The following is a 72089-nucleotide window of genomic DNA, read 5'->3' as shown; positions in this document are numbered from 1 at the left end:
AAGTGATAATGTAATAAGTTTATTTAAATGTGAAAACAGGCTGTACTCAACCACTTGCTAAGAGTAAATTATCTACAAAATATTACTTTGGCTGAATATATTCATTTATCAGATATCTAACTGGTCACATAATTTTGCCATCATTGTAGCCTATGTACATGGATGACTATATGATTTTGGTAGCAGACCATTGGTCTGTACTTGCTACTGTGATATGAACTGAGAAGAACTGGATTATTAGTCATATAGCATCCATTCAAATGGCTTGTGCTTTTACTACAGTTATGGGAGGATAAACACAGCAAGAGCTTTCATTCCATATGATCTACCATGGTATTGCATACATGCTGAGAGCTGTAGAAAGATTGTCATGTTACTTAATAATTGACGGTTGACTTTTTCCTGAATATGAAATGTAACTAGGGCAGCATTAGCTATCAGCTTTAACTATCTGTTTTAGATAACAAAATTTCATTTAGATAAATGAAATAAAATACGCAAGTACTGTTTTCCCATTCTTTTCCATGAGAAATATGGTATGGTTCCTATCCCTTTTTAATACTTTGATTGCTTAGTGAAGCCCCAGATATAACTTACAATAATAAAGCCAATGTTAATAAAAGCAATTAAGATAGTGACCATGTATAACACCTAAGTGCAGAAGTTCACAAAATAGTAAAGGCACATTAGGGATTGTTTGAAATTTGACAGATGGTGGATGACATAGCTCATGGTGGGATGACATGGCCAGAATACCATTTGAAATAGAGCTATTACTAGTACTTTGGAGAAACAAAAAAGTAAGGTGACCAATCGTCCTCCTTTAGGGAGGACAGTCCTCCTTTTGTAAGTTCTGTCTTCTCTTGAAAAGTGTCCTCCTACATGTCCTCCTTTTTGATATTTGAAGACTAATCTGTAAATCTCCATATTTGATTGATGCCGATCTGATCCATTGTATGTGATGTGACATATTTGTATTTGACATGACGATTCGTCAAGGCTCGGTACAGTGCAGTGAGACGCGATTATGAGAAACATGAGCTCCACACAGGAGAATTATTTTGAGAGAGTATGCCGCACACAAGAGTGCACCGCACGCAAGAGTACGCAGCATGCAAGAGTGCGCCGCGTACAAGTGGTTTTTTTTTTTCTTCAATTTATTTATTCTTCAATTTATTTTCATTGTAAAAAAGTTGGTCACCTTAAAAAAAGAGTTGGGGGGTTTACCCTGCTTTTTCAAGGATTGTTGCTTGATTCTCTGAATTTTGTATATCTTCTTTTTCATGCTTAAAGAAGCTACTTTTTGTAGTTTTAAGAACAGACCATACCAAAGCTGTGGTGCATTTTAAACTCTACAGAAAGTACTTTATTTTTTAATGAGCAGAAATATTTCTCTACTGAATCCTTTGCTTGAAGCACACTGACATCAGGACCTGCGTTAGTTAGAAATGGTTATGCTTAAAGCACTGTCAATAAGTCCATTGTGTTTAAAGGTTGGCATTTTGTTTACCTGTCTGTCTGCATTGCAGTGAATTATGCACTCAATTTTCTCTATCATCCTATCCTCATCAAGTGCAAAGAATCATAAATGCAATCCCAGGGACATATTTACCTGGAACAAAATCTTATTGAATCACTGCTGACTCATTTTGGGAAAGATAAATGAATGTAAGTTGTCATTATCAAAATCATATAGAAGCACAACTACTTTTTAGGGAACTTAGCAACAGACTCCTCCACAGGAGCCTCATATCTAGTTCTATGCTAACTTCAGTAGAGTTTGCATCACCAAATCATTTTGCGGACTTGGTTGGAAATGGCTTTTTGAAGATAATGTTATTTATGGGTTTCTGACATTTAATAGATGAATGTACTGTGCAAAATGCTATCCAACTGGCATAAAAAGGAAACTTCTCACCCAGGAAAATGCAAGTTAAAGAAAACCTTATGAAAACAACCTCCAAATGCTTTTTTTTCTTCCTTTTTCTTTGCTAAAGACTTGGAACCCAATTGTGATGAGGGGGAAAGAAATGTATCCTTTTCCTGTAGGCAGTAAGGCTTCTTCAAAAAAAGAAAGAAAGAATATGTCTTACTGACAGGGTCACTTACAGTTTTCTGTAGGCTGAAAAGTGGATTGCAGACCAATGATAGTGTAGCAGACTTTTGTTTCTCCTTCCCTCCCCCCAACCTCTGGCAAGCAAAGGGCTTGACAAAATGCCATCCGAACATGCTTTCAAACAGTGAGCTCATTGTGTAGCTCAAGCCGAGTTGGATGATTGAGGAGCACAACATGCTCAACAGATGTAAAAGAAAGGCGGAGATGGAAAGGAGGAAACGCATATATAATTCATGATTTTCTCAAGTGAGGCATAGCTTCCACAGCCAGGTTCTTATTGATAGCAAGAAGTGCATGTATGTGTGTACGTGTATGTGAGCTTGATATATAATGATGGTTTATATGAGCAAAGCAGCCATTGCAAATCTTTGCTCTAACATTAGAATTAATTTCCTTTTCTTTAGCAATTTACGAACATGATTTTTTTAATTAGAGCATGTGGACTGCATTTACAATTTCAAACCTGATTCATATGAAGATTTTAAAAATATGAGTCCTTCACTTGTTTGTAGGTAATGAATATCAGATTGAAGCTCTGAACAAGCTATGAATGCATAGATTTTGGCAAATTTAGTTGGTGTCCCTTCTACATATATTCTCAATGAGAATCCTGCTGTTTTTTTCCTCAATTTCTTGTTTAAAACAACCTGAAACTAAACACACACTTTTTATATTTTGTGAAACTAATTAAAATAATCTATAGTTCTTTTTGAAGAATTGTTTTCTCTTCTTCTTTCAACTGCAGAGATTCAAATGTCCTTACCTAGAAGTAAAAAAAAAAACCCCTCTGTCCTGCCACTGATTGGCTTTCTGGATTTTTCAAGCCTAAATCTGGAAAAAATTCTAGCAGTAAGAATAAGGAGGGAAAAAGAGAAGACATTTTTATTTGATTACACGGAAAGCGTAGTTCATAAACTCTTCTGAGAATAAAAGCACAATAGGTTCTTTAAATATTCCTAGACTAAACCATCTGAAATCTAAAACTTCAACAGTAAATAATTTGATTCATCTTAATATAAACATAATTAGCCTTTTCTATAATAAAAATCAAACATTATATAGTTACATTTTTGTGAATATTGTAATGCATTTATCAGTTAAAATTATTTGTAGAATTTATATATTAGAAAATATGGATGCAAAAAATAGTATTCAAACAAAAATGTATTAATGCAATATATTGCAGCATGCTTTGCAAAAATAAGGTAAAAGTGCTTACTAAAGGAGAAATCATTTTTCATGTTTTTAAAAAGGCAATGATGCAGAAACACAACAAAATGAATTTAAAGTTAGAAAAAATGGGAACCTGGGTGAAATTGACATTGACAGATTTGTTCATCCCAAGAACTTAGTTGCAGATCCTCTGGGAAAATGTAAAATTTCAAGAATCATTAAGCTAATTAAAAATCTGATAGCTCAGAGACTAACAGTATTATGATCTCCTTAATCTGGAGGGGAAAATGTAATTGCTGCTGATTCTTGCAAAAATAGTCTTTCAAAGATCAACAATAGAAGCCTTGAATCTTCCCCTTGTTTTTTCTAAATCACCAGAGGTACAAAGCTGCCAAGGTAATGAAAACTGAAAATAGTACTTTTTGGCATTGATCAGCATCAGAAGGAAGAGAGCAATGTGAGCCACTTATACAGGTGGAAAAAAATTAAATTTTGGTGTGGAATAGCTGATCCAGTTATGTAGACAATTTATGTAGGAGTTAGGAAGAAAAAAGAAAATGTTCCCTATATTAGTATTTCACAATTCCAGTGAATATAAAATTGCAATAATTTCATTGCAGAAACCTCTAGCATGAATTTATAGCTATGTTCTTCAATGAACTAGGCCAGATTTTGTACTGATTTCCTGTTTCAATGTTCTGTAATGACCTCTTTCTTCATCTCAAATCATTTCCTGAAGAGATCTTCATACAACTCTCTCCATACCTCATCAGTGAACTCTTGAGAGGTTAGTGGATTCGTTTACTAGGCACACCCCACTGTCAAATGCCTGTTGGTGAATTCTTCAGTGACTACAATTAGCCAAAAACCACATTCTTATTAAGACTTATTACACAGCTGCTAAGTGAGACATGGCTAGCAGATAATCTCCTATTTTTCTAAATGCATTGCTAGGAAAATAATTAAGCAGATCCTTTTGGACTTCAGTTCCCTGAACAATTTGACTACCAATATCAGACCATTTCTTTTATAAACAATGAAATAAACTTAAAGCTTGTCATGCATGCCAGAGTTCTCCAAATCTAATCTTATGGGAAACTACTTTCTTTTCTGTGTCACCATTACAATATATTGGTAATCTTTTACTTATTATCTTATTTCATTTTTAAAAAAGCAAACATTATTTTAAAAATATACAAGCATCATATATCAACTCTAATACAAAAAACACTATGGTTTGTTTACTCATTGTGGATTTGTCTGCATTTCACAAGGCTTTTAATATTGTTCTTCATCCACTTTTTTCATATGTTTATCAAAAGACAAGTAGTTATGAAACTACCACCACAAGCCAGGGTTTCCCAAATTGTGAGGTGCACCAAAGTCCAGGGGAGGATTTTTTTTAAAATTACTTTGTTAGAATTAATCCACATTTCCCAAAATGTCATTATGGATATTTTATTTGTCATTTGTGTTCATTTTGGTGTTAGGACAGGAGGAAGGTATGTACCTTCAGATTACAGTAAAGGAAAATATGGGGGCAAAATATCTGGAAATCATGTATTGACTTCCAAGTTTGTTGTTTTATTTTATTTTAATAATAATAAGGGGTAGGAATCATCAGAGAAGCTGATGAAAAAATACTGTAAAATATAGATTAGAATTGCAAATCAAAATAAGCAAGAAAATTATAAGACAATACCTATCCACTTTATATGAGTTTCAATCATCCGGACCACAATCTTCAGAACACCAAGGCTCTGAAGGAATTGGCAGACGTGATCTCCAAACCACTGACCATATCTTTCAAAGATCCTGGAGTACTGGGGAACTACCAGATGACTGGAAAAGGGCTAATGTACTTCCCATCTTCAAAAAAGGGGGGAAATGGATCCAGGAAACTATAAATTGATTACCTGGCATTAACACCTGGGAAAATTCTGGAAAGATAATAAAGCAATGAATCTGCAAACATTTAAAAACAAAGTCATAACCAAAAGCCAACTTCTTCTTCTTCTTGTGCCATATCCATCATCGGATCATGTTGACTATCCTCTTTTTATCAACGAAAGCCAATATGGATCTGTCAAAAACAGGTTATGCCAGAAAAATCATATTGCATTCTTTGACAAAATGACAAAGTTAGTGGATCACAGAAATGCTGTGGATATAATTTACTTGGACTTCAGTAAGTCATCTAATGAAATAGACCATAACCTACTACTTGATAAGATTTAAAAATGTGGGATAGACAGCATCATCATCAGATGGATGTGTAACTGGCTGACCAACCTCATTCAACACTCAACCTCAATATCTTCATCAATATCTTCATCAAGGAGATAGAAGAGGAACTCACCAAGCTAGGAAGAATAGCCAACACTCCAGAAGAAGGCTTAAGATACAGAAAGGTTTTAACAGACTTAAACACTGGCGGCTATCTAACAAAATGGGGATAAAGTAAAGATATACATTTAGGCAAGAAAAACCAATGGATCATACCTGGCTCAATAATAGTAACTGCAAGAAGGACCTTGTTGCAAGCCAGTTATTACTGGTAGCAAACTATGGAAAACTCCTAAAAAAAACAAAACTCCCTAGATCAATTAGATATTTGTCACCTTGCTATAAAACAACAATCCACACTTATGACCAACAAACCAGTTAAAGAATGCAGTATTGAAGAAAGATTGATTTTCAAACATACACATAATCATATACTGCCCTTTACTTCAATCAGAATAGAGCTAGAAAGGAGGTCTTCTAGTCCAACCCCTGCTCAAGCAGGAGACCCTATACCATTTCAGGTAGGTGGCTGTCCAGTCTTAAAAAAAAACCCTCCATTGTTGAAGTACCTACAACTTCTGAAGGCAAGCTGTTCTATGGGTTAATTGTCCTCACTGTTAGGAAGTTTCTCCTTAATTCCAGGTTGCTTCTCTCTTTGATTAGTTTCCATCCATTGTTTCTTGACTTGCCTTCTGGTGCTTTGGAAAATAAGTTGACCCCATCTTCTTTGTGGCAATCCCTCAAATGCTGGAATATTGCTATAATGTCATCCCTAGTCCTTCTTTTTTCTAGACTGGCCATACCTAATTCCTGCAACCATTCTTCATATGGTTTTGTCTCCAGGTCTTTAATCATCCTAGTTGCTCTTCTTTTCCTTTTTTCCAGGCTCAACATCCTTTTTGTAATCCAAAACTGGATGAAGTATTCCAAGTGTGGTCTTAGTAAGTATTTATACAGCAGTACTAATAATTCACATGATTTGATTCTATGCCTCTGTTTATATAACCAAGGATTGTATTAGCTTTTTTGGCTTCTGCCATACACTGCTGGTTCATATTTAAGTGATTGTCCACTAGGACTCTATGGTCCCTCTTACAGTTACTGTTTTATTCATTATCCAGTAGGGTGTCATCATGTAGTATACATTCTTGTTGTTTACTCTGTTGTATTATGTGTGTGTTTGCGAAGCAATCTTTCTTCAATAATTATCATTATCAAAAGAAAGAAGAATGGAAAAACATTTCCAATCTTGATGTTGATAACAATGCATATAGTTTTATTTCATGTTTTTAAATTTTGGAATATCAATAAAATATTTTTTTAAAGGAGACAAGGACAGAAATATATTAATGAAGATGGTGCTTCATTCTATGAAAATAGATATTTTGAAAAAAAAAAAAAAGGGAAAACATTTCCAACTTGATATTTGCTAAATAAGTAAGGGAGATGGAGATGTTGCTGTATAGCATCATTTGGTACTCCAACAAAATTGATGCCTGGTGGTAAAATAGTATATAGCACAGTGAAGATCTAATAGTCAATTCCAAATTTCTCAAGTTTTTCTTGGAAATACGAAAACCCTTTTCATTATATCTCTTATTGATAATGATATTAGATTCATTGATGGCTGTTGTCTTATTTTGGAGGAAGTCTTCAGACACTGCATTTTTGAATTAGCTCCACAAATGTGAGTTGTTGATTTATAGCAAGGTGACAAATCTCTAATTGCTCCAGGAATTCACCATGGTTTGTTGTCAATGATAACCAGCTTGCAATAGCACACTCCCTCTCTGAAGATATTTTTGAATGAAGGAAGGATATGTCCATTATGTGTTTTCAATTATTCAAAATATATTGAGTCCTTTATGTAGTGAAGAAGTAGACTGCAGTAATAGAAGTCACCAGTTCATGGAGAAATGGTATACACTTGACCCAGAACACTGACTTCAAAAATTTCAGAGAATTCTGGATATAGATATATGTGCATGTTTATGTGTCAGAGAAGGGGCAAATAAGGCAATAAAAATATCCAGGTTTTTCTTTATGTGCCTTAAACTTGTTCCTTCTTTACAGCCACATGATTGATCAATTTCTTGATGCTGGGTGGGGGAGAGACAGTGAGCACTTGAAAAATAGGCTGGGAAATAGTCATAGAATGTTGCCAATGAAAATAACATGAACACAGCATCAAAGCAGAAGCAGTCAGTAGCATTGAAACAAAAGTCTCCCAAATTTTACTACCTCAGGAATCATGGGTCCCACATTTTAGATACATTCTGTAATTGTTTCCCTGTGATGCACCATTTCACCCAGATCTTAGATAAAGATCATGACAAGAGTTTTAGATTACATTAGATAGATTACATTGAAAGCAAAAGGAGAAGGGACAGTAAAAAAATGAGGTGGTTAGATAGTGTAGTCAACACAATGAATATTAATTTGGCAAACTCCAAGAAACAGTCCATGAGGATGTGAAAAGTTGGACATGGACTATTAGAACTGAATACAGCAAAGGCAGCTGAATGTCTAAATTGTTATTTGTTTCTTAGCTTCTGTTTGCTGATCTTTGATTTCCATAGTTGATAATGTGATTTTTCTGCTCCTTAGAGCAGAGTCATTACTTAGAATATGCTTATTTGCATGAAACTTTTCTGAGACTCATTGGCCTCAAAGCTAAGTAATACCTTAGTCTAATTGAAATTAATGAGATGTGACTTAATCATGGCCAGCTTGATCAATTAATTTCAAGAGAGCAATAGAATGACTTAGACTAAATACTGCTCAATTCTTTAGAATTTGGGCTATCTACCTAATGTACATAATTATATGCATGTTTCATTAAAATGATTACCGATAAAAGTTCAGTTCTGGGAAACCTGGTATCTTTTCATATACAGCTTGATTTTGTTGTTTTGGTACTTTGCACAATGAATATGATTAGTAACAACCTTCAAAGAGCTCTTGCCCCAAATGTCAAGAACTCAATTATTTTTAGGCTATTACTTGCTATCTTAACCTCCCCAAATATAAAATTTGAAATACCTATTGATATCATCCAAACTCTGTAATTCAATTAATGTAATAAATAGCATGTTCACAGTATTTATTTATTTATTTATTTATTTATTTATTTATTTGATTTGCCAATTGTTTACAAGATAATAAGTATAAATGTATACATAGTTGTGAATACATCTTAGGAAAGGGGTGAGGTCAATAGTAGACAGTCTAAGGTTAAAGTTTTTGGGGTTTGGGGAAGAAACTACAGAGTCGGGTAGAGTATTCCAGACATTGACCACTCTATTGCTGAAGTCGTATTTCCTGCAATCAAGTTTGGTGCGGTTTACTTTGAGTTTGTATCTATTGTGTGCTCTTGTGTTGTTATGGTTGAAGCTGAAGTATTCATTGACAGGTAGGACATTGCAATGTATGATTTTATATACCATGCTTAAGTCAGACCGAAGACGGCGTAATTCAAGGTTTTCAAGTTCTAGAATTTCAAGTCTGGTGGCATAAGGTATTCTACAACGAGTAGAGGAGTGGAGAACTCTTCTTGTGAAATATTTCTGGACTTTCTCAATTGTGCTAATATCAGATACGTAGTGTGGGTTCCAGACTGATGAACTGTATTCGAGTATTGGTCTAGCACATGTTTTGTATGCTCTGGTTAGTAGTGTGATATTACCAGAGAAAAAGCTACGTGGGATTAGGTTAACAAGTAGATTTCTAATTATTCTGTATATAAAGATGAGAGATGGCTACCATAAATTAGTGCTTGTTAAGTTTCTGATGCATGTTGAGTAACATTTTTTCTGACTTGTCTGACTTGTTAATATTTTAGGAAGAATGGTTTTGGCAGGTTTTAAAATAAACAGAAAACAACAGTGCTGTTCAAGAATATGTCTTCAAGGACAGTGATATACTGAACAAAAAGTTGGATTTTAGGGTTGACAAAAAGGTGAAATATTGAGCTGTTGTGTTGACAAATACAAATATAAAACTGTTTCATAACAACTACCTCCTTCTTTGGAGGATATTAAACAGGACTTATAAAGATGGGATAAAATGCACTTATCACTATTGAGTAGAATCTCTGTAATCAAGGTGAATATTTTACCAAAGATGCTTTTTCTATTCCAGATGTTACCAATACTTACAACCGACAATTTATTCAAACAATGGCAGAAGGATATTTCTAAGTTTATATGGCAAGGGGAAAAAACCAAGAATTAAATATAAGTTACTGCAAGATACTAAGGAAAGAGGGGGTTTGGGTCTGCCAGACTTAAAAATTGTATTTTGATGCTTGCTGTCTGGCCTGTCAAAAGATTAGGTGAACCTCCAGGATACACAGTTAGTTAAATTAGAGAGCCATGAATTAAGGTTTGGATGGCATGGCTAACTATGGTATGATAAAAGTAAAGTTAATTCAAACAATGGCAGAAGGATATTTCTAAGTTTATATGGCAAGGAGAAAAACCAAAAATTGATTTTAATAATCATTTTGTTAGACGTGCTAGTTTGGAATAAATATAAAACAAGGCTTTCTATGAAGTTGCCTCTCTTTTTTTTTTAGAAAAGAAATGGTGGCAAACCCAGACTGGTTGACGCATGGTAAAATTTTATCTTTCAATTCTGGTGACCCAATATTAAAGCTGAGGGAAGAACTTGAATCAGAATGTTATGTTTGCCATTGGTTTACTTATCTGAAAGAAAAATTTAAACTGGATAAAAAGTGCTATGGATTTGACTTTGCTAAAAATGAATTGGAAACTTTACAATATGGAAACAATGAACATATCATCAGTAAGATCTATAAAATGTTATTTAAATTGAATTTGGAAAATGAACATGTATGATTCAGTGGGCAAGGAATTTTGGATATAATGTGAAGATTTTAGGAAGGGAAGATAGGGGAGAGAGGGAGGGAGGAAATTGACATGTTTGAGATTGAAGTTATAGAAGTATTTTTTTCCTGTACCACATCTCTTCCTATTATAGTATGATGGTATGTATTTTTTAATATAATAATTGCGAATTTAAAAGTTGTCTTGGGTTCTAAATATTTATTTTAAAAAGTAGGTTATAAATAAATGTTATAAATATATTTATTTATTCAGTTTATCATGTGGTGCATCTCACCTAAGAACTCTGGTTTAATTATTTAATAATTAAACAAAATAAAATAGTATTATAAGAAATGATGAGCAACTGAATATCCAAACTTAATTGAGTGTGCTGTCTTATACATATAATGGCACAAAACCATGCAATTTGGAAAGTTATTTTTGAATTAAGAAGCAACAATACATAGAAAAACATGTTCTCTACCTGGATATTTATTGAAGAATAAATAAAGGAGGTCTGTCTAGAGTTCTTATATAGAAAAGATCCGGATAAATGAATAAATGCATATTTAGTGCATACATAATGCCCCTCCTAAATCTCAGTTATTATATATATATATATTTTATTCATTCAGTATTTTATTCATTCAATATGCAATGTTTTATTATCTTTCTAGATTCTTCTTTTTGCTTTCAGACTACCTTTTCTGAAGTTCCCTTAATTTTCTTCCAGTCATCTGGCACTTTATCTACTATCCAGGATTTTTCACATATCATCTTTCTTCATATTATCCCAAAGAACAGTTCACTCTAGTCAGATATTTAAACTTATTCAAAGTTATTACTTGACCGTATTTTCATTCACTTCAAAGCTGAATCCTGACCCTTCATTCTGGTTCTTCATAGTTGCTTCAATATGAGTGCACATGAGTACTTCCTTCACACACTCGCTCCTTATAGTTTTAAGTTACCTATATTGTGGGCTTCCTTATTAATTTATCCCCATTTTCACCTCCTGTATCCTTCTTTGTTTTAAGATCTTCACTAAAAAGCTCTCTTGGTCTCTCTCTCACCTTCCTTCCCTACTTCCTTCTAATGATTTCAGCATCTGAACTAAAGCGTCTAGCTTAGCAACACAAGGAGGCAAAATAATGTAACATTACCATATGTCTTTGTACTTGTCAAAAGTAAAGCCAGGAGGAAAAGCCTAAATAGTGTTAGACTTCTAACAGCTGTGGTTATGTTTGTTAGACTAATCAGCCATCTACTTATATTGGAATGTAACCCTGTAAAACAAAACAAAAAAAGGGAGGGGAGAGAAAAAGTTTTATTTTGACAACTCACAGTTTGTGTTTCCAAACAGAAAACTAATTAGACTCAAGAAAAGGGGAGGAAACCTACATTTTTGTTTAAAAAAATCTGTAGGATAATCAAATATGGAATGATTTATGCCCCTAATTTCCAGATTCACTGATTGGTGCATCCTAAAAAAATGGCAGGGGGCTATACATGTATAAAAATATTGATTAAATTGATTGATTTTCAATTTAATTGATCATCAAATTGCTATTGGTTCTTAGCAACACCATAGATGGATATTCTTCATGCTGAACCCAATCTTCCGATTTTCCAAGGATTGACCTATCACTTTTCTAATTGACTCCATCTATCTTGCTGCTGATGGTCCTTTTTTTCTTTCCAGTTCACACATTTGCATCTTTGGAGATTGTTAATGAATGCTTCTTTTGCTGTCCAGAATAGTTGTTTTGAATCTGATGTATCAATGTTGAAGAAAACAAAAGCTATTCTTAAATTTAAAGTACATAAATATAAAATGCTGATATGGCTTTAGTGCTGAATTCCAGTAATGCACATATCATATGAATGTTATTGAAATGAATGAGAATAGATTGGCTAAATCCAAGTATACATCATTCAAAGTAGATTACATAGTTTTTCAGAAAAAAAATATTGAAATATTTCTTCTTATTGTTATTAAATATTACTGGTATTATTGTTCCCATGAATTAAATGATGGACATGGCATTTAGAATTAACAGCAGAAAAAAATCATAATTTTGCATTAGAAAATTTTATTTTATCCCTTCCATCTCCAAAAAAGGATTCTCATCTGAGAGCTTGGAAATCTGTTCTCACTAATAGTGACTGTACTGTAATTGAATGACATGGCCTAGGGATTCATATAATGTATTGCTTTGAGCAGAGTGAGTCCTGCAAACCGTGTCCTTTTTCAATTTGTTTTCCAGATTCTTTAGATAATGTTGTGGTTAGCTGGCAGCAGGTGCAGATGGCTGAGGAGAGCGAGGATTCTGATGAGGGGCCAGGACCATCAGGGAGTGGACTGTTGCCTTCAGAAATTGTGTGGGCTGGCAGCAGTGATGAGGAGGTTCCCAAGGAGCCTGTGCCAAGTGCACGTGCACGAAGGATTACTTGGAGGAAAGAACAATTACAGCAGCACAGGCGACTCAAGAGTAAGGCTGCAAGGTAATGGTCCCTCCCTCAAGACGATAAAAGCCAGGTTTGAAAAAGCGTTCTTTGCAGAAAGCAAAGAAGCTATGAAGCTCAGCTTGTGGACATCTTAGTTCGTGTTTGGAGAATCTTGTAAATTAGTTCTTATCTCTGGGTTTTTGGCAGCATTGACGAACACCTTGGCAAGGCTCTTTCTGGTTGGAGCTAATTAGTGGAAAGCAGCCTTTTATCTGTAAAGGAACAGAATGTATTAAACCTTAAAAGGTGGGGGCTGCTGCCTTTGTCTGTGTTTGCTCTTTGGGAACCCAGTTGGGTCAGAACAGATACCAGCTTCAGATATGCTGAGTTGAGTTAAATACATCAGCAGAGTTCTGATTGAGGGTAGACAGGGATAGACAATATAGAAAAAGCTCAATATATAGCATCCACATTTGTGTCTAAATAGAAAAGTAACGGTTTTTTATTTTGCATTTTAATATAATTATTATGTAGTTCTTCAATAGATAACTTTAAAAACAAACAGTTCTTTAACAGACTGAGTTAGCAATTCAAACTTGTTCTTCACATGGAGCCAGTTAAGAATAGCAAAAAAAAAAAAAAAATAGGCATATTGTAATGACTGCTCCAACCTGCCTATTCATTTTTGACCACTCAATCAAATTCAGCAACAAATTTACCAATTCTCAGAACCATGATTTTATACCTTTTTTGCCCCTTGGCTTAGGACACTCATTTTGCTTCTTTGAAAAAGTCTCAACACACATAAGAAAAAAAAACCACCAGGAAAGTAATTTATATATGAATTAGATAAGAAATGAGAGAAGGAAGTTACAGAAATGGTAACATCTCTGTTCTTGGACAAATTGTCTTAAATATCTCTTTACTTTTTAGTATGTAACAGAAATTGAAAATTAATCCAGGAAAGGAATATAATGTGAGTATGAGATTTTGAATTGCTTTCATGATTTTTAAAAAATCAGATCTTACTTCACAGTTATAATCTATTCTTCTTTAGTAGAAGGTCATCAAGAATCTTCTGTGCCTGTTATTGAGGGGAGGCAGCAGGGGGCAGGGAGAGGTTTTACTCTGTGGCTTGTGAGAACACCCCACAGCTGTTAGCCTTGTTTTGCATGTTTTACATATTTGCATACAACAATTTTTCCAAACATCCCAGTGTTTATTTTAAAATTCATCACTAATATGTCTGGCAACTGACCTCTGTAGATATGCATTCCCTGGGTAAAACTATTTTGGAAACTTTTTAAAATGCTTGCTCTGTTTTTAGTGAAGGCCAGCACAAAACTAGCCCTGATGATTTAAAAGAAGCAATGTTATTTTGTTAACTAGAAAAATGACTTCAAGACTACAGTTATTTTCCTTATCTGTATCCCTCAAAAAGTGAAGAAAAACTAAGATTTTACAATAAGAGGTGGGGGAGGAACCTTGATCCTGAATTATTTTAGTTTTTTCATACTGAAAGAGTAACAAAATCTGCTTGATTTTTTTTAGGGTTACTACTTTGTTCTATTTTTTTTCTTTCAACAGACAAAAGGCATGAACAGTTTTTTTTTCAGTGAACATGTTATTTAATGTTATTTAAGCATGGTATATAAAATCATACATTGCAATGTCCTACCTGTCAATAAATACTTCAGCTTCAACCATAACAACACAAGAGCACACAATAGATACAAACTCAAAGTTAACCGCACCAAACTTGATTGCAGGAAATACGACTTCAGCAACAGAGTGGTCAATGTCTGGAATACTCTACCCGACTCTGTAGTTTCTTCCCCAAACCCCAAAAACTTTAACCTTAGACTGTCTACTATTGACCTCACCCCTTTCCTAAGAGGTCTGTAGCGGGCGTGCATAAGCGCACCAACGTGCCTACCATCCCTGTCCTATTGTTTCTCTTATTCTTGTTTTATTTTTCTTATATGTACCCATTTCATGTATTCACAACTATGTATACACTTATACTTATTATCTTGTAAACAATTGGCAAATCAAATAAATAAATAAATAAATAAATAAAAAACATGCTGTGATAAACCATGATTGATTGACTTTAACCTGTCTAAGGGATGTAGTTTATATCCTTTAACACATAATAGTCCCACCCACAGCTTAATATAAAAGGACAACTGATTGCTCCTAACTAAAATATTTGCTGGTTAGGGGTAATAATATAAGATAGATTTATTTTTTTACTAATAGAAACTACCTTCTACTTATTGTGCTCTGTTTGTGGTCCCACAGCTGGCTCAATATATATTGTCAACAGTACAGAAGTGACTTGCATCGTCTTCTGCCTTATCTAACTCTTTTACTTTCCAAAAATGTCACAATTAGGCAACAGCATTTCCACCCTAGTGAGTTTGGGAGACAGAGATAAATATGCTGGATCCTTAAAGATGAATACACTGGTTGTTTATTTAGGGCAACATGGTAAAAAGAATCATATCAAAATTAGTGTGAGAATCAGAGCCTGAGTGAAATATAAATAAGTAAATAATGTACAATCCAAAATTGATTGGGCCCTTCATGTTCTTAAGAATGCAGCCAAAGTATCTTATCTTTCTGACTCAAGAGAGTGTTGGATTTTAAGTGAAACTTCCTCTGCTGGGTTCGAATTTCCCGCTGAGAACTACAAGAGTTCCAAATGAATTCCAAATATCATTGTCCTTTTTGTATTCTCTCTGCAAGATGCAGTAAACCAAGATGTAAACTAGGTATGTCACAGTGAAGTAGAAAAGAGAACCTCTCCAGAAGATACAAAATGTGAACTCATGGCAGAAATGATTTTGTCTCACAAATAAAACATCTATTTGTGCTTTCAATTTGTTTTGTTTATTTCACAATTTAAATTGGTTTGTTTATTATCTTTAGAAGCTGGTGAATCAGAATATTACAGTTTATGATAAAGCAAAATATACAACTAAAATCACCCATCAAATAATAATATAAAATAATACAATCAATATAATATGTAACATTAGGTGCTAACATAATGACATCAGTGCACTAAGTCTTCAAGCTTCAGAGGCTACAGAAGAGTTGTTTAAGTAGCTTTATGAAATGATGTTAGGATCAATGCCAACTAGCTTCCATAGAGGGGCTATTTTTCGTTATGGAGCATTATTAAAAGATTGATGGTCTTTGATTATGTCCCAAGTGGTTTCTTCTTTTGTCTTCAAAAAGCCTGAAATTCTACCTTTGAAAATAGAATTTATTTAACAGTTGCTGACTATTGGAAGTACTACTAGAATACTTTATGACCAACTTACCACAAGGGAGTAGTAAAATATAGATAGAATATATTTTTGTCTCCTTCTATTCTGTCTATCTAAGACATTGCTATTCAGAGGTCACTTCATTCTGCCTTTTATATACCACTCATACACAAACACCCCACACAGAGAGAACATGCTATCTGTCTCCTATCCCGGTAAAATATATTTGGATATGTACTAGCTTTTGTTTGTAGCTATAATGTATTTCCTCTGCTAAATCACCTGATATAATTATGAAATGTGATTCATTATTCCTTGCTAAAGTTAGATTCCTAGTCTCAGAAATGCTCACACATACCCTCTACACAACATCCTTCAACCTCCAACAGTTATATAGAACTCCTGGATGGAAATGGCATTTGGCGATTGTGGTTCTCAAGGTATATATAGATTATTACTTAATTATTCCTTTTGAAATAATCTTTGTTTTTTCACAAAATTGGCTGACTTCACATAATGTAATAACCTAAAAACAAATATACTGTACTTTGGCCTAGCATATAATGTGAAGCCCATGAAGGGGTTAGATTGTACAACAAATTTAGCAAAATAGCTTCCACTAAAATTAACAAAGCAAAATACTAATTATGTAAATTCCATTGGGTGATCCCAGTTTCAACAAATGATACTCTGACTAGTAATTTGTAACTACATGAAATTTGATAAGTTCCTGAACATTTTTATTGGAAGGCTGTCTAGGCTGGGGTAGCCAACCTTTTAGACTTCAGGGACCCACCAAACTCATAAGTTTAAATCCCGCGGACAAGAGACCCTGGGAAAATCCCCAAAAAAGTCTGCAGGAAAATTCCCCATCCTGTTGTCCTACCAATCGATCATTCTTTATTTGGGATCGCAGGACACCATCTGCAGCTCTGTTCTGGGGGGGAGGAGAGAGAAAGAGAGGGAGAGAGGGAGAGAGGGAGAGAGGGAGAGAGAGAGAGAGAGAGAGAGAGAGAGAGAGAGAGACTGACTGACTGACTTTTGGCTTCATGCAGGAAAGCAGCAGAAGCAGCAGAAGTCTTTCTTTCTTTTCCCCAAACTCTGCCAGAAATGAGTCTTTGCTGGCACAGCCTCTTGGAGCAGGATGCCTTGCAGGATCCTAAAGACTCATTTCTGGCAGATTTTGGGGGAGAGAAAGAAAGACTTTTGCTGCTTTCCTTGTGTGCAGCCAAAAGCAGAAGAAAGAAGAGGAAAGAAGCAGCCCGGTGACCAGGCAAGGCACATGGGGCGAGTGGGGCAAGTCCCCCCTCCGCCCTTTCCCCCCTCCCCTCACTACCTTGTGTTGTTCACAATGCAAGTGACGCAAGCCTTGTGTTCCCACGCAACCTGGATTAATTGTTTTGGGGGGGTGCTTTTTCTGTGGACCACCAAAATTTTATCACAGACCACCAGTGGTCCCCAGCCCACTAGTTGGCGACCACTGGTCTAGGCTACTTAGAAGAAAATGATCCCAGCTAGCTTATTGTTAATTAATACTGATCTATTTTATTCCTGTAGGAGTTTACAGGCAATAGATCCAGTAACAATCAAAATAATCCAGATCCATCTCAGATACTTTAGATATTGGAGTCTGTTACCTAGTTAATTTCTTTTTATTCATAAAATGAATATTTATCCTTACATTTACTTACAGGGTTCTACCTTCTCTGCATTCTAATAAGTTTTAACTTTATAACTTTGTCTGATTGATTTGAAAGAAGAATTTTATCCAATAATTAGAATTTTATTAGATGCATATCAGATAAGAATATTTCACATCAGTAAGTCTCTATACTTATTTATCTGGAGATAGCAGACTGGCAGTTCTGTTTAGGGTAAACAAAGTTGGCTTGGGTGGAGGTGATTCTTCAGGACTTGATAAAATCACTCAGATTCATTCCCAACTTGATACTAGCTTTGGTGCAGCCCCTGTGGGGAAGCCTTGAGGCACAATCTTGCCATTTTATTTGGAAGGAATTCAAATCTATTGGGCCCAAAAAAGAAGACAAAGTCCTTATGTTTGTGAGCTTGACCATCTATTTCTTCGATCCATACACTTTCTTGTTGATAACATGTGATTTATTTTCTGTAGTAATAAATTCTTTTTTGAGCTATGGGATGATGTCAGTGACTTTTAAGAAGTGTTGGACTGCCTTCCTCTCAACAAGCCATTGTTAGACCCAACCTTTCTTTACAATTTTCATCCAGTATGTAATCTTACCTTTTTATGGATGATTATTGAGAAGGTAACAGCTCCAGTGGATCCTGGATGAAGCAGATTACCAAGCCTTTTCAGTCATGTTTCAGGTATGTTTATTGGACTTAGACAGCATTGGTTACATTTTTTGATTGCCTCTGCTAAGAGTGGGATGGCTGTATTATATCCATGCTTGCTCTTCTTGACTTCTCACCAGTTTTTGATACTATTGACTAAGGTATCCTTCTGGACCGACTACAGGAATTAGGAGTGGGTGCCATTATTTAGCCTATTGTCTTTCTTTCTTAGGGGCTGGTTTCAGTTACTGTTGATCAGGGGAAGAGTTCCTATCTTCCATCTCTAAATTGTGCAGTTTTGTATTTTCACTGCTCCTATTTAACATCTACATCAAGTTGCTGAGGTACCAGTATGCTGAAGACATCCAATTATACACATCCATCCATGTTGAAGTGATACTGCCAATGTCCTGGCTCAGTGCTTAGATGCTATATAAATTTGGATGAAAAGCAATAGATTTGGTTAAACCCTGGCAAGAGTGAGTAGCTTTGGATTTTGAGAACCCTTTAATATAGGATTTTACCATGCTTCACTCACAATATGAGTATTCAGAAGCTTCAGATCATCCAAGTCGAAGTAGCATGGATCTGTGCATATTACATACTACTGCTCTGAGAGTAGTAGTAGCAAGTCGAAGTAGCATGGATCTGTGCATATTACATACTACTGCTCTGAGAGCTATATTGATTACCAATACAGGTTCCATCTGCTCGAGAATATTATCTTGTAAGAATTCAGGAGGAGGACCTTTTCAGCTGCTGTACCCACCCCATTGAACATCATTCATCTGAAGTTGGCTGGCCATGAGCTTGCTGGCCTTTTGAAGAGCTTGAAAAGATGGCTTTGCCATCTGGCTTACAGATCAGAGAGCAGTGTAGATCTTATAAAATGGCTATACTTTTTTTGAATGTCTGTGCTCTCCCAGTCACTGCACTGCATAAAAACATTCATTATTTTCAATGTTTGTAGGTTTTAATTTTAAGCTGTCCAATGGGTGGGTGCATAAATTGAATAATAAATAACTAAATAAATAAAGTATCAATGATTGCTTAATCACTAATATAATTTTATACATATATGCATGTATATATAGTTTACTGGCTTCACATAAGCTATAATCATGATTTAAAAACTACAGTAGAACTATATATTGCACTAAGCCATAAAGTGATTTCTTTCTTTCCAATATGAACTCAATGATTCTGCTTTTAAATACAATGTGGGAGAAAAAGAATTCTTCAACACATATTTTTTTGTTTTAGTTCAACCAGAAGAAAACATATATATATATATACTGGAATGATAATGAATCTTGTAGTTCTATTGATAAAAATATTTCTTTTATTATTTAGCTATTGGGACTACACTTCTAGAATTCTGCAGATGAAAAAGAAATTAGTATGTGATTCAGTGATCTTTGTAGCATTGGAGACAAGCTTCCTGTTTTTGTAAAAGAATCATACAATCATCATTTACAAAGTATGATTTGAAAAGCAACACAGGATTGAGTCAATTTTTCCCTGCTAGTGAAAAACAATAGCAAAACTAGCTGCAGATGTGCAGATATTGGGTACCATCCAGTACTGAGCACGCATATGCACATCCAATTGAAATCCATGGATATAAAACAAATGACCATAATCAGAGAGCACAGGCTTCTTGAAGGGTAATTGTTTAAATTACATATATGTTCCTCCCCAAAATACTCTCATTAATTCATTCCCAAAAGAAAACAAATAAACAATGACTGGAAATTTTTACCAGATGTCTTAGTCTCCATCCATTTCCTTCAAATAAAAGGATCATGCTTGACTTTGAAAAAAAAAGAAAATCAATATTTTTAGGGCATGGGGATCATTGAGACAAAGATATTTATTGCTGTTGCAAGTAATGAAGCAACCAGGCAAAACTATATCAGTGAAGAGTTGGATAATAAATATACTGTGAAACAGATATAATGACAGGTATTCCCACTACAGAGGGAACATGAACTATGGCAATTTTTTCTCAATTCTGCAGCTTCTGTAACTTGCTCTGAAGTCTTGTTGTTGTTCATGACCAGCTCCTTGCCAAAACTATGGTCACAAGCCACGGTCATCCCCATCTTCAAAAAGGGAGACCCCAGCCTAATTGAAAATTACAGACCAATCTCTTTATGCTGCGTCATCTGTAAAGTCATGGAATCAATTATTAACCAATCCATTATCTTCCACTTAGAGACAAACAACCTACTCTTTAATAAACAATTTGGTTTCAGAATGTGACCCTGAAAATTGTTGTATTGAATATGGAACTTGCCTGTACCGAGGACTGGAATGGATTGTCCTTGGTAGTCTCTCAGGGTCAGATTGCAGGGGCTCAGCTGATTCTTGTGGAAGTCTGGTAGCAGATTCTGTTGCATCTTCCATGAGATGCGGGATAGAGATGATCCAGTGTCTACCTCCATCTGACAGGGGATGCCTTCTAGGAGAAGATCAACATTAATTTTATTAACATTGAAAGAATAAGTTAGTGACTCAGCTCTTGGGAATGCTTTGTTGATGGTATAGCATTCCTCTTTGGATTTGAGGTTTTTTGGTTGATTGAGATGTTGAGATGGCAGGATTGCATTTCTAGGTGCCTGGCAGGTTCTAGCTATGTTGCCTTTCTTCTGGCACTTTAGGCAGACAGTATTTCGGAAAAGGCAAGTGGCTCTCAGATGGCTTCCTCCACAGCTGAGGCAAATCAGCTGTGGTGTAAGTTGTTTCCTGTCAGCAGGAAAACTTTTTCTCTGCGTCAGCTGGAGTGCTTGGAGGCGATTGATTGCTTCTTCCTCTTCGAAATCATTATCTCTGCCGTAGGTGTTTTCATAGTGGACAGCAGTGCTGGGTTTTACCCCGGGAAGACTGCTTGGTTTTTGTATTTTGGCTGCGGATAAGTTGGATAGTTCAGCGGCTTGAGCTTCTTCGATGGCTTGCTTCAAGGTGAGGTCGCCTTTAGCCAGCAGCTGTTGTTGAAGTCGAAGGTCTCTCATCCCGCAGATGAGCTGGTCCAGCAGCATATCATCTAGATGATCTCGGAAACCGCAATGCAGGGTGGCTGAACAAAGAGCCGCCATGTATTCACTTATGGACTCGCCTTCTGCTTGGCTTCTTCTTCTGAATGCATGGTGGCGGGACATACACGATGGCTTTGGGGCATAGTGGTTACCGAGTACCTCTTGTAGTTCTTCCCAGGGAACAGACTTGACCACACGAGGAGCCAGCAGCGCAGTGGCAGTGTTGAAAACGGTGGCCCCACAGAAACTCAGGAAATAGGCTTTCTTCCTGTTAGGAGGGATGTCAGATAGGTTCGTGGCATCCATGACGCATTCAAACCTATTGATGTACGGTGTCCACGTCTCAGAGGTTGGCCAAAAAGGTGGAAAATTTGGCGGCGCCATCATATCTTCATTTGATAGTGACTGTTCTTACTGACAGCTCTTTTTGAAGTGACTTCAGCCATGTGGTGCTCTCTCTTTTGCATCAGGAATTGCCTCAGTTCATCAGCATCCCACCTGTGTTGCCAGTTTTGTGTTTGGCGTGCTTAGAAGAAGAGGCGGAAGCAATATAAAGCTTTAACAGGCTTTATTGCTAACATGTAACTCAGCTGCGGCTAGCCGCAGGTCGTGGCAGCAGCTGAGAGAGAGAGACAGCTGATTCCATTTGACAGCTCCTTTTATACGGAGCTGTCAAATGGTCCAGCCAATCAGGGACTTCTCCAGCTCCTGCTTAAACAGTGGAACGGAGTGAGAACTTGCTGGTTGCAACATTGTTGATGATCCAAACTCTGTCAAGGATCTTGGAGTACTTAGCTCTAATGATCTAAGTGCTAGAACCCACTGTAACTACATAGCCAAAAAGGCATTAAGAGTTGTTAACCTAATCTTACATAGCTTTTTCTCTGGTAATATTACACTACTAACTAGAGCATACAAAACATTTGCTAGACCAATACTCGAATACAGCTCATCAGACTGGAATCCACATTATGTATCTGATATTAACACAGTTGAGAAAGTCCAGAAATATTTCACAAGAAGAGTTCTCCACTCATCTACTCATTGCCGAATACCTTATGCCACCAGACTTGAAATTCTAGACCTAGAAAACCTAGAACTATGCCGCCTTCGGTCCGATCTAAGTATAGTATATAAAATCATACATTGCAATGTCCTACCTGTCAATGAATACTTCAGCTTCAACCATAACAATACAAGAGCAAACAATAGATACAAACTTTAGGTTAATTGCACCAAACTTGATTGCAGGAAATACGACTTCAGCAACAGAGTGGTCAATGTCCAGAATACTCTACCTGACTGTGGTTTCTTCCCCAAACCCCAAAAACTTTAACCTTAGACTCACTTCACCCCTTTCCTAAGAGGTCTGTAGGGGGCGTGCATAAGCGCACCAACGTGCCTACCATCCCTGTTCTATTGTTTCTTTTATTTTTCTTATATGTATCCATATAACTATGTTTTCATTTATACCTATTATCTTGTAAGTAATTGACAAACCAAATAAAATAAATAAATAAATAAATAAAATGCATTATAGTATTATGCATTATATATAACACTCCTGTTGGTCCAGTGATGCACTATACAATGCAAGAACTGAGATACATTTCAGAATATTCTAAAATCACAATAATTTATATTACATATTTATTTCAAGACACTGTAAATATACACTAACCTATATTTGTAAGCACATAATTTTATTAACTATTAATGTAAGTGACCTGCAAACCTTAGCAAAGGCCGCCAGGCCTCCAAAAGTGCCCTTCACCATTCAAATATGGTAGTGTTAATGAAGTAAACTTGGCAATGGCTGAATTTGTATCTTACGTATAATCACAGTTGTAACTAAGACATTCTAAGACATATGTTTCTGTCATGAGAGATATTGGATTTTGCATTTATTAGAAACATTCACAGTGTCAAGGCTAATGGCGTATTTGCTCATATGTTTATTTCACAAATTAATATATTTTTATTTAAAGTATGGATTGTGCCAAAGAAAGTTGCCAAACCATTGAGTTACAAAGCATCTCCAAAATACTATAAGACAAATTTGTATGTTCTCCAGTGACAACTTTCAACCATCTTTATTGTGGCCATTATCTGTCTTTTCAAACTGGAGTCACACAATTCTTGCAAGACCCTGGACCATGTTTGTGTTCAGGTACACAGGGGGTGGGTTTTCCATGACAGGATAGTTTAATTGTAAATTAATTGGTTTTTTTATCTTGGCTATATTTAGTTTTGCTGTTGCTTGTTTTTTAATGCTGTAAATTGTCCACAGTGCCCATTGGGCAGATGGAAAGTCTTATACCTTGAAGAAATAGATATGTTGAATTATGAGAGCTATTTAATTTTCCTGTTTGTTTCATCAAATCCTGATAACTTATATAAAGCCCATGACAATAAGAGGGTTGGTTTTATGCTACTATCTTTTTTATTTATTTATGCAATATAGGATGATCTAGTAACTTGTATTTGTTACTTCAAAAGAGACACAAAACAATATTACACAATGAAGTATTTCTAAACATAAAAAGTCTGCAAGCTGATCTCATATATTCCTTTTGGTGTTATCTATTCAGGTTCATCACTGTAGTCTATTTTTAATGGCATAAAAATGAGAAATAAATATGATGGGATGAGGATTCCTTGTGAAAACCTGCTGCTGTTTATTTGCATTCTGTTTAATAGTTGTCTATAGCCCAGAAAATTAACTTTCCACCACAGAAACAGAAAAGCAGAACTTTACAGGCATAAACCCACACCAATCTGTGTAGAAATAAAATTTGCACTCATTTATCAAAAGGTATGTGCATACAACCTGTAATGGTAATGCCATGTTTGTGAAATATACGATAGTTAATTGGGTTTTTTTAAAGAAAAATGTTTCTAGATTGTGAAAACAGTCTATAGTATTATTATTTTCAACTCTTTTTGCCAAGGGACCCCACTAGAGTTCTTGGAAAGGGCATTTGATTTACTCTTAAAGTATTGAGAATATAATTCAAACCAGCCTCTTGCACTTTCTTGAATAGTAAACCTGTAATTTTATCTCTCATTCATTTCTACATGATTGTTGTGAATCAATAATAATGAAATCTAAAATGCAAAAGGCTATCTCAAAAGGAAGGAAGGAAGGAGAAGATCTGGTGTTTTGGTAAGTTTCCATTCTTAGATTGAACAGAATGCAATAAATGCTTTATTTAAGCAATATTAAACTAACCAGATTTCATTATTAGTGAGAATTAATATTTTGCTGCAATAATATTGAGGTTTATGAATGAATGCTAAGGTAATTGATCATGCAAGCACATTTGTTATATGCTGGAACTGCAAGCTACCACTATGATAGGAACATATAGCAACCCAGCAAATGCTCTGTTGCATGGTTTATTTATTAATTATTCAACTTATAGAATAAAATTCAAGAATTTCATTGGATTATCTGGCAAAGGTGAATTGTGAATTGTGAATGAACCATGAGCTTCACAAGCCAGAAAGAAGAGATGATTGGCAATGCCCTATAGTATTTGAAATATCTATTTAAATGAAGAGTACTTCATTTGAAAAAATGTTCCCTATAAGAGTGAAGTGAAGCCTATAGACAGAGTATATTTATGAATCTTCACTACATTTTAAAAAATTGAATAATTTAGCATAGGTGTTGGGAAACTGTTATTTCACACAAAAAAGTTGCATCATCAGAATTTTATTTAATAGAATCATGACTCCTGAACCAATGATTTTGGAATTAAGCAATAGAAATCACTTTTGAATAATTGTGTTCACTTCTGTTTATTATAAATTGATGGTTATGATACTGCTGTGATTCAGGGTCTTACAGACAAGACAATCTCTATAGTTTTCTATATCTATATTTGCACACCTCCGCTTGGTTTGTACACCTTCAGCTCTTCCTGGCTTTCTGCTTCTTTCTACTCTTACATAGTTCTTTCTCCTTCCTTACCCTTTCCAGACATTGACACTTTTCCTGCCTCTTTTTTAAAAGTACATATGGATCTGAGCATGGGAAACTTGAAACAACTTCAGTAGATCAAAGCTTTACACCGAAGGGAAGAGAACATGCAATTTTAGAACATTTGAAATCTTTGGATGAACTAGAAATCAATACATTATATTCAGGATAAAAAAAAAAACAGTTCTGAAGAGATGTAGAAAAGACACTCAATAGACTGCAAAGGGAAAATGCTTATGAAAAAAGAACAGCTTTATTCCAGTATTTAATAGTAATGAGCTTTTTGTAAATATATAAAGTTTCCACAAACAGAAACCTAATCCAGATCACAAAAGCCATTTTCCATTGTGGTTACCTGTTGAAACAAAACCCATTCTATGATTTCCATTAGAAATATCCCTAATTAGTTAAAATATAACTTTGGACAAATCAAACCACAATTTTAATAAATTTCACTAAATACTGGTGTTTAATATTTTGATGATAAGTTTACCATGTTTATTATTGTTATTCTCTCTGATTTTACTAAAATTATTAATTAATGTCTTTTTTTCATATTCAACTAACACAGTTGGTTCAATAGAATGTTGATTGGGTTATGAAATACAGGTATTCCTCGAGGTATTACAATTTTACTTAGTGATGGTTCAAAATTATGACACCCCCCAAAAAAGTACTTACAACCTGGTTATCAAGTTATGTATGTTTCATTGGTCATTCATCCTTATGACTGACCACAGAGACACTGCAACATGCCCCCTGACTATTTATCTCCCCATCCTGCCCCATTGCTTTACGCCATGAGGCCAATGCCCCCACTGCTTTACTGCCATGCAGGCTTTGTTTGGTCCTGGCCTGCTTGCTGCTGGATGGCTGGTTTGAATGAGTGGCTTCAGGAATTGGGGCGTAAAGGCAGCAGTGGCAGCCAATACAGTGCTTATTTGTTTCATCAGGCTCGCAGGGCTGACAAAAACTGTTTTCTTTATTTCTCACATTCTTACAGCTTCACCAGTATCTGACTAAAGATGGCTGCTGTTTCTGCTATGTGGGTCTAGAACTCTGGTGATCTTTGAAAAGTCAGTGAGCGATCAGGCATGGGTAGGGAGGAACAATTGGAATCTAGAAGGAAACAGGCCCAGCATCTGTGGACACCCGGTGGGGCAGGGTGGGGGGAAAGCATGAGATATCTCAGTGGGTTGAAGGAGGCCTTGAGTGGTCAGAAGCAGGTGGCCTGTTCCAGCACTAGGTCACCCATTGTCTTCCCTTCACAAGATACATCATGAGCACTTAATGATCTCAATTAACAAATCCATTTAATTTAACATAATTCAATTAACAAATCCTTGGTTTACAAATGTAATTGGCAGGCTCTACTACATTCATAACTCATGTCTAATCAAGTCAGTGTCAGCTATTGGCAACAGCAAAGCCAGACTTTCTCTAGATGAGTTTTGTTTAAAATTTCAAAACTGTACTTGTACCAAATCTCTTTGTAGCATCACCTCGTACTTTCCAGTCTACTGTATATGCTACATAGATTGCTTAAAGTACTTCCTAATCATGGATTTCAAGGCTGGTATAAGTAGGAAACCTCCAAATAGTTTGCAATGAGGGGGGGAAAGAGACACGTACAAGTGCAATATAAAGTGGCTTCTAAAGCACCCAATCAGGTGTTTTAATTAAGATTGAAGCTGAAAGAAATTAGGCTAATATTAGGTATTTTGTGCTCAACAGTAAGAATGGCATTAATGTCAGTGTAAACTTAAGACCAAAGCTTCCTTTGCAGTTAGATTTTCAGTCAAAAGCTCTGTATCCGATTACATTTTGAAACATATTGTCCATATCTCAAAGTTTTCATTAAAAGCAGTAAAGCTTATGCTCATGTTTTTGATGCTACAGCTATTAAAACTATTTTATATGTAAGTGATTGTTCAGAAGAAGGTAAAACACATTCAAGAATTTGTTATCTATGTAGGACTGAATCTATATAGCCAACAGTGAACAATTACAAGATATTTGAGCAAATAACAATAAAATTCCACAAACAACTAAAAGTAGGCATTTAAACAGTGCACCTCTGCAGACAAGTTCTTTAAACAGAACTTTAACATTATTTAACTTTAAAAAAACAATCTGTTCTAAAATATCCTGTAAATATTTATGTAAACTTTCTGTATTTCCTCAAAAAGGATTCACAAATAGCTACCAAAATGCATTCCCAAAATATAACAATTAGTTTCAGTTATGTCCTCACCTGGTTGTGCATTAATATTAGATGCCAATACAACCAAACCAAATGCTTATTTAGCAGCATAAAAAGATGGATATCAGAAATGCTGTTGCAGATTCAGGTGACAAATGATGGATGATGAATAGCTGTTGTCTTTTCATCTCATTTCTACTTAACAATCCTGAGATTGACAAATAGGCAGCTGGGTATAAAGGATCAGTCGTATGATACAGTTGGCTCAGCATTTGCTTAGCAAAATATCTAGTGGTGCTGTGAAGATGCAGAGAGGAGAGAGACAGATGGAAAAGGTGTACCATATCCCTTTCTCAAGGATAGGAACTCTTAATGCTGATTCTTTACAAGTTCCATTTGTACTTCAAAACCATAAAGCCGCCTTAGTTTTGTCCTGATGTTGGGTGCCTGCTTCAAAAGAAAAAGGAAAGGATGCATCAATGGAAAATGTAATACATTTTCTAGACATTATACACAGAGAGAGAGGGGGGGGGAGGGAGGGAGGGAGGGAGAGAGAGTGTCTTCAGTCTTACTTCAGTCTTCCAGGAAAAATTGGGGTGATTTTAAAAAATTTGATATAGTTACCAAAATCCTTTGGCATGAACTTTACCACTCTTTATAAAATTCAATACATGCCTAAAAGATGCTGGTGCTTTTCAGAAATTATAAGACACCACCATTTAGCATGATAGGAATAAGACACAGTGAATCTTAAATTGTTGTGGTCTCTTCACTCAATTTCCTGGCAAGCTTGCAAAGGGATTAGCAGCTTTTCTGATTTTGTACTTAGAATAACAGCACTATAGTATTAAACTCAAAACCTACAATGTGGTTACTCTTAGCCATATTTTGAGGTTTGTTGCTTTAGTCATAATTATGACTAATAACAGTTGATAAATTGTAATTCATATAAATTACTTATATAAAATAAATAAGCAAAATACTTGAAGGTCTCAGTTGATTGGTGTGAACAAAGAACAGTGAACAGCATCTTGGTTCATATCATTAACTACAGTTTAGCATGTCATTCAAACCAGTGAATACAGAGCACTCGCCCCAAATACCATATTTTTTGCGCTATAAGCTACTCCAGACCATAAGACGCACCTAGCTTTATTTCCAGAATGTGTGTGTGTGTGTGTGTGTGTTTGCTGATGCTTTATTTAAACTAAATTTGTATATCAGTGATTGCATGACCTCTGTAGATGCCATAGGTTAAATAAATAAATAAACCTAATATGTAGTTTTGATGAAATTGTGTAGTTTAAGAAGTCTTCAAAAAGTCTTGAAATAACAGTGTGACAAAAAAAAAATACAGAATATACCATGAGGAACTATGCTTGACTTTCAAGACACTCCCTATTGCACCTTGCTTGTTCCATTAATTTTTTTTTCAGTCTTACAGCTGCTAAAAATAAAAAAGCAATCCTGGATCAATATGAAAACCAAAACCAAATTGACTAAAAACAATTAGTTCGAATTTCTTTTTTACCAGACCGATGAATCTACAAATAAAAGTGTTAGAAAAGTTTAATACAAGGGAATTGAAAAAGATGAGACTGTTATTGGTCTCTATCTCAAATCAAACTAAAATTAAGGATAATGCTGAAATTTCAATAGTCAAGGGGGGGGGGTGGCAACATTCCTGAAATTTCTTACTGTTGAATCATTTCAATATACAGTATTTTAATATATTGATTGAATATACTTTTACAATTCTTCAACATCAAGGAAACTATATATAGGCATTTAGAATTATATTTGGTCTTCTGTCTCTTGAATAAATAGAGATGCCTTTCTTGGGACTATGAATGATGCTAATGAGTGGATATTAGTTTCCATTTTCATTCTTTTAAGGATGAAGGATATTTAAGGATATTGTTGGGTAGATAGATATAAGTAAAATTTTTCTTGTAAATGCATAAAAGAATGCTTTTAGTTGAATGGCTGGAATCAGGGTATAGGAAATGCATTTTCATTGAGACACATATTTCTGTATATAGTATTCAAATTCTAATAACTATTTAAATGACAAAGCATCTTCAAAGAAGAGTTCAAAGTTAATTCATACATGGTGAAATGAGGGTGTCAAGTTCCTCCTGTACAGACAATGTAGGTATCAAAGGCCCATGTCCGGGAGTTGCCTTCTCCAGAACTCCATTTCTGATATTACTCAGCTAGAATATAGAACGATGGTAAATACAAGACCCTCAATCTTACTGTAGTACAGCAGCCCCCAACTTTTGGGCACAAGGGATCTGTTCCATGGAGAAAAATTTTTCTGAGGACCAGAGGGGGCATGATTTTGATGCTGCTTACATCCTGCAGATAGAGCTTTGTTTGTTTGTGTGGCCCAATTTCTGCCATGCCGCAGCCCAGTGCTGGTCCACGGACTGGGGTTCGGGAGGGCCTTCTGTAGTCCATAAAATTCTTGGCAGCAGTGCTACCAAGCACCCAAGCATCATCCAGACTTTATGTAATATTTAAATCTACCTCTATAATCAAAGATGTCAAAGAGTGTCAATAACGGCATGTAACCTTGCCTTATTTTCAGGACTATTTATTTAGCATATGGCATATCATACATACATTGACTAGAAATATAAATTAATATTTAAACTATATTAGTAGAATCCAATAAAAATATGAATATTCAAAAAGATCTATGTTCAAATATCAATGAGTGAGGGGGAAAAAGGACTGTGGTAAGAAAAAAGGACTGAAATATGCATGTTAAACATTAATGAAGCTTTTTAATGTCTCCCAGAACTGGTACCCCAAGAGGCAAATGATTTCAACTACAAGCCCTTCAGTGACATCACTTCATTACATCTATTTTTTCTGTTACTTCCAATACTCCTTAGAATATGCTAATTATCACAAACATGTGAATCAACTCAAGCAAAGAAAAGTTTGGATAAGAGCAATGCATAGAATAATAAACTCTGAAACACTAGATCTTGTGAGTAACTAACTACAAAGCATGTGAGTAAATGTTGTGTGACTACTTCTGAGTAGGATTATATTTTTACAGGCAGAGAAACATCATGTGATATATGCGAGTTATCACCCCTTAATGTGCTTAAACTCAAAGAAGCAGTACCATCAGCTTAGAGTTGGTTATAAAAACATTGTTTTAATAGCCTGAACAAACTTTAAGTCAAGTGACACAAAATAGAAATAATCAGGGGTGGGATTCTACCAGTTCTCACCTATTCACTAGAACCGGTTGTTAACATTCTAAGCAGTTCGGAGAACCGGTTGTTACAAGAAATTACTGGCCTAATCCTGTAAGGAAGGCAGGAAGGAAACATTCTGGTGTTGTTTACAGAAACTGCCTCTCCATTAACCCTTTTTATAAGGGTTCTTGGCAGGACTAGACTTCCTGTCTCAGGAACATCTCTGGAGTTTTTTCCCCTCCTTTGCTGGTACTTTGCTTGTATGGAGTGACCATTCAAAGTTACAATGGCACTGAAAAAAGTGACTTATGACCATTTTTCACACTTACGACTGTTGCAGCATCCCCACAATCATGAGAGGCCAGGCGAGGCAATGCATGCCTCGATGTGAGTGATATTGAGTTGGCCACACCCAGCCAATAACATGACCACCAAGCCACGTCCACAAACTAAGCCACGCCCACAGAACTGGTTGTTAAAAAATTTGAATCCCACCCCTGGAAATAATGAAACAGCCTCTTTCTAGAACAGCAAACTTATATTGATTAAATTTGTATGAAGTGAACAGATGGATCTGTATTTTTTGTAATGACATACCCTGATTTGTGATTAGGGGAATCTGAATGGGAGGATGTGGGGGGAACTGTCAAAAAGGTGACATGTTGATTGCACGTGCAAAGGGCACTGATTTGCTTAGTTGTCGTGCCATTTTTTTTAACATGGCCATATCACTGTAGGCCTTTCTTCTGCATTTTTTCAAAAATATTGATGCAATGCCCATTTGCTGTCATATTGTCATTGCTGATATGGTCATGAAGAGGAACACCTAATGACCAATGGAGCATGCACATCTTCATTGCATGTATATAGGATTCTGTGGTTGGCCAGCACTCAGCGCCATATAAAGCTACCAGATGTACCATAACCAGTGAAATATGCCTCCTCAAATGTTCTTTAACATAACAAAATAATTATAAAACTAATGTGTTTCCAGCAGGTTCATCTTGTCTTCATTTTTTTCAATATTACCCCAGGTTAAGTTAAGATGTGAAAAACAAAATATGAATTTTAACAAAAAAAAGCACACACACACACAGAGAGAGAGAGAGAGAGAGAGAGAGAGAGTAAATAATATATACTCCTTTGTAACTACAATGCAAACTATTGCAATTGTGCTTTCAAATTATTCTAATATATGGATTCTAACATGATTCTTCACCCTTCACTATTCTTTGTTTAGCTCCAATCCTCAAAAATTCAACACATTTGAACAGAAAAGAAAAGGAATGATATCTCATTTATTACCTTTTTATGTTTTAAAATTGTCAACAAAGTTGGGTAATGATGAGGGGTTGGTGCAATGACATAATAATGCAAGCAATAGTTTGGGTGAATTGATTGTTGAATTCTCCTTGCAGAAAGAAGAGTCCATGCCATTTTATTAATGGAGAGAAACAGCAATGGATGAGATGACTTTTTAACAATAAATCATAGAAGTGCAAAAAGTAAACAGATTCAGAATGACCTTAAGCCAATTATATTTTCTCCATCTGATCTTACTCACAGGACTCTTACCAATAAAAAATGGAACACAACCCATGCATGGTGCCTTAAGAAGAAACACAGAGCATAAATGTAACAAATGAACAAACTGTTATTCCCACATCATCTACTGCCATATATTCACATCTCAACAAGCCTGCTCCTCATTTGAAAAGATTCTACAAGGTGGAAAAAGAATGTGTATAGCTTCTTTCCAGCTTACTCATGAAATGATTTTATCAGGCCAAATATATCCATTATTGACTAAAATAAAACAGGCATCACTAACACTGTTTCAAAGCCAAATATGTCATGGAGACTGTTCTTCATTATGCAACATCATTTTTAAGGCATGCATATACCGTAAGCTGCTGTATATAAACAAATTGACATTCCCCCTCAAAAAAAAAAAAAAAAAAGAATAAAGACACACTATTCATGTTATATACATGTGAGAATCAAATCTATTAACTGCCAGGTTAATGGTAGGAATGTAAAGCAGTACAGGAATTAAGGAATTCTTAAAGCAAGTTGTTTTTTGAGAAACCATGCACTCAAATCTAGGTATTCTAATCCTTCCAATTTTCTAACCCAAACAGCCTTTCTCTTATACCTCTCTATACTGTATCTGCCCACTAAAGTCTCATAGCATCTTTCCTTTAAAAAAAACTTTTAGAATATTTTAATTGTCCTATTGGCAAGATCTCCACTTATCCTTTTTTTTAAAGTCATATTTATCATATACTTTGGTGTTGTGACTGGAAGGGTTGAGCCTGCTGTGAGTTTTGAATCTGATACATTTGAAGACGGAAGCTTTGGGCCTGCTGTGAGTTTGGAGTCTGATGTATTAGAGGACACAGTTGTGAGCCAGGAGGATGAGAGAGTGTCGGAGACACGGTCATCTCCGGAGCCTTCCACTTCGTTCATACCTCAGGTGTCAGCAGCTGATCCACAGAATGAGCCAGAGGCTTTGAGTGATGACGAGACTGACAGATGTTGGCTTGATGCTAGGACTAGAAGAAGATCGAAATGTCTATCACAATCTGAAAGGAGACGTCAAGCCAGAGATTAATTAGAGAGACTGACACGCCCCTCCAGGGGATATAAGGAGGAGTGCTGGCTCTTGATCTTTGTTCGAAGCAAAGTGTCTTTTGGTTTTGGAGATTGCATCTGACTCTCTCGGCTGCAGCGTCTTGATTTATGGTCAGCTCGGACTTGCCAGACAGATTCCAGGAAGACTGCCAAGGACTGTGTAAACAGAAGCAGTTAACTCTGCCCTGTCTGTGTTTGTCTGTTTGAGCATTTGAACTTTGGAACTTTGGATTCTCACCTGTGGATACAGGTGAGACAGAACATTTTTGCTTCGAATCTTTACTCCATCTTATAACCAAGATGGACCAAACACAACTAAAGCAACTGGTAGAGCAGCAGCAGCAACAAATTGACCAACTTTTACAGAATAACCAGGTCCTACATCAGGTAACTCAGCTGGTTAATCATGTTACGCAGTTGCAGGCTCCTATTGCTCCCCCAGCTCCTCCCCTTAGGAAAAGCCCGGTATCTGTGCCGGATAAATTCTTGGGACAGACTGATATGTTCCCGGCGTTTATGGGACAGTGCCAACTAGTTTTATGGACCAGGCCTTTGCAACCCACTTTGATGTCCCATTGGTTGCAGTGGAACCACCCATAAGGGTGGAAACCGTTGATGGGCGTGAGCTTGGGTCTGGGCCCATTCGTTTTGCCACCCAGCCGTTACGTCTGATTACAGGGAACCACGAGGAGGCGATTAGCTTTTATATCACCTCAGACCTCCATCTCCCCTTGGTTCTTGGCATGGCCTGGCTACGGTTGCACGATCCTCTGGTGGCTTGGGCACAGAACGCAATTTCCTTCCCAAGTCTCCAGTGCATGGATCATCTGAAATATACCTGCGCTGGCCAGGACATCGCCGCCCCCGCTGTTTCCATACCACCGGAGTTATCGGACTTCTCTGATGTTTTCAGCGAGAAGGAGGCAGATCAGTTACCACCGCATCACGCCTATGACTGTCCCGTGGACCTTCTACCTGATGCCCCACTGCCCAAGGGTCGTCTATATTCCATGTCTGAGCCCGAATTGACTGTTCTTCGAGATTTCCTGGATAAGAACTTGGCCCGGGGATTTATCAGACCATCATCGTCTCCTCTTTCTGCTCCCGTCCTTTTTGTGAAAAAGAAGACGGGGGAGTTGCGCTTATGCTGCGACTACCGCAGGTTAAACGCCATCACGGTGAGAAATAGTTATCCCTTGCCGCTCATTCCAGAGTTGATGGAGCGGTTGCGGGAGGCCACTATTTTCACCAAGCTCGATCTTCGAGGGGCCTACAACCTGGTGCGGATGCGCAAGGGGGACGAGTGGAAGACGGCGTTTGGCACCCGATACGGACATTTTGAATACACTGTAATGCCGTTTGGGTTGACCAATGCCCTCACGGTTTTCCAGCATTTAATGAATGACATTTTACGAGACATGCTTGATCGGTTCGTGGTGGTGTACCTGGTTGACATTTTGATCTATTCTCGGTCCAGGGATAGCCACCTTCGTCAAGTCCGTCAAGTATTACAACCCCTTGGGAGCATAAACTCTATGCGAAGCTGGAGAAATGCCTCTTTTTCCAGACTTCCATAGAGTTCTTGGGGCATATCATCTCTCCCGAGGGCATTGCCATGGACCCGAGGAAAGTTGAGGCCTTGTGTAGTTGGAAACCCCCTCGTCGAGTAAAGGACGTGCAACGTCTCTTGGGGTTCGCTAATTACTACAGGACCTTCATCCTGGACTTTGCCAAGCTGACGGATCCCATCACCCAGCTCCTTCGCAAGAAGGTCCCATTCCAGTGGGGGCCCCCGCAGAAACAGGCTTTTGAGGCTCTAAAGAAAGCCTTCATTGCTGAACCTATATTGAGGCATCCTGATCCGAATCGTCCATTTGTGGTTGAGACAGATGCCTCTAACGTAGCTATTGGGGCGGTGTTGCTACAAGCCCCAATGGATGGCGCACCTCTTTTTCCATGCGCATATTATTCAAGGAAGCTCACAACTTCTGAGCACAATTATACCATTTGGGAGAAGGAGTTGCTGGCCATCAAGGCTGCGTTTGAGACCTGGCGACATCATCTGGAGGAGGCTCAGCATAAGGTGGAGGTTCGGACGGATCACCGTAACCTGGAACATTTGTCCACTGCCAAGAAGTTGAACCAACGACAGATCCGGTGGTCGTTGTTCTTTGCTAGGTTCAATTTTTCAGTCACATACGTTCCCAGTGGACAAAATCGGAGAGCGGACGCCCTGTCTCGTAAACCTGAGTACATTGGTCCCGAGGACCCTCTTCCTCCACGTACGGTGCTGCCATCGGAATCTTTGGCTGTTATTCAGGACCCGGTGGATTTGAGGGCTCGAGTAAGAGAGGCACAACGCTTGGTCCCAGCAAAGAATAGGGGAAATTGAACCTGACTCCCCATGGACTCTAGAGGAGGGCTTGCTACAGCATCGAGGACTATTGTACGTACCCACCAGGACGCTTAGAGCCCTCATCATGACTCAATGTCATGACCATCCTGCTGCTGGCCATTTTGGCTTCTTTAAAACTCTTCACCTGGTCACATGGACATTTTGGTGGCCTCGAGTCCGACATGACGTCTTTTCTTACGTTGCCTCTTGTATTACGTGTCGACAAGTGAAGGCTGCATCAGATGCGCCTCCTGGACTTCTTCAACCACTTCCGACTCCGAACCGACCCTGGGGGGCAATCTCTATGGACTTTTTAACGCACTTGCCCTCATCGTCGGGTTATACAATGGTACTTGTGGTGGTTGACATGCTCACCAAGATGGCCCATTTCATCCCGTGTAGAAGGTTACCATCGGCTCGTGTTACTGCCCAGCTTTTCATACAACACGTATTCCGTTTACATGGCTTACCGGACAGAGTTGTTTCAGATCGCGGTGTTCAGTTCACCGCTCAATTCTGGAAAAGCCTAATGAATGCACTACGGATACAAGTATGTTTAGCATCGGCGCACCATCCGGAAACCGATGGCGGGACTGAGAAAGTAATTGGCATCCTCGCCCAATACCTCAGATGTTTTGTTAATCAACGGCAAAACGACTGGGTGACCTATCTTCCATTGGCAGAGTTTGCTTTTAACAATTCTCGGCACACCTCCACCCACATGACGCCTTTTTACGCAAATGTGGGTTACCATCCAAGGTTTTTCCCCCTGTCAATCGCAGATTCTCCAGTTCCAGAGGCACGAGACTTTTTGTCTGAATTACATGCCGTGCATCAATTAATTTCCAGACAATTGGAATGAGCGAAAGCAGACTATAAACGTTTCATGGATCGTTCACATCGGGCGACGCCTCCGTTGGCTGTGGGTGACAAGGTGTGGTTGTCCACGAAGCATCTCCGGGTTGATCGTCCGATTAGGAAGTTGGATCATCGCTTTATTGGTCCCTTCCCTATTGAGGCGGTTATTAATCCTGTGGCTTATCGGCTCACCCTACCGCGCTCCATGCGCATTCACCCTGTTTTTCACCGCTCCCTTTTGGTACCTGACACCCCATCGTGTACTCTCCGTTCTCCAGATGATACGGGTTCTCCATCTGGGCCCAGCACTGAACCTGTTGCGGATACCACAGTGGTCGGCATATACGATTCACGATGGCTGAAGGGACGATTTCAGTACTTTGTAGGGAGGCTGGAAAATGAAACAGAGATTCGTTCCTGGCAGGATGTGTCCAAGGTGCATGCCCCGGACCTTATTCGGATATATCATGCACAATTCCCCTCGAAACCACATCCTGATCGTCAGACTCGGGGGAAGGGCCTTGCGGTGAGGGATAGCGTGACTGGAAGGGTTGAGCCTGCTGTTTTGAATCTGATGCATCTGAAGATGGAAGCTTTGGGCCTGCTGTGAGTTTGGAGTCTGATGTATCAGAGGACACAGATGTGAGCCAGGAGGATGAGAGAGTGTCAGAGATGAGAGAGTGTCGGAGCCTTCCACTTCGTTCATACCTCAGGTGTCAGCAGCTGATCCACAGAATGAGCCAGAGGCTTCGAGTGATGACGAGACTGACGGATGTTGGCTTGATGCTAGGACTAGAAGAAGATTGAAACGTCAATCACAATCTGAAAGGAGACGTCAAGCCAGAGATTAATTAGAGAGACTGACACGCCCCTCCAGGGGATATAAGGAGGCGTGCTGGCTCTTAATCTTTGTTCGAAGCAAAGTGTCTTTTGGTTTAATGTTATATACATTTAGCTTTTTTGTGCCATTATCCAGGTTCTGCTGCTATAACAAAGGTGCCATAACCCAAGTTCTAATCTACTGTATAATGCAATATGAATGCAATATCAGGAGTTTTCCATTCAATTGTACAGAATGTGAAGGATGTGTGTTTGTGATTTATTTTTATTGTTATAATGTACACTGAAGATGGCATTTAATTTTGTTGTACGAGGTGCAATAACAATAATGTAAACTAAACTAAAACAAGATTTGGCACACCATGCAAAATAAGTTACATGCATACTACCGTGTTTCTCATATAATAAGGCCGGATCTTATTTTTTTTTTTTTGAGCCCCGAAAAAATGGCTAGGCCATCTTTTCGGGGGTGACTTAATTCCCCCCCCCTTGCATTTTCGGGCGGGCGGCGACGGCTTGGATGTTGACCTCGGCGTTGATGGGGCACTTCGTAACGGGGTCAACACAGGCAGCACCATATCTGGGTATGCAACAAAAGTACTTCCTAATGGCAAGCCCCCCCCCCCATTCCCACCATTTCGCATGTTTTAATATAGGCCTTAATTTGGGGGGAGGGGCTAATTTCATTTCATGCCTATAAAACATGCTGGGACTTCCTATTGGGGGAGGCCGTATTGTTGGAGAAACAGGGTAGCATAAGAAACTGCATTTAGCTCTAACGCTTTAATTAATTCTGTTCTTAGACTAAGAAGTCACAAGTTTGGGTCTGGAATCATGAACTTGACATTATCAATCTCAGTAATGCTACTCTCTTGGAATGGAAGAGGAGCCTGTTCTTTCTACTTAATTGATTCTACTTAATTGATTCTTTAACCACCTTGATAGCTGGGGGAACACACAAAAACATAACTCTGTACACTGCATTATTAGTGTTTCATTTTTTTTAAAGTATACATTATGGCTATATTAAAGTTATTGTATGTGAGAGTACACCTAGCTAATGTGATGACCTTCTGCCCTTCCAATTTTCTTTTCTCCATGAAATAATAAGTTTGCATTTTCTGTTTTGTTTTTAACTTTTCCTTTAAAATTAGGGCTTTAAAAAAAAAAAGAAATGATTTATTTTTATTTTTGTGGGCTGAGTGATAGTCTGGACAAAGGAAAATAAAAATAAAAATAGATGGTATAATATTTGAGCCATTTTTCCTTCTACGTGTTAACCAAAACAAATTTCATTGAAAAATCAAATCTACTAAAAATATACTATACCTTGCAAAAAGTAGGTTCTATAAAGAGTAATCTGCTTGTCTTGGCAGATGATGACATTATAACAGCTCAAAATATGAAATGTAATTATTATTGTCTCATCACTATAGCTAGAAACATTATTAATGGCCATAAAATTATCCAGGCTTTTTAAATATATAATCGTGTGCTGTTTTTTTATTAATTTCTTGAGGCTGCAGGTATCAAGCAACTGACTGTGCCATTACATAAATGCAAATGTGAAAACAAACCCTGCTGGTTTGTAGCTATTAGTACAGAAAAAAAAGAGAGAGAGAAAGTCAGATGCAGTTAAAATACATCCAAATTATTACTTGTCTTTTCCCTTCCCTCAGATAATTATTTTGCTTGATCCTGTGTTCTATTTCAAACATTTAAAAAAGGAAAACAATTTAAAATGACAGAATGTATCTAACACGTTTTCCTGACACAACACATAGAAATCTTGAAGTAAATGAGCCTATGTCCAATGATGTTTAATGCATAAAAAGATTTGCTTACAATAGTGCCAAATAAACCTATGGATTTATTACACAAAAAAATGAACTATGACACATATTCATCAAAACAGTCATCATTATGTTTTTCCTAAATGCTGCTATTTGGTAAGGACTTTATAAACCTGTATTGAATATACAGGTTTTCTCTCATTTCTTTAATGGAGTCATCTCAAATGAAGATAGCTGTTTCATTTTGAGCGCAAAACCAAACATACATTACCTTCTTTAAACATGACATAGTTTCTGTAGACCGAAACTTCATGATCTACTATCCAGTAATATGTAGGGGACAAAATGGGAGAGGAAGGGAGGGAAGGGAAAGGAAATACATGCCTATGCTAAATTTTTCACAATTCAGTGAGTGATAATTCATATTTTGTCAGAAATTAGTTATGCCAGTCACAAGCAGAATGTATAAGTTCCACAATAATGCCAATGAACTATCCTGTATCATCTGCTATATAACACAGCACAGGAATAGTTAATATAATTAATATAATATAATATAATATAATATAATATAATATCATATATCATATCATATCATATCATATAATAATATAATAAATATAATATAATAAATATAATATAATATAATATAATATAATATAATATAATATAATATAATATAATATAATATAATATAATATAATATAATATAATATAATATAATATAATAATATTTATATTAATAGTTAATAACAAATTGAGCAAATGCAGTAGAGTTCTGAAAATTTCAGTTTCTGTGTAACAAAATGCCAATAACTAGACAAGCCAACTCATTAGAGTTATTCCAACTTTCTAACAACACAGGCTTGGTATATAGATGACATAACACCATGCATGTTTTAATTCATGGCTTGTCTGACAAGTGATAATTACTTATTTGTTCATAACACAAAGCATGAACAATAGTTTACAAATGATGATGATTGATTTAACAATCATGTTAAAATGCATTGAAAAAATATTTGCAGGATTAATGTCACAGGACATTTTGAAAAGCTTTGAATGATTTTGTAGATCAACACTTCAAACAGGAGTTTGCCTCAAATTTTATATTTCAATATTAATAATGCAGTCAAATCTGCTGAATGACAATATCTGAAATCAGCATTCTTAGAAGTTGTAAATTTAAGAAGTTGTTTTAAGTGACTGATTCAAAATAAGCCTAACAATAATGTTATCTGTTTGGATTGCAACAACTAAGCTTGTAGTTTAGTGTAACAATTTGACATTTCCACAAATGCAGAAAACATATTAATCAGTGGTGGGATTCATTTTTTTTTTTAACTACTGGTTCTGTGGGCTTGGCTTGGTGGGCATGGCAGGGAAGGATACTGTAAAATCTCCAGTCAGAGGTGGTATTTGCCAGTTCTCTGAACTACTCAAAATTTCCGCTACCAGTTCTCCAGAACCGGTCAGAACCTGCTGAATACCACCTCTGATATTAATGTAATATGTACTCCAAATATTGAGTTGTCGCAATGGAATTTGGTTTGTATAATTATAAGGCAATTAATTGTAGCTGAAATTGTAACTTAACATTCTGGAAAATTATGGCAATATCAAGTCTGAAATCAGATTTCAACTGAATTAATGACTAAAGATTATGAAGTTTCCAAACTTAAAACCAAAAGTCAGAAAAAGCAATTTAGTTTTAGCACACAAAAAAACCCTCCTACTTACAAATATAAATACATAATTATATTTTAAAAAATTGAGTAAAATTTATAGTGTGTGTTGATTTATTAGGAAAAAGGTTGACATATCATTGAATTAAAAAAATTCATTCAGGTCTACAGTATGTGAATTTAAACCATCCTATTCTTGAACAAGATTAAGAACAAAATTCATTACAATTGTTTATTCTAATAAACAAAAAAGTTAAACTCGGACTATGAAAGTCAACCATAAAGGCTCATGGTGACCTTAAACCAATTAATATTTCTAACCTGTCTTAGAGTTTTATGAAGATAAAATAGGAAAAACCAAGTATACCATATTGAACTCTGGAAAATAAGGAAGAATATAAATACAATATTTTAATACTTTTCTGAAATATGTATAGATACCCGCAGGCTAATTCCAGCTTACCTGTTTCAAATCCAAACGTTGGCACAATATCAACTGTCCCATGGAAGGCTCCTGCCCAAGCCGAGGTAGCACAGCTGACAGTAGTAGGATCTGACTTTGTTGCATCACACTGTGGTGGAGGAATCTTGCCTGAACAAACTGAGGGCACTGGCAAAGGTCTGTACCGTGGGTCAAGATGTGAAGTCGGATGATGGTGATGATGCATGTGTACATGGGGATGATGGTGATGCATGTACATATCATGCATATGTCCATATGAAGAGCTCACCTGAGATGCTAAAGGATAATGCCAAGACTCTTGCATGTTAGATGAGGGAGATGGAGCAGTCTGATGCAACGTATGCCCTGGCCAGCTGTTTGGATCTGCTACTGAAAAGGTGCTTGGTATAGTAATGGGAAAATCACGATGAATTCCACTTAAAGATGGTGGAGGTGGAGTTTGATAAGAACTGGTCCAAAATGAAGCTGGGAAGCTCCTCCTTTGGTTTGCAATTGTTGTGTTTTCTTTTAAGAGAAAAAGCAAAAATGATATAAACTCTCAAAATGAATTCAGAAACACCACTGCTATTATGTAGAGAAACTAAGGATGTTCATAAACATTTTTAAATGTTCATGAAAGTATATCAAAAAATATAATAATCATAGCACATTTTATAGTGACCAGTGCTTTATATCTATTATACCTTTTAAATTAAATCTAAAATTAAATTCATATTATTAAAACAGAATGTGAAATAATTGAAAATCTGATGAACTAGTGATTTTTGAATCAAGGAGGTAGTTTTTAAAAACTGTATAACACCATGAAAAAATATTGAAAATTATGGAGACAAATATTTTTATATTTCTTATAAGAATGGGGGTCTCAAACTGCCTTATAAAAGATCTCTAAAGGGATGTTGTTCAACAGAGAAGGCACGATTGCTATTTAGATATATCCTAATGGAAAGGACCCATGTCATGTCAGCCTTGCCAGTACTCAGCAAAACATAATCATAAGCAGATTGTCCTGCAGTTATCCTTAGTCTATACCAGTGTTCCTAACCACAGCAACTTTAAGATATGTTAACTTCATCTTCCAGAATTGCCCAGCTAGCATCAAATTCCATACATGCTGGGTTGAAAAATGCTGTTTTAAGTCAACTATGATCTTAGAGGTGACAAACAGATTGAATTACAGCAGAAAGCACCCTTGGACTGGAAATCATGTAGTAGTGTGTTGAACATGCACCCCAGCAATAAGCCTAGGGGTTAAATTTACCTGATGGTGGTTTTGTTGCTGGTCTGTATGGATTCCTGTTAGATTTTTAGGTATTATTAATTTAGGATTCTATTATATCTATTGTTCTGAAACAGAGGTTTTAGTCCTCTGTTTGCGACCCAGAGGAAATGTTGTGATTTCTGTCAATTTAATATGTTAATTTAGTTTGTTCTTATTTTTGTTTGTTGTAGCATTATGTTAATGATTAATATACTGAGAAATAGTTACAATACTTTCACAAATTCTGAAAATCCACATAAATCATTTGTTCATGCAATTAAGTTACAATACTCTATGAATTCAAGATATGAATTCTTGAATATGATATGAATCTATGAATTCAAGATGCTACTATCTCTTTAGATCTGGCCATCCAAAGTAAACTTAAATTGTTTCTTAGTTGTATTTCTTCATTGAACTTTGTATGGTCTTAGTCTGCTGTTAAACTAGTGAAAATAATTAGAAGAAAATATGTCATATGGTTTTAAATTTACTAGTGTCTGGAGACACATGCGTAGTAGTATTATTGGAACTATCTAATATAAAATAATGATAAGCAGAATATAAAAGAAAGAACTAGAGAAAAATCACAAAATACAAAGATCTTTACATAGAAGTAAAACAACTGTGGCAAAGGAAAACAAAGATAGTAATAGGTATCTCAGAAGCAATCCCAAAGCAATAGGATCACAGCTTGAAAATACTTGGCAATGGCAAAATCATCATCAATCAATTGCTAAGGATGTAAGCTTTACTTTGAAAAGCTTACATCCTGTGACAATACCTTTAATACTATCAGACCACAACATCTGCCAATCCAGAGTCCTTGGAAATGCCAAATCCAGATGTCTAAACATCTGGCTGATTATGCAACCAACCTAATATTGTTATACTATCTTTTCATATATAAAACTCAAAGCAGCAAACATGCCTAAGACTTCTGTCCCCTATCTATTTTTCCACAACAATCTGTAAAGAGGGTTGGGCTCAGGGATGGGATACGACAGAGTTAACTACCGGTTCGGAGATTTGGTGATTTATGATGTGCTTCCCTGCACGCTGCGCGGGCGCGCCTGTAAATCATCATCAGCACGCTGCGTGCAGAGAAGCAGCCTTTGAAACAGTCCTCTTTTCCTGCCTTTTTAACTGCAGCTGTGCCTTGCACAGCAGCTGAAATTGAAAAATCAGGAAATAAAGGTCAGGTAAGAGCCAGGTTGGGTGGGTGGACAAAAACATCAGCAGACATAGAACTGGTTTTATGTCTGCTGCTCTTCAGAGCTACCAGTTCTGTAGAGGTGGACAGAACCGGTAGAAACCCACTCCTGGTTGGCCTAAGAAAGAATGCCGTCTCAAAGTCAACCAGCTGGCTTTCATGGCTACAAAAAAGCATAATCAACCCAAATTGTTGGATTTGTGCTATTACTGTGATTACCTTTAATAAGACGTGAGAAAATGACTTAGTGGCATACTAGTGTTCAAATTTCTAAAAGTGGAAAACACTTCATAACTTCTTTTTCTGCCATTGCAAAACAGAAGAATATTGAGTATTTTTTATTTGTTCTTCTATCAAGATAAATCAGTAGGTAATTCTTAATCCTGAATTATTTTCAATGTTGGTTTGGGTCTGGAAAAAAATTTAAATCTCCAAAATATTTTTATAAAAAACTAAAGAGTAAAACTTTAGATACATATTAATTATTTATAAGAACTCTACAATAAAGAATGGGAAGGTCACACACTAATAAATTAAGTTAACAGCTCTGAAGATTTAAAAAATTGTTTGTTTTTCTGCAGATGAAATTATTGAGTAAAACGTTACCTTTTATGAATATTGAAAAATCAGATAATGTTTTAACTTTTTAAAAGTATTTGTTGCCAATCCCGTAATAGTGGAAGTATAAAATGGGTGGAAAGATGTTAACTCCTATGATATAGGCTTATATCACTGTGTTAATTTCACATCCATACATTTGTTTAGATGGTTTAAATTGGTTTGCAGAGTTGAATATTTTGAATTACATATCCCATGTTTTGAATTTATCATTATTGGAAGAATTATTCCAACTATTTGCAAAGTTTGAGGTGCTACAAAATGATACTACTCTTCAGTGTCCTAAAAACAGAGAGGTTCAGAATGACAATTTTGAATCAACCCTGTATGTCTGTTAACTTAAACTTAATTGATATAATGACCAATGTTATTCCACATGACCACACATTGATATGTTTAAAATTGGGCAAATGATTTTCTCTATATATGATATGCATTTCAATTGCTTTCTTGTGTGTTTTGAATTTTTAATTATTCTTACTTGTTATTTATCTATACATTAAAACTTAATAATGATGAGTGGTACAATGGCCTAGAGGTTGAGCTCTAGCCTCACACTGAGGAGGCTGTGAGTTCGATCTTGTGTAGAAGCAGATATTTTTCTCTTTGGACACGATGAGAATATATCTGCTGAATATAACTCCACATTGGTGACAGGAAGGGCATCTGGCCAGTAACCACTCAGCTGTATTCGGTTGCCCAAACTCCACCTTGCAAGGATTATGGGGTCATTAAAAGATGATTTGATTAATAATGATAATTAAAACATTCCCAGCTGTTTTTACATTCTTCTTGAAGCTGTTTAGATTCTATCCAGCCAGGGCAATATTTTTGCTAGCTAGCCCAATTTTTCTAGCTGCATCTCTTATGTGTTGGTTGCAGATAGATGTATGGTTTTGTGTTGTGTTGTATTGCTTTTGTTCTTTAAATAACAATAATATAGTAAGATGAAAGAAATCACAGTATGTGAAGAAAACAATGTACAATTCAGTTTTCCTTTTAAAACTTACCTCTCCATAAATCTGTTTTGGTTTTTGAAAGAACAGCCTCTGAATTGAAGTTATTGGCTTGATTTAAAGCTCTTGAAAAGTGTTCATCCACCACTGAGCCAATATCTCCCTGAAAGTAGGTGAAAAGGACGCAGCGAGAATTAAGGTATTCCATTTCAGTAGGCTGATCTTTCTCCTCTTCCTCTTGCTTATTAGAAAGTGTTACTTCCAGAGTTTCTTGCATCTTACTGTATACAACTATTTTATTCTAAGAATAGAGAAAAAATGGATAAATAATAGAATAATATATAATTACATATCATAAAAGCTGATTGTCAACCTATGAAAATGAATATACATTATATATTTGTTACAACTGTCATTCATGACCTATTCTCCATAGTAGGAAATTTGCTAATTAGTTACTATCATGGCCTGTTAGGATCTCCCTTATATTTCCCATCTGGTTATTTGATTGTGATAGAAAAAAAATTTAAAACAAGTCTTTCTGAATGTTTCATAATGGTGAAAAATACTATCTCACTCCTAAACAAATACATTTTTTATTATCTCTCTTTCCCAGGGTGAGCAGTCATGATCAGTAGATGATGGAGAAAGAAGAGAAAAGTAATCCGTTCCCTCAGTGAAAAAGAGTAAGTATTCAGAAATGAAAAATAGAGGCCATATATTTTGATGAAGAAAAGAAGAATGCCAATAATTTATTATTTCAGTGTTATTCAGCTTTAAGATGTTTCATATTTAACAAAAGCAAATTCTTTGCAGTATTTTTGTGCATTGCATAAAAAGGCAGATTTAAACTGAATAAATAATGTGGAAAACAAAAGAATTATAATCTCAATCATATGCATAATTACTTGGAAGTAAGTTTTAATTATTTTCCAATAAAACAGACAATTATGCTAGGAAAAAATCAGCCAAATTTAACCCAATAATTTTCAAAATATTCCTTTTTTTACAAAAAACTTGTCTATTATGACATGACACCCCAATATTCTATTATAAAAATAAAAATTTAAGTAAAATAAATCATAAAGTTTCAAAGCAGTTTAGATTTCTAGATATGAAAAACATCTGCTTCTTGACAGACAAGTTTGTTCAAAGTAGATATTAATGTCATACAACATTAAATTATAAATTAATAAATAAACTTGAATACCTACATCCAAAAATCAGTTACAATTTAACTGAAGGGGAGAGAACTCCAGATTTATACTGCTCTGACACTGTAGAGTAGGCTTGAAATAATTAGCCTGGTTTTGACAAATCTGCTCACAGTAGCAGAAAGAAAAAAAAAATAAAACAGAAATTATTGAAGTTTAGACCATATTTGTGAATTCCAACCAAGATAGTATTAAGGGTCACTTCCCATGTATGGAGAAAACATTTTTGTGTGTGTATGCATAATAATGATAAAACCTCATGGAATGCAGTAAAAGCAAAAAAAAAAAAAAAAAGTGAATTCTCAGATGACTATATTGGGGCCAAGTCAATATTAGTCCCACTTCACCCACGCACAGCATAGTCTAAAAGTGTTGTCATCCTGATAAGAATGTACTGATTTATTTTGTTACATCAGATTCTTAAGTCAAAGAGTAAAAGCTAAATTTCAAAAATAAAATTTTATATATAGAGTTTTTATATTTTTTTTCACTTTTCTTTGAAATCAATACTATAATCAAATATATAACAAAGTTCGGCTTTCTATCATTTATTTAAATTTTGGCAAATAACTCTGTACATATTTAGCAAAGAAGTCAGTGAAATTGTATTTAATAAAACATATCTACTGAAACTGCTGCCATGGTAAATGTACTGTATATGCAGACATTTGATTCATATAAGTCTTAATTTTGTTGTATCATGGCTGTTTGGAACTGATATAATACTGACCTGAACAATCAATTGACTTCATTAAAAACAAACAGCAAGCAGTAGAAACAATATAAGCAACATAATATAATGGTACTTTTAGCAGAAATGTGTTCATTTACTGAGATGCTATATTTCCATGCATTAAAACTCAGTTAATCAAATACTCTTATGCAAAGGATTAAAGTCTTTGCAGTAATACATCCTATAGTTTTTTAAATGTTTGCTGTTACAAACCAATTTTCTATTTGAAACTATGGGACATTTTATTTCTGGTGACTTATAAAAGACTAAAACTCAAAACTGACTAGGCTTTCCATTTAAAAATAACTTATTGTGCTTTAGAGTCTGCAATCATCATAATGATCAAATTTACACTATAACAAACCTCAAATGTTTCTTTAATTTAGACAAAACATTACATTACCTTTTAAAAGAAAATTTTAGTCATTTATTCTGAAGATATGTACCCCTTAAGTAAAAGACCATACTGAATTTAATGTGAATTGTTTCTGGACTTGCTGTATATTCAAAACTGGGGCATAAATGCAGAAAAATAGTCTTTCTTAAGGACAACCTTCAGCTTTTATTCAAAATTAATGGTGAATTCGTTAATTCACAGCACCAACATCCCTTCTTTTTAGCAATTTATGCAAGCAGGCTTACTCTTCCAAGTCCTGTACATTCCTACTTCTAAGATAATAGCAGAACTTTGAACAGATATCAGGTGACTCAGAAAAGGGACAGAGTGGCTCTCAATATTGTCTTCACAAAGGTTTTCACATTCCAAGAAGAGGATAATTCAAGAAACCCTCCAGCCTTGGGCACAGAATTGATAAAAAAAGAAGAAAAAACAGCAAGCTGGATGTATCTCCCACAATCCTCTGATACTGATACTTCCATTTTGATCAGGGGGGAAATAACTTTAAACATGAAGTGCTACCAGTTTGCAGTATATTAGTTCTATGTTACGGAACATAGCAGCACCTTTTCTTCTGCCCTCTTAGGCAGCCCTCTTACAGGTTCCTTGTTAAGTCTGCTCATCTGATAGCCTCTCTTCTTCAGTTTCAGCCATCAAGCTATCAAAATCATCCAAGCCCCTCCAGTGACAAAGCTCCAGTGCTCCTCGTTTGAGCAAACACTTCGTCAAATGACAGTGGCTGAAGCCACCCTACACCTACACTGCTCAGAGCCTGCCCAAATACTCATAGGGTGGCAAAAAATAAACTCCCATTCACCATGTAGGGGCATTTTGGATCATGTTCAGACTAAAGTTTGAAGGGCTATGTATAAGGTGTTAGTAGTAAGTCAAAGCATGTGTTCATGAATACAACTATGAGTAAGTGACCGAGTCAAACACTGCATCTGATTGGATTCATATGCTCTTTTTATATGTAGTCTGCTTGTTGAAGAGATGAGTATTACTTCTAAATTAGAGAATGCCGGAAGAATATTTGTGTATATGGAGTGTGGCTGAAGACAGGTCTCAACACAGAGCAACCAGTCACTCTGTTCAACCAGGTATGTTCACCTAATGAGCCTCATGAATCAAGCTCCTAAGTGATACACAGCATTGGTTAAACTACAAAGAAACCCAGCCCCTTCTAGAGATAAACGTCCAGTGTTTATTTTTGAGCCGACACTTCACCAAATTTTTCTCACGACTGGGTTCATCCACCCCACCTCTCCCAAGAACGGGACTAGCAGACTCCGTCATTCCCATTTCTCCGCCCACTACGAGAAGAACAGCTTTCCTGTTGACTCGTTAAGACTCTCACCTGTTGGCTCGACGTGAACGCCGGTGTGGAGAACGGACAAGGACTCGTGGAAGACACGGAGGATGCTGCGGGCAATTTCACCTGGGACGGGTGACACGTCGCCTGCGCCTGGTGCCTCACCACATCCGAGCAACTCATGCTGACTCGCAGGACCCGCTCTTGCTGGTCGCTGCAGCTCTACGCTCCGGTCACGACTACCTTTTCCCAAGTGATCTCGACAACGGCGCTTTGATGGGACTGCGAAGCCAAGACGCGTTCATCTTCAGCAGGCGGCCACTTTAACACTTATATAAGAAGTTCTGAACCGCGGCGGCGGCGGCCGCATTAAGGAGGCAGAGAAGCGCAATACGCCTCTGCCGCCCTGATTATCATATACGTAATACGGAGCCCCCACGCTCGATCAGTTGCTAGAGCACCAGGCAGCGCGTCCCCACTTTGGAAACTCCGCCTTGCCCTCTTCGGATTGGAGCAAAGTTTGCATCGAGACTGAAAGTGGATTCTCACAAAAAAAGAAACTGCCGGCTTGCTTCTTTTACGCAGGTTGATAGAAGCGCGCTGTGTCAGTCCGCTGGGTTAGATTGGGGTATTGCGCGATGGGAATGCTGCGGTACGTTTTGCTTCGCGAAAGCTGAGAATAGCAATTGCGCCCAAGGAAGGATGAGGAAATAATATACATTTTTGCTTTTTTTCTTTGCTGTCAATGTATCTGACAATTTGAAATTCATCGTGGAATATACATCATCCTCTAATTTAATTTTGCATTGCATTTTTGCATTGCATTTTTGCATTGCATTGTTATAACCTTAGCATAAAGATGGGACATACAAAGAGCAAAAAACAAACTTTCGATCTAGTCGCAGCAGGTACAATGGCATCTGCTTTCCTAAAGTGCGTTATAATAGTAAATCTTTACAGGCAGAGATGATCAGAGATGAAAAAATAATTTCAGGAAAAAAAGAAATGACAAATCTGTAAGAATTGATGCAGATTTAACCTTTTCTTCTCATATGATTTTTAAAAAGACACCTTATGCAATATAATGCCAAAGCTCATAAAACTACCGCCAAACCATTTTCAATTGGAGCATTTTGTGAATTGCTGCTTTTGGAAAAATGCTTATAGTTTTCTGGTTTTCCATCATGTGGGAACTAAGTAGTTTATTTTTAAAGGAAAGGAAATATTCTCTCTCTCTCTCTCTCTCTCTCTCTCTCTCTCTCTCTCTCTCTCTCTGTGTGTGTGTGTGTGTGTGTGTGTGTGTGTGTAGCCATAGAATACTCAGAATTTTTTTACCTGTACACATTCACCCACACCCACATAATATTATTGCTATCCATCCAGGGGCAGCATATGGCAATCAGACAACCAATTGAGGGTTACCATGTAATGTTACAGACTGCTTCATATGTGTTCAGAAATTGCCACATGTGCTTCAATTCATTTTTTCCCAACATTTTCATCATACTGTCATCCACCCATGAAAATGTAATGCTATTGCAAGCAAATCACCCATGTCCATTAAAAGCTTGACCGTGGTCATTTAGCTATCTACAATATAGTCATGACCATTTAAGGGGGTCATGGATGGCTGCTTTCTTGGATTTCATTGTGCCTTCTTTGAAATAATGTAGATTTACCATCCACATATACATTTTTTCTGTTGAAAGGTGGCCCATTGTGTAATTAACTGCTCATGGAGGGGTGAGCACGTGCAACCCATGTGTCAATATGTCACAGAACAGAATACAGAAGGCTGCATGTGGTTTATGCCTTATGGTTGCTACATGGTGAAGAATGATCCTCTTATTCTTTTCGATTTATGATTTGTCAGACTGCCTTGGTTTAGCCTTAGCATCCAGATTCATTGTTTGTTAGATGGGAGTTGCTGCAACAATAATGTGATTAGTCAGTGTTAACTCTCAGTTCCTTTACTCCATTGTCTCCAACATTGCTATGGAAGAAATTATCCTGGCCCCGATTCTGCATGGGTCTGTGGGGGAAATGACTTTCAATTTTTGACTATTCTGTTCTGCAATTTATTGGAAGACATCATAAAAGCTGGAATTAAAGTGCTATCAGCCACCCACCAGGTGTATATGAAGTACATAGAGGAAACGTCTACATACAACGGGACACAACTGGTCAATTAGCAGCATACTGTTACTAAGATATGTGGAAATGGGGGATGGTCAGGCCTTTTGTACAGACTATTCCTGCAGAGGTATGCAAAGCTTTCTGGTTAAACAGGAAACACCTGTATACCAGTGTATCAAAATTAACATGAAAAAGACAATCTCCTTTCTTTTCTCCCACCTTCTCTCACTTACAGTGTGCTACATGTATTATGAGGCTTGGATCCTACCTGTGCAAGTCAGACTCAACAGTATGCAAAAATATTCCTTTCACTCTATGACAAAACGAGGGAAAGCTAGGATCCTTGCAATTGTGGGTACCCAGGTTGTGCCGTGGGCATTGAGGGAAAGTTGGACTTTATATTTGACCTGTTATTTCTTTTTAGCACCCTTTCATCACCCGCATCAATCTCCCCACCTGGAGGTTGCCAGGATATTGTATGGGAATGGTTTTATGAGAATAGTACAAAATTTGGAAACTATGTGGCATTCACAGTGACTCACATATTTGCTACTGCTAGATATTCCATATTGAAAATCTGCCATGCAGAACTCAGCTTACCAAGATGTGATACCCTGCTACAAAATATACAGGTTTCCATCCCAACTGGTTAAGAATCACCAAAGAAAAACCACATAGTCACTAGCACTTATAATATTACCTTGTCAGATAATGAAATGTCTGCAAGCAAATAACAAAGCTTAGAGAGCACCAAGAATTCCACCTCAGGAAAGAAGAAGCTGAACCATAGGTGAAGATTTCATTTTAATTCAATAATAGTATTGAATAGTAGGAATGAATTAATAGTAATTTAATATTACTGTCCTACTGGCATGCAGGAAAGCCCACAGAAGCAATGCTATTATGCTAGATCCATTATCTCACAATAATGGATTTGTCTTTGCCATGTCAAAACTTCTCTTTCCTATACTGCAATATGGAAAGGATGGAAGTGCATTGGGAATTCATCTGTGTGGCAAACCTGGTGGAATTTTCAGTAAAAGTACATACATTGACAAGAGTCTATGGATGAACAACTGTGTATGAAAACACATCAATCTACAACCTACACTTGATTATTGCTTCAATTGTGCATCTTGTGCTTATAGTAATGAACAGCCAATTCTACTGCTCTGCAGCATGGGACTTCTCTTTGATAGTCCTGATAAAAAGGGACTGGCCATCTTAATTCTTACTGCTGCTTTCTCCACATTTCAGAAGTGTAGGGACAAAAGATGATTAGACATCTATAGAACTCCCTACAGCAGGGACTGGGCATCCCAGAAGAGTTGTAGGATACCTTCAAAAGCAGACTGCAACATGCAGGTCACCATGGACTCCCTTTATTCCCTTTGATTCCATATTTCCATCCCTATTTTGCTGTTATCTTCTGCCAATATCCTATGCTAACATGTGGATTAGCATGAATGGGCATGGGGGCTGTGTATTTGCACACAGCAGGTAGTCAGTTGCTATTCCAGGCAGGCACAGCTGCTTTCCTTGGATTTTACTGAGAACACAATCTGCAGTACCTCTCAGTAAATGATACTGAGACTGAAAAGCTACATATGGACTTTTCAAGCCAGTGAACCAGAACATGGGTAAGCTTGCAAAGAGACGCCAACAGATATGAATAGAAACACACACAAGCACAGAAATGTGCCAATACCAATGCCTATCTACACACCGTTACTGGTATCAGTTCCATGAAATCGTTAAGAAACTGATAATTTGTGATTCCATGACTATCACAAAGATGGGCCACTTTTCACTTTTCTTTTGTTTTCTTATATCCATTTGCTGGTGAGATAAGATAAAGGCTTTAAAGTTTGTTAAGCGCTCTCAGGAAAACTGGGATTTGGAGACAATATACATATTAATGTGACCGAAGGAATGAAATCCAGTTTTGATCAGAACTTGTAAGGAAATACTGCCTGTCCTGGCCAAAGAGGAACTCACATGGTAGAGAAAGACTCCATAGCAAAACTCTAAATGCTTATTATAAAAAAGTGGAACTTTAAAAGCAGAACCATCGAAAGATAAAATTTCAGGCAATCTCAGTCTCAACATTTGTTATTATACAAGGTACCTGTATTCTGTCTCACATAAATCCTATCATCAGTCTAGTTAATTTCTACTTCTGATGAAGTGAGGTAAAACTCAGGAAAACTTCTGACTTACAATCAAAGTGATATTATTTCAAAATAGCAAGATAACTTTTAGTTTATGTTTTATGTAAAAATAAAAATGATGATTACAATAAATGTAGGTGAATTTACATGTCCTGGGATAATGTGGAAGGATCCAGTCTGTCACCAGGGGCAGAGATTTAGTCTTCAGAGCTTTCAGTCTCATGCTGGAGCCCATCCTCAGGGAATTCTCTCTAGCAAAGAATGTTCTTTGGGCTATTGTGTGTAATAGTTATATGATACATGGTTGTGTGTGGCTTTTTAGTTGTTGATATGGGTATTGATGGCTGATTACGAAATCATTGTTGACTTAATAGTCAACTATCAACACCCCAATCAACAACTGAAAAGCCACACACATTACAGCAAAGCACACTCTCTGCTAGAGAGAAGTTCCCTGAGGATGGGCTTCAACACAAGTCTGAAAGCTCAGAAGACAAAACCTCTGGTCCCGGTGACCAACCCAGATTGGATCCTACAACAAATATAATGTGAATGTGGATGGATGGATGCTACAGCTTTTTTAAAAAAAACAGGTGAAACTCAAAAAATTAGAATATCGTGCAAAAGTTCATTTATTTCAGTAATGCAACTTAAACGGTGAAACTAATATATGAGATAGACTCATTATATGCAAAGCAAGATAGTTCAAGCCGTGATTCGTCATAATTGTGATGATGATGGCTTACAGCTTATAAAAACCCCAAATCCACAATCTCAGAAAATTAGAATATTACATGCAATCAATAAAACAAGGATTGTACAGAGAACAATATCGAACCTCTGAAAAGTATAAGCATGCATATGTACTCAGTACTTGGTTTGGGCCCCTTTTGCACCAATTACTGCCTCAATGCGGTGTAGCATGGAAGCTATCAGCCTGTGGCACTGCTGAGGTGTTATGGAAGACCAGGATACTTCAATAGTGGCCTTCAGCTCTTCTGCATTGTTCGCTCTCATGTCTTCCATCTTTCTCTTGGCAATGCCCCATAGATTCATTTTCAGGTCAGGCAAATTTGCTGGCCAATCAAGCACAGTAATCCCACGGTCATTGAACCAGGTTTTGATGCTTTTGGCAGTGTGGGCAGATGCCAAGTCCTGCTGGAAAATGAAGTCAGCATCCCCATAAAGCTCATCTGTGAAAGGAAGCACAAAGTGCTCCAAACTCTCCTGGTAGATGGCTGTGTTGACGCTGGACTTAATGCAGCACAGTGGACCAACACCAGCAGATGACATGGCTCCCCAAATCAACACAGACTGTGGAAACTTCACACTGGGCTTCAAGCATCTTGCAGTGTGTGCCTCTCCATTCTTCCTCCAGACTCTGGGGCCTTAGTTTCCAAATGAGATGCAAAAGTTACTCTCATCAGAAAAGAGGACTTTGGACCACTGAGCAACAGATCAGTTCTGTTTTTCTTTAGCCCAGGTAAGACACTTCTGATGTTGTTTGTTGTTCAGGAGCAGCTTGACAAGAGGAGTACGACATTTGAAGCCAATGTCCAGGATCCATCTGTGTGTGGTGGCTCTTGATGCACTGACTCCAGCCTCAGTCCACTCCTTGTGAAAGTCCCCAATGCTTTTGAATGGCCTTTTCCTGACAATCCTCTCCAGGCTGTGGTCATCCCTGCTGCTTATGCACCTTTTTCTTCCACACTTTTCCCTTCCACATAACTTTCGATTAATGTGCTTTGATACAGCACTTTGGGAACATCCAACTTCCTTTGCAATTACCTTTTGAGGCTTTCCCTCCTTATGGAGGGTGTCAATGATGGTTTTCTGCAGAACTGTCACGTCAGCAGTCTTTCCCATGATTGTGATTCCTACTGAACCTGACTGAGAGACCATTTAAAGGCTCAGGAACCCTTTGCAGGTGTTATGGCTTAATTAGCTGATTAGAGTAGGACACTTTGAGCCTAGAATATTGAACCTTTTCACAATATTCTAATTTTCTGAGATTGTGGATTTGGGGTTTTCATGAGCTGTAAGCCATAATCATCTCAATCATGACACATTGCAGCTTGAACTATCTTGCTTTGCATGTAATGAGTCTATCTCATATATTAGGTTCACCTTTTAAGTTGCATTACTGAAATAAATGAACTTTTGCACGATATTCTAATTTTTCGAGTTTCACCTGTATATTCCAAATAGAAAGCAATGATATAAAGGACAGTAAATGCAAGTTTACTTCATCTACTTTACCATAAGGATTTCGAGATAAATACTTTATAACAATTTCAACATGCAGAAAAATTAATATATTCTGTAATGAATAAGGTGATCTCTTATCATTTAAAATAACTTCTTCCATAAAATAACAAGGTTTAAATTAGTTTCTTCAGAAAATGTTCCCATTCAGGTCCAGGAAGAAAAGGGCTCACTTAATAAAAGAAATACTAAATGAGGACTTTCTGCAATGACCATTCATACTAGATTACTCTTTCCATAGATATCTGCAAAATCCTTAGAAATGAGAAAAAAGTAGATTTCACATTATTGTATCAGTTATTTGCAGATTTGAAGCTTGCTGTCTCCGGTAAAAAAACATTGTTTTTTAGAATATATTGTTGGTTTTGTGCATGTTTGCGCTCATTCCATGCACAATTTGCTGCATTTATTTATAAGAATTAACTTTCAGTATGAAAGATGGGCCCTAGCTAGTACTCTAAGGGAAAATATCTACCTATGCTCAATGAGCATAGGTAGATAGACTAAAAGCTGGGGGGAAATGTTCAGAAAGGAGTAATGGCAAACAATTATCATATTAGACAATGAAAACTGCCTCAGTAGGTCTATGTAAATCATGAAGAACTGAATTCTATCCAAAGGTATTTTATTTATCCTATACATTTTGGAGCAAGTATAAATACAAGGGCAAAAGAAACAAAGTGGCACTGCTGTTCTCCAGAGGTGGTATTCAGCAGGTTCTGACCAGTTCTGGAGAACCGATAATGGAAATTTTGAGTAGTTCAGAGAACCGGCAAATACCACCTCTGCCTGGAGATTTTACAATATCCTTCCCCTGCCACGCCCACCAAGCCACTCCCACAGAACCGGTAGTAAAAAAAAATTGAATCCCACTACTGCTGTTCTCTAAGCTACTTGAAGCAGCCATCTTGCTCTACCTTAGACAACATTACATTAAGGAGAACATCAGTGATGGGATTCAAAAGTTTTCACTACCGGTTCTGTGGGGTGCCTTTTTTTACCCTTTAATGTGAACATTATTCCAATTAGTTAAAGGTGTTCCATTTTATATAGTTTTATAAAAACAAAAACAACCAAGCTGTTTCTTCCTCCCTTTTGTCCCAATAATCTGTAGCATCTGCAATCCTGTTTAATTTTAGGACCATATGCAGCAAGTATGAGCACAAGCAGAAATTTCAAGTATTCAGAACCAGGAATATAAATAAAATCAAGAGGGTGGCATACAGCATAAGTGAGTTATTATTAGCCTTCCAAACAATGGATGGTAAAATGGACGGAAGAAGATTATTGGAGATGAGATGGGCTTTTAGATCTACCTCTTCAGATTAAAGCATGTTGTGGGAGAAGTACTGTGACCAAAGAAAATATTTTATGTATAACTGAATGTTCCAGGGTTTAAGTGTGTCTATTTTTTAACAAAGCAAAAGGAAAACAAAGTCATCTGCAGATGGGTATAAAGGATAAGCAAAAGTTTAAAAGTTTAGGTAGAATTTCTTCAAAAGGTCATATTTTACCCTTAAGGATGGCACAAAAATGGCAAATGGAAGGAGAAGTGGAATAGACTTCTGTTTAATCAATAATAATGACACGTGGTGTGTACTGAGCACAGGGATTAAAACTGATGTATGTCTATGACCATAGTTATTGGGAATTCTTGGGAAATAACTGCAATCCCAAATCCACATAATCAAAAGAGTTCAATGGCTTCAAATTAACACAAATTAATAGGCAAACTATTATGATGGGGGAAAGAAACTTGACTGCTTATTCTTAAATAGGAAGGAAAAGCTGTTAATATGCCAACTATATTAATTTATTGGCACAGCACAAAGACGAGGGTCAGACAAAGATAGCCAAGCTCATTTTTTAGATGGATCCTTGATTCCAAGGCATTTAATGTAAACCCAAAGGGACAGTAGCTCATTCCAATTCTTCTGAATCAGAAAAGAGATTGAATCGGAAAATACACCTACTGTCATGGGTTGCCTCTGTTCAAAATCCAAGAAAGAAAACCCCTGATTCCACTGAAGTAGAGAAGAGGTACTTTTACTGAGTTTGAAATGATAGAAATGAAAGAAAAGCAAGATCTGAGCCAAAAGGTGTGAAAGTTACATATTGAAAGTTTCCCCAAATCACTCCCCCAGGGACCCAGGCTGAATGTCCAATCCCCATCCCACATAGTGTCATGCAGGGCATCTTCAGGTGTTTTCGTCCATCTGGAGTTCCAGGACAGTTGGCCTTGATGGATGTAAACTATTCAGCAGTGCAGTAATTTGTGAGATCAAACCTCCCTTTTTATTCACATGGGCCTTCTTCACACCAGCTCACTTCCCTATGCCAGCCAAGAACAAGCAAGCATTAAAGGGAAACCCCATGCTGGAGATCTGGCTGACACCTACTCATAAACATATAGTACATAAACTTAAATAAACCCATTCCAAGCATTACCTAGGAACAGAAAAACCTACATACTGGAGGTGAATACAAAAACAACTTGCCTCAATGACCTACCAGTTAAGCACTTACACCATGTTGGTGCACAGTCCTAATAGAAGCCTATGATTAAAACCCCTTTAAGCTAAAGAAAATGTAGATCCCTCAGAAGGATTTAAAATATATGTACAAGCAGGAAATTTGTAGGATCATACACACATGCACAGACAGACTTTAAAAAAAAAACTCCAACTTTTTTTTGCATAGATTTATGGTTTCAAAATTAAAACTAAGATTCTTATGAAAGATGTTCCATAGTGTTGACCATTGCAACATTTCACTGACACAAATGCAAGTTTATGCAGACATTATTCTATCACAAAAGGCAAATGTAGGTACTTAACATTGCCATGGCATTTCTATACTGACGCATAATGTTATGAAACAAGATCTGCTTTCAGAGGTTTTTTTCTTTGTTTCACAGAATGTTACCAAGAATAATGACATTCTATTATATAAGTTCTCTATAATAAAAGTCTTGATGATCTACACATTTTGCTTCTTAATATGGGGAGAAGTGAAAAAATATTTATTTATTTACCTACCCATATAACTATAAATTCTGTATTGGTACTAGAAACTGGTCCTTTCAAGTGAAATTACTCCATTCAGAAAAAAGAAAAAGATTGTAATGTTCAGTTATTTTGACAATCGTCTCTTTATGATAAAATTGCATAAGGTAATCACAAGTTTTTCTGGTGGAATCCTTTTAGTGCATTCAAATCCCTGCCCAGTCTCACTGTTTCTGTAAATTCTACTCCACACACCTAAATTATCATATGTAGTCATATGCTGTCAAACCTGCAACCAAACTTGAGTATATAAAATTAAAATAAACTGCATATTCTTCCTTGTTACTCCACTTCTCTGCCCTTTTGTTCTCATTTCTGCAAAACTCATCTAGGTAGGGACCTAGATGTCTAAACATAGCAAAGCCATCTAAAAATATTGTCTTCACAAAACAAATCGTGCAGAAAAACTACAGGTGAAACTCGAAAAAATAGAATGTCCTGCAAAAGTTCATTTATTTGAGTAATGCAACTTAAAAGGTGAACCTAATATATGAGATAGACTCATTACATGCAAAGCAAGATAGTTCAAGCCATGATTTGTCATAATTGTGATGAGTATGGCTCACAGCTCATGAAAACCCCAAATCCACAATCTCAGAAAATTAGAATATTGTGAAAAGGTTCAATATTCTAGGCTCAAAGTGTACCACTCTAATCAGCTAATTAAGCCATAACACTTGCAAAGGGTTCCTGGGCCTTTAAATGGTCTCTGGTTCAGCAGGAATCACAATCATGGGAAAGACCGCTGACCTGACAGTTCTGCAGAAAACCATCACTGACATCCTCCATAAGGAGGAAAAGCCTCAAAAGGTAATTGCAAAGGAAATTGGATGTTCCCAAAGTGCTGTATCAAAGCACATTAATCGAAAGTTATGTGGAAGGGAAAAGCATGGAAGAAAAAGGTGCACAAGCAGCAGGGATGACCACAGCCTGGAGAGGATTGTCAGGAAAAGGCCATTCAAAAGTGTTGGGGACTTTCACAAGGAGTGGACTGAGGCTGGAGTCAGTGCATCAAGAGCCACCACACATAGATGGATCTTGGACATTGGCTTCAAATGTCGTAATCCTCTTGTTAAGCCGCTCCTGAACAACAAACAACATCAGAAGTATCTTACCTGGGCTAAAGAAAAACAGAACTGATCTGTTGCTCAGTGGTCCAAAGTCCTCTTTTCTGATGAGAGCAACTTTTGCATCTCATTTGGAAACTAAGGCCCCAGAGTCTGGAGGAAGAATGAAGAGGCACACACTGCAAGATGCTTGAAGCCCCGTGTGAAGTTTCCACAGTCTGTGTTGATTTGGGGAGCCATGTCATCTGCTGGTGTTGGTCCACTGTGCTTCATTAAGTCCAGCGTCAACACAGCCATCTACCAGGAGAGTTTGGAGCACTTCGTGCTTCCTTTCACAGATGAGCTTTATGGGGATGCTGACTTCATTTTCCAGCAGGACTTGGCACCTGCCTACACTGCCAAAATCACCAAATCCTGGTTCAATGACCATGGGATTACTGTGCTTGATTGGCCAGCAAACTCTCCTGACCTGAACCCCAAACAGAATCTATGGGGCATTGCCAAGAGAAAGATGAAAGACATGAGACCGAGCAATGCAGAAGAGCTGAAGGCTGCTATTTAAGTATCCTGGTCTTCCATAACACCTCAGCAGTGCCACAGGCTGATAGCTTCCATGCCACGCCGCATTGAGGCAGTAATTGCTGCAAAAGGGGCCCAAACCAAGTACTGAATACATATGCATGCTTATACTTTTCAGAGATCCGATATTGTTCTCTGTACAATCCTTGTTTTATTGATTGCCTGTAATATTCTAATTTTCTGAGATTGTGGATTTGGGGTTTTCATGAGCTGTAAGCCATAATCATCACAATTATGACAAATCACAGCTTGCACTATCTTGCTTTTCATGTAATGAGTCTATCTCATATATTAAGTTGCATTACTGAAATAAATGAACTTTTGCACAATATTCTAATTTTTCGAGTTTCACCTCTATATTGAAAAAGTGGAAGCAATCAATCTAATCTTATGTGTTTACTTATTTCACTTCCTCAGCAATTTTCAATTCTCAGGTTCATAATTAGGCAAGATCAAAAAGAAAAAGAAGAAAAGAAAAGGAATAATACATACTTAACAAAAGGTTCTTAAAGTTAAAATTCTTAAAGTTAAAATTCTTGTAGTAACCAAATGGGACCAAATCAGTTCAAATAACTTTATTAAATCAATACTGTTAAATGAAATTAAAAAGATAGCAAGTGCAATGTGTTCCATGGAAAAAGCAATAGAATATCCTTAGGGATTTCTTCTCTTACACACACACTTTGCTACTGCATAAGAAAACATTGAGCTTTTCTGGATTCCTCCAATCTAATTGCCACTCTCACGCCAATTTTTCTACCCAACATCCAAGGTTTTCCCATTCCTATGTTTCTTTTTTAAATCTTCTTTAATATGGAAGGTTGCCAAGTCTATTTGCTCTATTAGATTTAATCATCTTAAATATTAATTTTTACTATAGTCCTCAAAAGATTTAGCAAAAGTCATCTAACACAAAAGACCACAGGAATGAATGAGTTAAGACACCTTCAATTTAATGGAAACAATGACCACAGCTGCAACACCATGAGCCATGGTGGGGCAGAGGTTAGAATGCAGTACTTCAAGCTACTTCTGCTGACTGCAGTTCAGCAGTTTGATCCTCACCAGCTCAAGGTTGACTCAGTCTTTAGTAAAATGAGGACTCAGATTATTAGGAGCAATATGCAGACTCTGTAAACTGCTTAGAGAGGGTTGTAAAGCATTGTGAAGCAGTACATAAGTCTAACGGTTATTGCTATTGCTCATGGTAAGACTGCATGCTTTGACTGTTGAAGAAATTCATGATATTTGTAAGAATAGGATCAAAAAATAGCATTTTCAATCTCATATAGATAGATTACATCAAAAAATATTAACAAAGAAATTATTGATGCAAAATAAAAAATATCTTGGAAGATTTACAAGATAAAGAGACAAAACAAACTTGCCTTGATGACAAAATAAGATAAAGGATTTACAGAAGTTCTTGAAAAAAAGGACTATAAGACAGAGAACATAACTAAAGTGGAAATACAAATGACAAGTCAAGAAATTGGTAAAGACTAAGAAAAAAATTCCCTTCCAGGTCAAAGAAGTTGATTAGAGTCTTAAAGGAAACTTCAGGATAGGATAAATAAAAATGGAAGAGATATCAAATTCTGTGTAAACTAAACATTAGGATTGTTAAAAGCAAAAGGATTGAACACAGAATTGGTTTGTTTGATCAAGGTTAAAATGACATAGTTATAATAAATCTAGGTTTTCTTTACAGACTTTTTGCTGACACTAGCAATTTTATGTTAATGATTTATGGATGAGATATGGGTTATGAGAAGAAGAGATATATTCATGTAATGTTATAGGGGTGATGAATTATTAAGTTTGTATTTATTGTGATGAAGATCAGAAGGTACTACTTTAGATTTCTTTTTCTTATTCAAGCCCAGACTTCAGAGATGAAACCACATGTTAGATCCTGTAATTTTTTGATATAGTAATCCCTCATCCGGTTTCTCTGATGTACAACATATGCCTGCTGAAAGAACAATGTTCATCATTTTGATGTAGGGATAATTCTCCACATGCATGTCCCTTCAGATAAATAAAAGACAAAGTTGCAGATAGTATGGAGACTCTTATGGATGCAGTTCATATCTCTGGAACAGTGAATTAAAGCCACTGTGTATTTCTTTAATCCTTAGGTACACATTTATCCTTGAAGTCTGATGACAGGCATGTTAAAATATAGTGTGTTCGGGGTTTGGTGTTCCTGCTTTTATTCAATGTCCCTCCATTTTAACCTGTGAGTGTGAATAGGCTGATGATTCCTTTCTGAGGTATTTGATGGCATGGTAGTTTAGAAGTTGATCATTACGTTGATGGAAAATTGTCACTAGGTCTGTTTCATCTCCTGAACATAATAACTCTTACAACTCTTATGTTCCATATTGAGCAAGACTTTAAAGCATGAATTTAGCAATGTGAGCTTGAGGTGCTACATTTGTACCTTTCTGCTAGGTAGGTCCAGTAGATAGAGTAAGAGGCATGAGAGCAATGAGGGAAGAGTTACAATATCTATGTTCTGGTCCCTTCCAGTTCGTCAATATACTTGATCTTTGGAATAAGACTATTATATTTAGGACTTTCAAATTACAGCAGAAATGAAGGTGAATAATCCATGATGAGATTTCTGGCGATTCTTTAAAAAATAACATTGACTGGATGTAAGAATAATGCATTAAGTTCAATCCAAACAGCTGAAAGGTCTGCTTCTTCCTCATATACATTTTTCACAACTAAAGTCAATCAATATGTATTTTCTTCTAACTTATTGTAGACAGCAGTTCTAATTCTGAGATTGTTGTTCTCTGACAAACAATTTACCAGGATCTCCTCTAGTTTTGCCCTCGTTTCTTTGATGCAAAATAAATTTCTACTCTAACATGTACAAGGCATGTTGAGCAGTTTGAGATGTTGGTACATAACATGTTTGTTGTCAGTTGTATTGATTATGTTAAAATACTTTAATTGAATTCATTTGCCAAAGGCTGTCCTATGTTTTAATATTTCTTCTGCAAATGATACATGGAGTGCCTAAATATGGAGATGACATCCATGAATTATTACATAGTTTAAGCAGTCAATCTTAGAACAGATGCTTCCAATTTCAAATTTACATTTGAAAGACTCCGAATCTATTTGGATTTCAAAACCCAGCAAAGAAGTCAAATTAATGAGATAATAGTATTTTCTGAAGTTGAATAATTACAGCATAATTCTAGATCTCATGCACTAGTGGGCACATTTTGCTATTGGGAATGACACAGAAGATGCTGTGAGGCATTAGAACAATGGCATCACTAAAAAGTTGAGAAAAAATAATTAGTATCTTTCTAAATACAAATAATTAATTTGTACTTTTAAATTCCAAGCATCACTGTATTAGACTGCCATCAATCATAAGTTTTAAGTTTGAGTACAATATAAGTGCAGTTATTCCACTAATGGAATAATATATTTGTCAATCATTTATAAGTACTTCTCGACTTACAGTCATTTAATGACCATTCAAAGTTACAATCAGAGGTGGTATTCAGCAGGTTCTGACCAGTTCTGGAGAACCGGTAGCGGAAAAATTGAGTAGTTCAGAGAACCGGCAAATACCACTTCTGACTGACCTTGCCCCCATCTATTCTCTGCCTCCCGAGTCCCAGCTGATCGGCTGGGTCTTCTTTTGTTGCCTGCACAGGAGAATGGAGCTGGAAAGCAGGTTAGTGGGGTGGGGTGGGAATGGGGATTTTGCAGTAATCTTCCCCCAGGAGTGGGGTGGGAATGGAGATTTTACAGTATCGTTCTCCTGCCATGTCCACCAAGCCACACCCACAGAACCGGTAGTAAAAAAAATTGAATCTCACCACTGGTTACAACTGCACTGAAAAAAGTGACTTATCACTATATTTCACATTTATAACTGTTGCAGCATCCCTCTGGTCACATGCTCAAAATTTGGACACTTAGCAACTGACTCGTATTTGCAATGTCCCGGCATCATGTGGTCAGCCTTTGTGACCTTCTGACAAGCAAAGTCAATGGGGAAGCCAGATTCACTTAACAACCATATTACTAATTTAACAGCTGCAGTGGTTGAATTAACAAGTGTGACAAGAAAGGTTGTAAAATAGGGCAAAACTCACTTAACAATTGTCTTGCTTAGCAATGGAAATTTTGGATTCAATAGTGGTCATAAGTCAAGGACATACATACACTCCGAATTTCTCTTGAGATATTTGGGCCTTTGAAGTATGCCTCACAGATTACAGTGTAAAAAAAATCAAGTAGTAGTCATTTGGAAAAACATGCAGTCAAGTATCCTTCTGAAGTACTTGATCAACACCAAATAGTTTGGAAAAATACTAGACATGTGACTAGATAAAATGGCCTGGAAAATCATTTGTGTGTAAAATAAAAAAGAAGTACAACTTGGATGTACTTTTTTTAAAGAAGAAAAATGGCTAGCTTTGATCAAGAAACAATCTTACTGAAGAAGATAATTGACAACCACTTTAAACAGAGAGGTATTTACTCAAAGATTCAGTGACACCACCCCATTGATGGGAAATAAGGAGCAGAAATGTTTCCTGTGAATAACAAGTAAATGGGAAAGACTTGAGTAGTTTAGCCAGTACAGATTGTGAAAAACTGATTGGGGGATATTCTGTACATGATTAGGCTGCATACCTAGCCTGAGGCCAAAAGGAAAATATCTGCTTAGAGCAAGACTGTCAAACTCGTGGCCCATGGGCCAGATGCGTCACATGCTGGCCATGCACACACCTGGTTTAAGGCAAAAGAAGTCTGATATGTCACGTGACACCACCATGATGCCACGAGTTTGACACACATGACTTAGAGTGTGTCAGTATGGTATGATCATAGCTAACATAGCTAAGGAGGAGTAGATGGGATTAGAATGGGCTAGCAAGAAGGAGATTCAGGATGAATCAAGCAGAAGAGTACAATGACAAACATATTTGTTTAACTGAAGGAGAATGGATGAATTGTATGGATGTGTACTGTGCTTCTGAACTTTACCACTTTCTTGTTGGGAGGAGGGGGGAAGAAATAACCAGTTATTTATATATATTTTATTGGATAGAAGCAGATAGGGAGAAAATTGCATTTTAGAGCTCCCTGCTGGTTGGAAAGTTGATGATCATTTGAATAGAAACTAATAGGTTGTTGTTTGGGAAAGTTCCATCCTAGCAAAGACATCCACACCAGGAAGCTTAGAGAAGTCAAAATGGCAGGCACAGTAAAATTGAACTCCCTCTTTCACGTGTCAATATTGTATGGTGTAAAAAGGGGTAGGACTTCAATCCATGGCAATGCCTGCAATTTTGCCCACTAGCCCCAGCTGCGGGTTCCTGCCAAGGGGTCAGTTTATTCACACAGGATTAGCTATTGTGTGAAAAACAAGGCTACTTGGAACCATGCCTATAAGGTAAAAATTTTCTCAAATCAAAATGAGACAATATCATGTAGTTGAATTGGTTACAGAAAATAGTTTGGCCCTGTGTTCTTTCATGCCATTTTCCTTTTTATTCCTCAGTCTAAAACTATAACTTTGGTATTTTGTTGTGATCCCCTATTTGTATTAATCATTAACCATAGAGAGCCAAGAAAACTAACATTTGCTCACCTTGTACTGCATCTCCAAGGGATACTAATAAGCACCTTTGCAAATCCATGTGATCTAAGAATTAAGACCAGCTAACATCATTGGGTGCTGGTAAAATCAGAATAACTAATACAATTAACCAGATCAGAAATATGATTCAAGAAATGATAGCTCCAATTCACAGTGAACTACAGAATATTTGTTGTTTGTTTAAACTTTTCTTTTTAAAATTAATTAAATTAAAATAATTAATCCATTTATTGGTTAAAATCATTTTCCTATCCTGTTTTGGATTTACTACCTCCACTTTGGCAAAGCTGAAATGTTTCTGTATATTGATGCTGGCATGTTTATACATCCTTTTTTATAAACATGGTGGATGTGCTGGTTATGAAAAATTCAGCCACCTACTTTAATTATGCATCATAGTACCTATCTCTTCACCCCAAACATAACAGAATGAAAGATGTAATACATGAGTCATAAAATCATATCATTACCCTAGGCATGAAATATCTACTGATTTAAAAAGGAAAAATAGAAATAATTTAAGCAAATTTATAGGGCACTATTCCAAAACTGTTAGAGAATTCAAGCAATCAGGATATCTTGGTGAATGAAACCTCTTTTCAGAAACAGCTAAGATTTTAGAAAGAGACTCATAAACCTCATCACATTGATAGGACACACTTTTCCTATACAATTATGATTCATATTGAAATAGCAAAATGTGTGGACATTTGGTTGTAGGTGGGCATTCATCAGTTTGAATTTTGGACAGGAAGAATGCAAACCCAGATGGTGGACAGCTTGAGACACTCAGTCAAAAGGCAAATACTTTGGCACGGAAAAAGTCAAAACTCACGTGCCAGTTATTAACCATTTCATCCGTTTGTGAAAGTTTGGGTGCAAATATCTATCATATTTATTTATTTATTAGACACATTGACATGGAACAGTGTAAATGAACTAAAAGTCAAAAAATGTTAATAAATGACAAAATGCAGTAAGAACCACAAAAAAGAACAACAGATAAACAAAACCAAAGAAATCAATATCATGATGGACATTGCCAATTATTTCAGGTAGAATTCTATGGAGAGGAAAGCAGTACTGCTGTGGCTTACACTGAGCAAAATATTCAATAGAATTTATATACGCTGTGTAGTGCATGGCAAAAACATATCCCCTTTTTTTTTGTTCCCTTTATTCCTCTATTCTGAAGGAAGCCATGGCTTTCTGACAAGGTCTAGAGCAACCATATTAAAGTACAGCTCAGATTTAAGACTTATTCCCAGCTATCATCATTAAAATTGTTTGATCTCTGACTCACTGAAAGGATCTAGATAATCTGCTTCCTCTAGGGCACTGTGCAAATGTAATCCCAAAACTCTTTTTACCACTTTTCCTTAAAAAAGGTTAGAGACCAAGCAATAGTTTTTCTAAAAAAAATCAGCCGTATCTATGTTACATGTAGTTTTGCTCTTTTATTTGTGTGGAAAAGTACCATTAGAGTTGTATAGTCTATTTTGGACCTACTGAACAAGAAATGCATCTCAAAATCAGAAACAGCTCTTATCAGGAAAGATTTTCAAAATAAAATTTCTTTATGAACTGGTCAGGCAATAGTACTACAAGGTATAAAAAGAGGACTAACTAATTAATCAAACATTATTATAAAAGAGGATGGGAATGGAGTTTATTTATTTATTTAGCATATGGCAAATACATGGACCCACAATAGTTCAAATGTCAACGTTCAGTTCACCCAGCCATCCAAGGACATGATGGTCCATGCTGAAAAAAATCAGACATTGGGCACCACAGTCACACTGAAGGGTAGAGACAAGATCCCACAACAATTTGTCTTGTTCTTTGTTGTTTATCCATTGTTTATCCATTGCCATGTATTTAGAGAGCCAGGAGTTCTATAAAGATTTCTGGCTGCCAACTGTCATAAACTGCCAGTTCTTCAATGTAGTCTGGCTGCCAATTGTTGCTAGTTGTTTGGTTCCTGCTATCGTGCTATCCAGGGTATACCATGAGGAGGCAAACTAGCATCACACCCCGGGAATGGAGTACTTTGATGTCCACATAGAATAGGGCAATATTGTGTGGTAATCATCTAGCTTTAGTTCTTTTGAATAAGTGAATAAGGTCTGCAAATATATGTTTACACTTTTATGCAAATGTTTATTCTCAAAACCCACACCCCAAAGATTGTATGTTTCAATAAATCCCTAAGTGAATAGAAACTGACATATATAACACAGTCAAGTATGACATCTTTCTGCAAAACTGAGTGCACATTTGTTACTTATGTGCAATTTTTCAGGCACACAAAATCGGAAAATAATATGATAGGTAAAAAAAATTTGGTCACCCTACTGCAGGGCTGTCAAACTCATGGCCTGCAGACCGAATGCGTCATGCAATGGCGACACCCACACCCATTTTAGTGAAGGGGAAAAACTGTCAAAAAAATACATCACATGACACTGCCATGACAATGCAGGTTTGACACTCCTGCCATGGTGGTTCAGTGGTATTTTCTTTACTGAAAATCAATTAGTCCCAAAAAGGCAATCAACTTGTTAGGTTAGACCTACTGAACACAAATCCACAAACAAACAAATATGCTGGCTTCAGTCTTCTAATTTCTTAGATTGGGATCGTAATTCTGACTATTTTCATCTTCACTCCTTAGCATTTGAAAATAAATTTTTTTAAAAACCATCCATTTAGCAGTTTCAATTATGAGAAACTTAATTAAGAAATGAAGTTACATAGAACTGTTAATGTCAAAGCAAGATTTGAAAGACAAAGAAAAAACTTTGTTTAGTATTACCTTAAAATTGGTCATATACGCAAAAAAAAAAAATTCAAACATCACTATCAATGATACGTTAACAAATTTAGCAAAAATTGGAATGTAATAAAGACCAGCAATCTGCATGAAGAATTGTCAAAAGAAAACTTTTCATCATCTAAAGCAGGTATGTCCAAACAGTCTAAACATGTACCACTGGCCAGATGCAGGCTTAAATGGCTAGTACACAAGATAATAAAAAATATTTAAAAATAAATTAAGTTTGTTATTTATATACAATAATTATCTTTCATATTTTATATGTAATCCAATGCAGCCCAGGCAAGCCGAAAAGCAACCTTGATCTAAGGTATTCAAAACAAATAGATAATCCTGACACATGTAGGAACAAAGTGGTATAGACTAATGAAATTAAAATTGAAATGTTTGGTCACAACTCATACAATGTACATTTGGAGAAAAGAGTATAATATTTGTGGAAAATAACTTTGGCAATTGTTAAGCATACAATTGAGTCTGGAGTTGTGTGACAACTAGTGACACAGGATGAAAAGAATGGATCCAATTAAAAATTAGCACACATTAACATATATATGATTAATATAAAATAAAGCATTATTACAATCCAAAAAGATAAAAATGAAAAAAAAACATGTCTAAAAGATAAAAACCAATGCCAGGCCAAAAAGTAAACAATGCCAGACATGAGGTATGAAATGAAAATAAAATTATATTTATTTAAATTAAAACCTGAGAAGCTTAATTAGGTTACTTTCATATGGGACAAACTATTAAGGGTCTTTCACTTGTTCTTGCCAATCAACTTCTATGTCATCTTTCTTCACTCATTCAGCACTGTTAATTTGTGCAGATGTGCTGTTCATATATTAATAATAACCACTTGCAGAATTTAAAATAGATTTTAGCATTGACTTTCTAAAACCAGGAATGTAATATCTGGAATGTAATATCTGGAAAATGACAATATGGATCATTCATTGTACATTTTACATTTACATTTGCAAATTACATTTACAAATTTAAATTCTACATTTTCAGTTTATTAAAATCATTATGCAATGAGTTTGGTTTTCAATTTATCCATTTTAGAAAAGGAAAAATATTTTTATCTAATTTCCTACATTAATTGTACACACACAACAGATGTGCAATAAGAAAATTTATTTTAAACAAGTATAAAAATGACACATGCTAACAGCTGCAAGCTTAACAGTTGCAAGCTTAAATAAGTAAATAAAACAAAAGATAATGTTGTTAATTATGCCGGCTGATATCTGTACTGTTCTTTCATTCCAGGATTTGCATTATGTTATTGTTTTGGTAGTTATTCAGTTTACATATTCTTCTGGACATGGACTGAATCAAAAGCACTAATAGCTGTACCAGTCATGAATAAAAGGAATCTAAAATCCATAGATGCAATAATTTTATCAAACAACTAAGTTTATAAATCTGATTGTGAAAGTTCAAAAACTTTTCATCAAGGATATTGTTAGGAAGAGGTAGAGGAAGGAAATGAGGCTGATTTTATAACTTCCCACAGCCTTTATTCAAGATGAGCTTTATTCAATACATAAGAATGATGAGTTGCATAAATAATATAATCCCAAAGTTTGCTGAAAAAGCAAATATTTGTACCTTTCTCATTTTGGCAGAATTTCCATCAGTTTCTTTCACTGAGTGAAGATACCAAGCATAAACTACAGTAGTAGAATATGTAGAGGCACTATTTTTAAAAGTTGTTAATAATTTTCATAGCAGATTATGCAAATAAAGCTACATTCAAACTTACCATTAGGTTTCAAAAGAGTGAACTGAGTAAATACACATAAAAATGCAAGTTGAACTAAATGTATTTCCTTCCCATCACTAATAATATATGTTTGCTCTAGAAATAGTTAATCTTCTTCTCTCTTTCTCAGAAAAACACATTTCCCACATAATAGTATGTGTAGCAACAGAAAATCTGCAACAATTTTATAACAGTTCAGTTAGCTTAGAACCCATATTTGGGGAGACTTTTTTCCTAAATCCAAATTGTTTCCAAATCTAAAAACAAAAAAGGACAGCTCCCAATCTGTTATCTACGATATGCCCAGCTTGATCGTAAAATGTGGTACTGCTCTAATCTTCAAAGCATGATGCCTGATGAAGCTAATGTTGCTGCAGCACAACTGTCACATCCCGCAATTACATTTTACGCCATGGATTGCTTCTATTACTCATTCTAATTTCAGTACTTGAAGCCTATTTCTATGTTTATGGACCTATCCCCTCTCGCTTTTTCACAGATGTTTCCTATCTTTATAACTTATATAAAGAGAATGTCTTATGCTTTAAAAAAAGATTAGATACCCATATTCAAAAAGACTATGAAGTTGATTTGATAGTGTGAATAGAGGGGTAACAAGGTTTGTTTCCATGCCTGAATCCGAAAAGCTTTAAATACTGCTCATTCTTTGCTGTGGATTTTCTAGTTATAAATCCATGCAGAATTTATACACCATGCATCAGTACTGCAAGATTTCACACATATTGTTTGAAAGTAAAATACACACCAAGGAACTAATATAGTTGCAATAAACTACATCAGCAGAAAGAGTGCAATAAGATTGTCAGCATGTAACAAGCTTATTAAGTATGTCATTTTATTATAAGGATATAAATTATTAAGCAAAGCTTACATAAGTTAACGCTGTGTCAAAATTACCCTAAAGAAAATAATAATAATAATAATCCCCAACCTGTAATAAAAGGGTAAGCAACAGTGATAGACAATATATAGAAGTCCATGGATTTATGACCAGGATAGGCAATAAAAATAAAGCAAATATAATTTCATTCCAACGGAAGGCAGCTAGAGCTATAAATTTACTACAAATTCTACACAAATGAAAGTTACAGTATTTCATCTACTATATGTAAATTGAAATAAGTTATTTTTACTTTTAGCCAAAAGACAAATTCTCATTTAATGTAGTTCAGTACTTCAGTCTGTACATTATTCTGTGTAGTACCAGGCTATGCAAACTTCATTTTTATAGCCATGTCTCCAGGAAGC

At 36.4% G+C, this 72089-nt stretch overlaps 1 protein-coding gene across 2 annotated transcripts; it reads right to left on the bottom strand.

The window, feature by feature from the left end:
* Positions 1 to 25715: 25715 nt before the first annotated feature.
* Positions 25716 to 49723, bottom strand: VGLL3 (vestigial like family member 3). Of its 2 annotated transcripts, XM_087966627.1 has the most exons (5): positions 49323 to 49441; positions 46836 to 46940; positions 45676 to 45922; positions 41574 to 42077; positions 25716 to 28137 (listed from the first exon to the last, which is right to left on the bottom strand). In XM_087966627.1, exons 3-5 carry the CDS (start codon positions 45896 to 45898, stop codon positions 28091 to 28093), a joined length of 774 nt encoding a protein of 257 aa, XP_087822753.1. In that variant the 5' UTR covers positions 45899 to 45922; positions 46836 to 46940; positions 49323 to 49441; the 3' UTR covers positions 25716 to 28090. The 2 variants fall into 2 exon arrangements, with proteins under 2 accessions (XP_087822753.1, XP_026519875.1); XM_026664090.2 differs by lacking the exon at positions 46836 to 46940 and having other exon boundaries at positions 49323 to 49723.
* Positions 49724 to 72089: the final 22366 nt, after the last annotated feature.

Source organism: Notechis scutatus, chromosome 5 (assembly GCF_049901735.1).
Source record: "Notechis scutatus isolate UNSWTSFEM ecotype Mainland chromosome 5, rNotScu1.2, whole genome shotgun sequence".
NCBI lineage: Eukaryota > Metazoa > Chordata > Lepidosauria > Squamata > Elapidae > Notechis > Notechis scutatus.
This window is presented reverse-complemented; position numbering and strand designations above follow the sequence as displayed.

Coding starts and splice junctions, on each gene's coding strand:
- VGLL3 (XM_026664090.2), bottom strand. CDS start 49,460: ATGAGTTGCTCGGATGTGGTGAGGCACCAGGCGCAGGCGACGTGTCAC. Junction 42,078..45,675: donor CAAAACAGATTTATGGAGAG/GTAAGTTTTAAA, acceptor TTCTCTTAAAAG/AAAACACAACAATTGCAAAC. Junction 28,138..41,573: donor AACGTTTGGATTTGAAACAG/GTAAGCTGGAAT, acceptor TTTCTTTTGAAG/CAGGCACCCAACATCAGGAC.